A 71859-nucleotide genomic window follows, 5' to 3' on the forward strand; every position below is an offset into this window, starting at 1 on the left:
ATACCTCCCACTCATATGATAGTAATAAACCCCACTTCCAGAACACTTTCCCTTATGGAATTCACCCTCATAAACATCCCCATTCCTGTAAACTTGCTCCCAAGACCCCGAATTTGGCTTTTTTACCGATTTGGGCTTCGACCCAATTGACCAAGTAACAGGATGAGATGGCTTTGAGGCATAAGAAGATGAACAAAGCTTAATTGGGAATGACCGGGCAAAGAATAATCGAATCGAAGGAAGGCGAGGAAGGGCAAGATTGAGAGAAATCAAGAGGGCAGCTAAGAAAGCTAGCAAAGCAAGGAAATCAAGGATAAAACAGCGGCTTGGACTGGAGACGAAGTAGTAAAGGGAAGGTAAGGAAAGGAGGATAACAAAGTGATAATGAGCTCGGAAAACCTTCAAAGCCAGTAACTTTTGGGAAAGGGAGATCAGATAAGCAGCAGTAAAACATGAACAAGATTGCGATGAAGATTGTATGCCCAAAGTTTTGTGATTGTAATGGTTGACAGAGGATAGTGATGGAGAGTGGGAAAGTGAGGAAGGTGATTGGATCATAATAGGCCTCTTGTGGGGTGTGGAATGAAGGGTTTTGCCTTTGGAGGAATTGTTGGAAATGGGTTCATGCTGAAACTGGTTTTGGTTTGGGTGGGGTTGGAATTGGTTGGGAAAGAAGTGGCTGGTGCTTTGATGTGGATTTGATTGGATATGGCTATGGCTTTGGCTTTGGCTTTGGATTTGGAACTGTTTTTGATGAATTGGAGGAGACAAAACTGGTGAAATTGGGTTCAAATCGGAAGAGATGCCTCTGCTTTCTTTTCCGATTTGAGTTTCAGGTTTCTTCTGATGCATTTACATACACAAATCAAAATTCTGTCTGTGCGTGTGTATATATAAGAGAGAGACAGAGTGTAATTTAGTGGATTTTGTTTCCTTAATTTTCTGAGCGAGTGAGGTTCCTGGGAGTAATTATAGTATTTGAAAATCTGCGTGTAGTTTACAGTTGGTTCTGGTTTTTCATGTCTGGCTTTTGCAGAGATAAAATAGATATAACCCAAATCAGATGGGAGATAGAGCTCACAATGTTTGGGGAATGAGCCTGTGCTGATAAAGAAATAGGTGTTCTTCTTATAAATAGACCCTGCCTTTTATCTAATTCACGGATATGCCACTCATGTTTTTATTTTAATTATAACTTTAAAGTTTTGGTCTTGAAAGTTTATATCATTCAACTTAGGGATTAGCCTGTCTTCTTCTTACCCAAGAAGCTCAAAGACAAGCAATGGAATATAAAGCTACCAACTTTAGCTTCATTGTCAATAGCCAAGAGTGTTTAGGGGTCTTATCTTAAGGTGCAATAGTGCAACTTTATCCTCCCTTAAGAAACCACCATATTGTTTATGGGATTAGCTAATTGATCCCTTAAGGAAAAAAAAAAAAAAAAAAAAAACCCCGTTAAAACGACAATGATAATGTTAAGAATTCAATTTTTTTGTGTGCATAATTTGATATGGTAATAAGTTATAATTGAAACTTCGCTTTTATACGAGTTCATTAATGACATTACTTTTGTTATTATATACTTTTTTTTAAGAAAGCTTTTTTTACTATATACTAATTTCAATAGATTATTTTAATAGTAATAAATAATTTTGTATTTTTAGATTTTCCATCTTTTTAGTGGGTAGTCAAGAGAGAGAGAGAGACCAAAAGGTGGATACAATGTACATTATTACATACTCTATTGATCTATTGAAGAGACAGAATTGATGTATGTCACTAGCTAGATCTTATCACTTAAACTAAGTAGTAACTAAAGTAACAATCATAATAAAAAACAAGATAGAACAACTAAGATACATCTATCTTTGATTCTAATTTTTTTTTAAAAGAAGGTACATCCATCTTCTATTATAAGAATATCACATGAACCAATGAATCATATCGAAAAATAGTATAATCATTAAACTACTCACTTTTTTTGTCAGCAAGTATTTAATTGGTTAAGTTCATGTCTTTTACTTGGCCTTTACGGTACTTTGCCCTGCTTTCTTGTATCTTATGTTGCTGATAGCTTTCTTAGTCAAACCTTAAAAATGAGTTTAATACTATCCAATGTTAAATGTTAAAAGTTGCCTGCCATTTATAATATATTAATTTTAATTTTAAAAAGTCCAAGGCCATTGGTCAATCAATAAGAGAAAAAAAAAAAAAACTAGGGACACAACTTGTGTCACAATTTTAAAGTGATTAATTGTGAATGGTAGAACAAAAATGATAAATCTATATAAAAGTAACTATTTACCACTCACAATAGTATGCTTTCTGAAGTCTTGACAAATTAATAGTGGTCATATAAATAATAAATCAATAAACTTTAAATAGAAAATAAATATTTGAACAAGTTGTAACAAGATCTATATCATAAAACAAAATAAACTTCGGAATATAGCACGTCTAGATGATTTATTAATATAAACTAAACTTTCAGTTAATATATTGTTGGATTCTATTATAATAGTTTCTACATAAAAAGTAATAGTAGAGAATTATATGAAATTGTCAATAGTTCATTTGAGTGGAAGTATTTTGAAGGGAAGAATTTGAATTAAATGGATTATATAAAAAATAAAAATACGAAAAGTACTCATTTTTCAAAAGCAATTTGTCCATGGGTATAATTTTATTTTTAATTTTAATTCTTTTTAAATGCAATTTGACATCTTATTTCAAATGTATAAGTTTTTTTTAGTTTATTGAAATTTGACAGCTCTTGTAAAATTAAAAAAAAAAAATTATAATCTGATAATTAAGAAATAAGAAATTTAAACCCCAAACATTTTCGTTAGAAAAAAAAAATGTAAGTTGAATTATAACACTACAGATTAAATCCTTTTTTTTTAGCACTCTAGATTAAATCTTATTAAATAATATATTATTTTAAATTTATGACATAAGAGTTCTTATTAAAAGTTTAAAAAAAAAAAAAAAAACCTTTTAGAGAGAAAAAGGCAGCTAGGCATTTTTGTAAATTGAGTTAGGTTCAAGGGTAGTACCTAAAAGTTAGGTTGAGTTGACCTTGGAAGGGTGGTCGCTTCTCCTCTTCTCAAATCTGAACTTCGCTTGCGGGGAACGACAGAAGACCGTTTCAAAAGCGGTAGCTCCCGTTAACGGTTAACTTTTCCGTTAGTCTATGTGGCAACGAATCAACAGCTAGAAGAGAAGGGTACACTACTGTACAAATATTTACGGAAACGCCACTCTACTTTTATCTTTTCCATGAAGAAAATGAAAGAATTGGGTCACGCATACAAAATCCAAAAAGCATCCTGTTTCATACCTTAGATTTATTTCAATATTACAAGTACAAGACACTCATCTATTTAGCCAAAAAAAGAAAAAAGAAAATACATGACACTCATCTATAATTTTTGTACAAGTTGCTCCAAAAAATAAAAATAAAAATTGTACAAGATACTCGGAAAGTATTTTCATCAAATTTGCTAAAATTTTTTTGTCTATTTATCATAAGAACATATTTTTTCTATTTTACATACTCAATTTTTGATATATTCCACATCAGATTATCTATTTTACAGTACATTTTATTAAAATAATAATTTTTTTAATTGTTTTTTTTTCACATATAACAACTACTATTCGCTTTCTTCCTTTATCTTTGAGATAAGTAAATAAATAATAAAAAATTAAATACAAAATAAATAGTGTTAGTGTAAATTTATGTGATTACTGTAGTAAACATATAAATTTATACAATTATTCATTAATGTGGGTTATTTTTAGGAAAAATGTATAAATTTTACACTTTTTTTTTTCTATCATACACCCACTGACCAGAGTGCTCTAATTATTTATTTATTTATTTTGAGAAAGATGTGAGTGCTCTAGGAACTCCATTTTTTATTTTTTATTTTTCCAATTTTTTTTGGAACAAAATTCTACATGTTTGACATTTGTTTCCTCGTTTGACTATCAAGTGGCTTAAATGGCATACGGTGAATGTAATTATGTAAAGGGATATTAATAATATTAAGACGATAAAAGCGATAACTAAGATGCATGCATAATTGTAGAGGAAAAGCCAGGGTCATTGTATTAGTCAAAATTGTCGACCAGTAGATAAAAATTCAAACCAATAAATGGTTGATGCATTAAGGTGAGATGTCTTATTCCAGTCAGCAATGAACAAATTGGGCTAATAGCTTTAAATAGATAGAGCTAGCTAGCTTCTCTACTGAGTCAGCCAAAAGGACTACGACTATGTATGTCTATCTATATCATCGACCTTTGATTGTGGGATATCCTTTGAATTATAATCTTTTCTATTTCGTTTTGAAATTGACCAGAGTTTTTTTTTTTTTTTTGGTGAGAAAAGACCAGATAGTTAATTCATAATGAAGATTTACATTTTATAATAAGGGGTGATCTCATTTAAAATTTGAGTTACTATCAATATATAATTTAAACAATTTTAAAACGATATCCTATATATTTTAGATTTGTAGAAAATTACATTTCAACCATTTGTCTTTTGTCTTTTTCAAAACTAAAAAGTGATTATGGCCTTTCTTCTCTTTGGTGTAGTTTGATAATTTGATTGTGTAGTACTACTCTTTTTCTTTTTACTTTTCTTTTCTTTTTTTGGAGGATAAATGTAAGATTATAACTAGAGAAATGGAGAACAATCGTTAATGATATAAAAATAAAAACAACAAACAAAGAAGTAGAAAACAAACAAAGAAACAACAAGAAGAAAAAAATAAATGTACAAGAAATTAAGGGCCACAACCTTCTCTCAAGACAGCCACCAGACTTGAGGGAAAAAAAAAAATTAGCCTTCAACTAACCTTCAAGGATAAAGTTCATTTCACCACATGTGATGGTGTGTATCATTGTATGTATGTTCAAACACTTTGCTCTTTGTCGTTTGTCTCACATTAGTTACGAGTGAGTTTTGCATTGGGTTTATAAGTTATTGTTTACCTTAAAACTAAAATGATTTCTTGAGATAGCAGGCCCTACTATAGATTTGGGTTTATTTATATCACACGCGTGCCAGTCCAACTTGTCTTGGAGTGCCCAATTTCACTTGTTAATTTTTAGAGTTTCTATTATTGAATCAAAACTTTTAATTTCTCCAAATTATTTTCAACAGCATACTCTGTTGGCCTGCCTGTGAATCTAAAGCAATGAGCAATATGCGATTTCTAAAGCAAGAGTCTTGATGCCTTCTATCATTGCCTCAAGTTGTAGCTAGGATACACATCTAACTTCACAATTGCATGAATACAGGTTTTAGAGGCTGAGCTTCTTCTCAATACATGTCAAAGTTAGGCTTTGTCTTCTTTTTATTTTATTTTATTTTTATTTTTTTTTAAAGGTTTAAAGCTTCATCTTAATGCATCCTAGGAAAAGAAAGAGGATTTGCTACTTTCATATTTTCTCATGCTGTCCAACAGTTGGTGCATAGGATAGGAGTAGTAATTGTTGTACTGAAAAAGTCCTCAATAATCTTTCAAGAAAAGTAATATTACTTATAGGAGATTTTTTATATAAAAGTAGTATCATGATCTCCATCCTCATATCTATTATTATGTCTCCATGTCAAGCTACCTAACACGTATGCAAATGTCATTCAAATGAAAAAAGATTATGCTGAATTCAACTTTCTTCAGACACCCAAAGAATTCTAAACTATTATTTATCCTTTCTTTTGGTGGAGTGATAAGAACTTTTCATTTAAAAAATTCGAGTATGCAACACCCTTTCCAAGAAAAACAACTTATTATTAGTATTTTATTTTGTTTTTCGCTGAACCATTAATTGAAGCTACAAGTGCAATTATTAGGGGAGAAGATACTAATAAGAAAATTAAAAATAAAAGTGCAATTATTAGCTCCCCTAATAATAGGTTTAAAAAGAAAAAAACAAAACAGAGAGAGAGAAGACTCTAATTTTATTCCAGTAGCATTTGAATCTGCACTATCAAAACATTTAATATTTGGTGGTATATCTTCCATCCAATCAATAATTTAGAGATTATATGAGTTGGATTGGTAGTGTTAAGGTATGGGCAATTGAATTGTCTTTCCGACATAATGAAATTGACACTCTTGTAAGAGTTTTGCATCGTCTCTAGCCTCGTTGATTATATGACCCATTGAGAGGAGGATAACTCCACATCGACAGCTCCATTCAAAGCTCTGACCACAGCTTCACAAACTCCTTCCACATCTGTATTGTACTGTGCACAGCCCAATCTCCATAATACAAAAAATGGCCACCTACTTTAGAGCGTAAAGTTATATTCAGATAATGTTACAACTTACCATAATAATTAAATAATTAAATTCACATTTTTTATCGGTTTAACTTTTTAAGATAAATAATAATTGAGTCGGGTGATTTTAGGATAATTGATGTGTGCTTTTTGGACACACATTAAGTTATTTATTTTTAAAAACATTTTTTCGGGAATTAAAAAAGCTGTTAATACTTTTTCAATTTCTAAAAAAATCTTTTCTAAAAATGAAAATTATTATGTGCCCTTAGGGCACACATTAACAAAATCTTTGTTAATATTTTAATATTAGTATTAAAATATTAATATTTTAATAGTTTTTTCTATTTTCCATAAAAATTGTGTCAAAACTTTCCTAGAATGGTTTATTAACAAATGATTGGAGAATAGAAAAGTGAGAAAATAGAAAATAGTGGGAGGATGAAAAAATTTGAGGATAGAAAATAAAGTTTGTATAAATTTACTCTTATGCTCTTATTAGATAAAAAATTTGCAAATTATATTTTTTTTAAAAAAATTGAATATAGATGGACACTTCATTATAAAAAAAAAAAAAAGGAAAAAAGAGCACAAGAACACAAAACAAATGAGGAAAAAAATGATTAAAAAAAAAACAAATGTGAAAGGAAAAAAAAATTAACACAAAAAAATAAAAATAAAAATAAAACTAAACGAACTGAAGAAGTTACAGAGGAAAAAATAATCTGGTGCTTTTGGTTGAGGAAAAAAAGCTGAAGAAGTAACAGGAAAAAAAAAAAAAAAATCAGACAGAAAATTTGAATATTGGAGGACATTTTTGTCCAAAATAATGTGTTTTTTGTTATCATTTTCTCTCAATTTTGGAAAGATCAATTTTTGATTGGCCCAAAAGAAAAATAGCTAGGTCTCACCATTTTTTCTCTTCCTCTTTGTTTCTTCCCAGCCAAACACTAATCCCATTCATTTTCTTCTATATATTTTCCATCCTCCCTAAAATCAACTTAACCAAATATAATTTTAGGACATTCGTTAATATTTCTCATAATAATTTATCATTTTTGTGGAAGTCATTATTGCCCTTGGTTTTTTTTTTTTTTTTTTCGTTTTCATTTCTTCTCCCTTGAAGAAAAAGGATCAGGGTTTCAATGAGCTTTACCAAGATACCAACATGAAAACATAATTGGTTCAGTACACCTATATTCTAGCTGAGTAACTTTCTAGATAGCTACGCTATAAGTTAATAAGTGGTAGTTGGTAGTTGGTACCAGGCTTGAACAGTCCGGTAGACACCAATACGTACCCCCTTCCTTTTCCGTGTGCTTTTGTTTTTTGGCCAAGTATTTTATTGATTGTGAGAAAAGTTCGAAAGGGTGAAGCCTCCACATCTATGAAAAGAAAATGCAATTGGATGGTCTTACTTTGTTCTCATCCGGCTTTGCCTCTCCTTTTCATAGCCTTACTTACATAACATAATCCACACCCTTGTCCTTATCTTTTCCCTCCCTCCTCCAATGTCCCCTAATCTCAGTAGGACGCTTCTACACCAACTTTCTAAGTTCATGTGATCATGTCCTATTAGTTTTGCACTTTTGCTGCTATCAATTACGAAATGGAAAATAAAAACAAAGAGCGCCCTGTCTTTGTGGCTGTCTTCCTTTTCAAGATTTTGGATTGTGCATAAGATAAGGAAGGACGGTGAAAAAAATAATAATGAAAAGCATGCATGTATGAGAATGCGATAGAATTGGGATCTTGCTATTTGATATTATGGAATCAAACCTACTTTCTAGTTGATTTCATTTTCAAAGGGATCATATAAGGAAATCCAAATTCAAACTTTGTGGGAAAAGGTTCAAGAGTTATGTATGGCTAAGATTATATATGAATAAATGACAAACTTCAAATTTCAAACTTACACGTTTCAAGTTCCTAACACCAAAAACATATATGAAGTTCCAAATTAAAAAATTGACATTGATACAAAAAGAAAATCATCCCAGTTCCAAAGTTACAAAGACTTTGCAAATGGTTCAATTGTATTAAGATAATAAGAAGTGCCAAACCCTTCAAAACCCATTACGCCTTGATCAATAGGGCTAGACAACTCTAATCTCACCATAGAGAGCCATAATTACAAATAATTATAACAATTTTAATGGGTGTAAATTTTGTTGTTTATAGACTATGAATGATTCACACTGATCCAAGTAGGTTCTATGGGGTAGGATTTGAATGGGATCACAATCCTGGATGATGATCCTACAATCTTACTCCATAGAATCTTTAATTATGATCCTACTTCATAAAAGATTCTACACAGATCTAGATTGTTTTTATAGAATAGTATAGTACGATCTTATAATTGTAAGATCTAGGGTTGGGATTCTAACAAGTAATAACCATTCATATAACGTTGATAGATATCGATAATGGTTCATATATGAAAACCATTTAGATGCCAACTAGATAAAAACCACAATTTTTTCCTTTTTCTTTTTAATTTACTCTCTTAGTTGCAATCTTAGGATTTGTGGTTATATATGCATGTTAATTAGACCATTAAAGGTTTCTCAACAAAAAATAATAATAAAAAATAAAAAAGACCAAAGAATAAAAGCAAAAGTAGGACCAGAATGAACAACCAGAAAGCTCAGCATGATACAAGGCATGGATTTACTATAATTTAAAAAGATTTGGCAGAAAGGAACTAAAGGAGAAAGTGACATGAGATAATTACACCACGAAAAGGGACAAAAGGGCACCTCTTTATAATATGCTATAGCTGCCCTTTTTCCATGACCAAACTGTTTAATGGGCCCAACTTCTACTCAATAACCCAGCATTCCGACCAGAAAGAAGGTCACTGGCTCTCCCAATTGCTGATCAATAATCACCCATCGATCAAAGGCCTTATCAGGATAGCCAACCCCTTATACATGCTGGGCCAGATAAAGCCGTAAAGGTCCCTGGACCTCTAAAGACTTGGGGGCAGTAAATATATCTCTTTCCCAAAATTACCTGTGAAGATTTTGGTCCAAATGATTGAGAACAACCCTAACTTCCCAGCTCACATTAAATTTCCAGCATAATGTGTAAAATCTCATTCCTGATGTATACCACTAAGCCATAATAAGCGTATTATCATGTTAATACGCATAGTATACTATACATGTATAAATAAAATATATTGGTTTTTTTTTTTTTGATAAGAAAGATGCATAGATTATAAATAATAATAAAAAGACAAAACTTATGTACAGTACCTTAGGTACTGTTCCCTAGGTTTTTCTCTTAAGATTCAGCCATGTGGCTACTTAACTAAAAAATATACTTCCATCTCATGAGAAAAAATCCACATGGTAAAATCTTAAAAGGAAAACCTAACATATAAATACTGTACCTAAGTCTTACTCTAAAAAAATTGTATATATATTTGGTATATAAAGTGGGTACAGCCAATGGCGGAGCCACTTGAGGACCAAGGGGGGCCTCCCCCCCCCCCCCATTTTTGAAAAAAATATTTTATTTTTTGAAAATACCCTAAATAACTTGTAAATTTTTAAAAAACCTTATCATTTTGGCTCCTATACCTAATGATATACATATATATTTAAGAAAGTCTAAAAATAAACTTAATTTTCATTTAAATAAAATACAATCCATAAATACATATGTCAACAAATTACAATAATTAAACATTCATCATCTTTAAAATGAACACATAGGTATTTTAACAATTATCTCAACAAATAAAAGGGAAAAAAAATTAAGTTATGAAGTATTGTATGTTACTATTTTACATTTCATACACACAAAAAAATTTATATATGACCCCCAAAAATAAATTTTTGGCTCTGCCACTGGGTTCAGCATTACCAACAATCCTCAAAGGAGGAGATTCCTCCATCCGAATCATACAAGAATGAAAATCATTAGCTTCCAAACTTTGGGGTAACTGACTTGCAAAAAAAAATTGAGTTTACAGAGTGTAAGCAAGTCTAGGTAGAAATGTTCATTCAGTCAATCAGGTGGCTAAGACCATAAATAAGATGAAATTTTCTTACCAAAAAAATAATGATAAAATGTACCCAAAAAAAAAAATTATTAGTCCAATCATGAAGATTTGGCCAACACGTTGCAGCGAGAAGATTAATAGAAAATTATTCTATTAATCTATTAATTTTCTATGAACAGAAAATGTTTAGCAAAAATAAAAAGAAGATTAATAGAAAATAATATTTAAAACGATGTATAAAAAAAGTAGTATGCCTAGTGGCACCTAGTTAGCTCTTTTTTTTTTTTGATAATCCACCTAGTTAGCTCTTTAATATTCAAGAAGATATATTTTGTATTTGTTGCATGTAGCAAGTCTCTCTCACACGTGGATTCCACTAGCGTGTATGTGGAGCTCATGTTTTGTGAGAGAGCTTGCTGTATACAATGAGTACATAATATCCTCTCACTTAATAATCTCTGCAAGTTTAGGAGGTTAGTTTGGTCCTAACCACAACCTCTTTTTTTAAAGGAAAGATGACCTTTGATTTATATACTTAATTTTTCAACATTGCAAGGATGTAGGTTGAGAAAGAAATGCAATTCAAGTAATGCTAAATAATCGCTCTGTGAGACAAAAATTTCACAATTGATAAAGTGGATGGTTGTTTTTGACAGGTTAAAAAGTGTTGTGGGTGAGCTCATTCAAGAGCAAGTAAAACTTGCCAACTCAACCTTTTGTGAAATATATCATGTACAACGCTACAGGGGCAGAACGCAAAGACCCATCTCGCCCCACCCTTAATTTACATTTATTATATCCATTTTTATGCTACATTAACCTATATTTGTTTGGATGAAGACGAGACACATCTTTAATTTGCTTTTATTGCTATTATTATTTTGCTACATTAACCCTATATTTGTTTGAAGGAAGATCAAAGAAGAGAAGATGATTCGAATATGCTAAATTTTAGTATGTTCTAGCCACCTTTCGCTCTTCTCCCTATATTCTAAAAATACTCAAAAGTTTTTGAGAGAGAGAGAGAGAGAGAGGCAGAATTCTTGACATGCAGACAATAGTTACAAAAATGGGGGAAGGGATTCGGACACTAATTCTCCTAACAAAGGAGAGTAGGCTAAACTACAGGACTCTTTGACTAGTAGAATATTTAGAGAGTAGAACTACATTAAGCATAAGAAAACCATATCTCTATTCACATGAATATAACGCTATACTTCAACTTAAGTGCATACATCCAACTGCGGAGTTCAGCATTAAATTTTATATTATCAACTTCAACTATAAAAAAAATTAATGAAAAAGTACAAAATGATGAATCTGAGCATACGATGGAATTCTGACTTATAACCGCCAACAATCACACACTGCCAAGCTAATGCCAGAATAGAAAAGCAACAATGGAACAATCCACTACAAGGCCATTTCATTACCTACACTACCAAAAATGAAAGAGTTCTAGAGAAGATTACTGATAAGCATCTAAAATTGAAACTAAATTCTTGCATGTAATGGTTGCACATGGCTTTACAGTATTTTTCCAGAACACATAAAGTAGGGGAAGGTAAATGTCATATTTTAAGGAAACTTTGCAAATTCCACTGAATTCTTAAAAGCTTCCACACAAAAGCTAAGCAGTAGACTTGCATGAACTCTCAGCCCAATGAGAGTTTTGAATTCCAGCATCATGGCTTGTGAATCTTGAATCCAAACACTCGTTGAACATAGCTCTGTGCCGCCTTTTGTGGCTTGAGGTGCCCGTATGTCATCAAGAAGAGGTGGGGAAATGTCGTTCCGAAATAAGCCCCATCAATGTCTAGATAGAGTTAAAGAAACTTAGGAAATATTTAAAACCCCAGGGCACATAGTGTTCGGCCATTAAAAATGAATTGGACACCCAAATATGTATTAATGCTGTTTTTATGACAAAAACAAAAACAACAGCAACAATGATGATGAAGATGATCACACTTATTCTAGTGTTTATTTATTTTATAACATAGGGAACTTTTATAAAGAAGAGCCTTTTGGACTAGCCTCTAGCCATTAAAACTTATGGGCAACTGACAAAGTGGGAAAAGAGGGAGGGGAGCTTATGCATGAGACACCTCTTGCAACCAGTGGATATATGCAGTAAGCAATGAAATATGGTTTCAACAGTATAAAAGGATACTACCTTGATACTTGGATCGAGGGTAGTAGATATCTTCACATCTGGGGCAGTATATCTTTACCGTGCTTGACCGAGGAATGTCTGATTGACCAACTGGGAGGCAGGGTTGCCCACAGCAGTAAACTCTTGGGCATCTCCCAAAATCGTAGTTCTTGTACTTTTCCAACTGCAGAAGTTCCAAAAGTGAGATTCTAGCCAGAACCAAATTTTATGAATATGAAAGCATGAAAATGTCACAGACAACCAAGAGGAAGAATCTCACCATAGCAGCCATTCCTTTGCTTGTCAATATATATCGGGCATGAATCAGACCATAAAGCATCTCCGCTGCTGATTCAACGAGCTCATTCTGTTCCTCTGTAAACATATCACCTACCAATTTCAACCATGGCAAAGTGCCCATCATACAAAACTGACTATCAAATGAGTGGAGTAAAACTACTCCACCATTTAGTTTAAAATATCAGGTTCAAAGAACAATTGTCAGGACATCAGATACCACCCAAAAAAAGAGAAAGAAGAACTATCATAAAACAATACAGCAATATCATGACTAACTCAAACAAAGTGCAAGCATTAACTTTAACAACTTCAACATGAATAAAATATTCATCACTATGAATTAACACATAAGAACAACAATTTCTGAAAACAAGATGTAAGCTTACCATGAGAAGATTCAACATCCAAAATCAAATCAAGTGCATAATCATAATAAGGAACTTGACTACTTAACCCACAAAGGTTAAAATCATCTTGAATATAGTCATCATCCACCTCACAAAAGAATTCATTTCCTCGCAGATTGCAAAACCATGAGATCCAAGATGTGTCATCTCCATCAGAGCCACTAACGTCTGATTCTTCACTGTCTGTTTCAGATTCCTCTGCAGTCAAAGTAGATAAGATGTAAATCAGAGAATTGAAGAGAATGGTTGCATACAATCAATAGCTTGATATGAAAGGAAAAAAGATTGATATGAAAAACTTACAGGACCAGACCATGTAGAATACAATACAAGTATACATAGTGTGCATGGGTGTGTGAAATATTTACACAACAAAGACCTGGTACTCTCTTTCAGGATGTAACTAACTAGGGAGAATGCAACGTAATTGCACAAAAACCAATAAGAGTTGCAAAAACCTAAGCAAGAATAAATTATTGTAATTGAATGATCTACATAATATATAGAAAAGAATGCATATTGCACACACAACAAAGTCTAACCTGTAACATGGCTCATTCTTAACATATTAAAAATTGCACTTAAAAGTTATAACAAGGATGCGAAGTTGTAGTTAAATTATGTAGAAGCTCCTTTAGATCACCGAGGCAGAGGCCAAAGATTGCAAGCAATTAGTTACCATCCTATTCATACATCTATACTTATATAAAAATTTAAACTATAAAACATAATATGAAAGCCCCACTGTAAGCCATATAAAATAGCAATGCCATCTTAGTAGTATATCTAACTCCTTTCTTGTCACCAAGAGTCTTGCAACTCAATTGGGACCTCCTAGTGTTTTCAACTGAGACATCTAGGGTTCAAATAACTACTCTTCCGTCATAACTATCGAATTTACTAAAAATTACTTTCTTGTCAAATACAGCCACCAACTATAGCAGGGTTCTTTATATAATGTTTTGCTATTTAGTAAAATTCCATTCCTTGAAATGCAGTGCCCTTTTCTCATGATACCAGTATAAAATGGAAAATTTTTACCAGATATCTTCGTCCCCTTTAAAAATTTACATCAAATCGCTAGAAGCCTCTGGATGAAGTTGACTTTTTGTACACACAGAGAGTAAGGCGTCAACAGGAGGGGGCACCAATGCAAGTACACACACCAGTGTTGATATCTTACAAGAACAACATAGGTCCTTTATTAAATGCATCCTTCTCCAATCAAAAACATGCCAATTTCATATCCTATTTATGCCCCATATTTGTATTCATGCAATCAAAATACACAAGGACATAAAAAAGGGAAAGGGGGTGTTGGGGGGGGGGGGGGGGCCCCCAGGGATAAAGCACACCTCCATAAGCAGAATTTCTATATGAATGATAAACCCATTTTATAATTTCGGTCTTTATATGATCTAAAAATAATCCAGCTGGTTGACATTGTTAATGCTGGCAGAAAGCAGGTTGTTATTCCTCTTCATCTCTATGCATTGAGATCAAAATTTAAGTTATCCAACAAGTGACAACTGCATCTCCATTAGGAAAATGGGTGACTGTCAATCATATTATAGTCAAAAGGACCAGCATACATAGAGTTCCTTCATAGTTTTCCTTTAAGAATTAATACCATAAATATGACAGACAGAATATCTAGTGGCCTTCTTAGGTATTACTGTCTCCTCCTTTAAAGTTTGGACAGACACCATTGTCTTTGATCTTATAGAACTAAAACCAAAGTGTACAATAAGACCATGTGCACTCTTCATAGGCCATAGTTCCTGTTGATTCAAGAGAAGTACCAATTTATACTTTTCAGTTCTTTTTGATAAGTAATGTTTACATTAAAAAGAAAAATAGGGGCACAACCCTAACACACAGGATGTATACAAGATATACACCAATAACTTATCATGTAAAAGTTTAAATTTCTAGTTCTATCCCCTCTTCTTGGTCAAATGATGTTGCGGTTCATGTTCTATGACTAGAATGTCAGAAACTCAAAAGCTTAACCTTCGCTTCCCCAAAAAGTTATTTCATGAGCTTGACTTGAATAACAAGTTGCTGATAAAAATAAGGAAGTATGAAGTATCCATTCCAAAATACACCATTTGAGGCTATACATTGACTTTCTCTCATACGGGTCTGGCCGATTATGATCTCCAGCTTTGTTTAACAGTCCAGTTTGTATCACTGATTTCTAAAACCAACGGATTAACTTTACCAGACATCATAGCTGAAATATCCTTTCGTTTTCAGTAATAGGAAAAGGAAATCAACAATAATGGATTGAAACGTCTGTGATTATCGGCAGCATAATCTAAAGAAAACATGCAAAAACCTCTTCGACATCATACAATCACAAGTATTCACTTGAAATTTTCATAAAAGATCCCATCCTTAAAAATAAACCACAGAAAGACTTAGAGCTCCAACTATAATTAACCTCCTTTGCTTCATTGTGACGACAACTACCCTCTAATATGAAGGAATATTCTTTTCTTCTTATAATCTAAACAGTCTTACTAGTTATTTATTTATTTATTTACAAATCTAAGCTCAGAAAGCAAATCACATAAAGATTGTAGAAAACAACTAAAACCCATTTTTCCTTACTATAAGAAATCACATTCAAAAGACCCAAAAGTTTAAATTTAAAAACAATTCCAAAAGTTACCAATCTAAGCACAAAAAAAGCTCAACACACTCATAATTCGAAGTTTAAAAGACAATTATTAAAATAAAATTAAAAATAAAACGAATCAAAGTTTCAGATTTCTCAGATTCTATTACAAAAGAGAGAGAGTGTGTGTGTGTGTTATATACCATCGGAGCAATTGTTGTTGTTGCTGTTGTTGGGGAGAGAGTCTCTATGATCGGGTGGAGGTTTAGGCATGAACACGGACTTATCCTTGCCGTTGATCAACGAAGGTCTGGAGGTGGACGGCGAGGATCGCTCGAGCTGCTTATCGAGTGCCTCGTTGATCCGTTGCTTCCGATCGAGCTGGGGCCCGACTCCGACTCCGACTCCGACCTCCGACCTCGAACCTCCGACCCCTCTCTCCCTATACATCTTTCCCCCCACCCTTCCTTTCTCTCCGATCAACCCCTCTCTCTCTATGTTTCACTGTGTTCCGCGCTCAAAACGGCATCGTTTCGATTGATATCTCATATACGAAAATAGGGAAACCCTAGGGTTTGTGAAAATTAGGGGATTTTTGTATTTACAGGATCAGAGAGAGAGAGAGAGAGAAAGAGAGAGAGAGAGAGAGAGAGAGAGAGAGAGATGGATTTCTTTTGTTTTGTGATGAGAGCTGGGAAGAGAGAGAAATGAGAGCAGTTCGGAGCTTGGTTGCCGATAAATCGGCGCGGAGAACACCTTGCCTTTTATAGCAGGGATCTTATGTTTTTTTAGCATAGAGCTTGTTTTAGATTTTGTGTATTCAGCTATTGGACACGTGGCACTTGATTAGCTCTTTGTTTCTTGCCCCCCCCCCCCCCTGCCCCCATCATATAAAAAAAAAAAAATCATAGCTTATTAACGGATCAAAACTAGTCACAACATTTTTTTTCTATTTGCCCCCATAGTTTGTTTGGGTGGTAAATTGTAAACCATGTGATTCTTAAAAAAAAAAAAAAAAAAAAAATGATATAGAGGGCAGTGTTACGATGAGTTGATACTGGTTATAATATGAATTTACTAGGCTATTACTGAAATTACTTTTTTTTGTTCACTGTAATAATGGCCTATAACAGCTGATAACCTACTATTTAAAATTTACTGTGAAAATATTATAAACATATCATTTCTTTTGATCTAAATTGATAAATTATGATTAATATGTTAATATTATTTTTGTATGGTTTTTACTTTTTGTAGTTAGCTTCATTGGTAAAGTGTGTTTATTGTTCTTGAACGAAAAATTTATGGTTTAAATAATGCCTACACAAAGAATCAATTAATATTTTAAACAAATGATAAAGAGTAGTCATTTTGGTGTAGACGACATAAATTTGTAATTCTCTTTGTACTCTTTAAAAAAATGATTTTATTATTATTATAATATATTTGTCATTTTAATAATTATAAAATAGTGTTTTTATTTATTTATTTTGAGAATCACATTATTTATTATAGTGTTAAACTGTTAATAGAGTAGTTGATCATATTAGGTCCAATAAGAAGGTTTGTGCACGTGTCAGTTTCACCGCATATATGATAATAATGGTTGCATGTGAAAGTTTTATAACGTCTTGCGATGCCGACTCTTGGTGGAGATTTTTTTTCCCTTAGGTCCTTCGTGATTTACGTTTTTGTTGTGTTTTTATTGAAAAAAAAAAAGGGGAAAACCTAACTGGGGTGCAATAATTAATAATTAAAGAAGTAAGTGGGGACCAAAAAGACCAGAATAGCTGGGAAATTTGTACTAAACATTCTCTTGGGGAGGGGTCCAATTTTTCTGATAATTGTGGAATCACCAAACCTTCACGTGCAAAGCATGTATTGATAGTGCTTCAGCTTTGGTTACTCCTACAAATTCAATAAACCGTGCAAACTGCATTATTCAGAAGAAGAAGAAAAAAACCATGTATAATAAAACTGCACACAATGTTGTACATTTTTCTACAGAGCCCCATTTGCCTAAAAGCAAAGATTGGTGTGTATGCTGCTGTACAGCACTTCCTGCAACATGCGTCCACAAACTATCACCATTGAAAATGTACGTGCATTCTGACCGGAGCTTCAGCCTGTAATGAATTGCCACAAATTCCTTAGTTTTATTGTGTTATCTTTATATGCCTAGTGTAATTTTTGTTGTGGAGGGTCATAGCATATCTCAACATCATGTAAACCAGGACTAACTGAAGTTACTAATAACTGTAAATCATTATTTATTTGGATAAGGCATGTCTTAGGCAGATTGTCTCAACAATCTCGTTATATCACCATAACTCTCTCCTAAAAAGTAGTATTGGCCATGCAGAATACCAATCATCTATACATTTATTTTACCAAATAACCTTCGGTTCCATTTGATGTTATGTGATATGCTCATTCCCCCTTTTTAAGTAGGTCAAAACATTGGATCGCTCAATTGTTGATGAATTAAGATGTGGCCAAATTAGAATAACAAGTAATAAATCAATAAGAGAATTATACCCAATAACCTTCCACTCTATTTAATGTTATGTGATATGTTCCCTCCCCCATTTTTAGATAGGTAAAAACATTGGATCGCTTAAATCCTTGAATTAGGATGTGGCCAAATGAAGATAACAAGCATCAAATCAATAAATCAATAAGAGAAAATTGAGTTTTGGGGCCTGATTTGAGGTGAGGAAATACTTTCCACAAGTATAAAAGGCACCACTGGAAGGAAGAGGTATGACCTTTTCAGCCCAAAAGTTACCATTATTTCCCAAATATTCCAAACCTAACTAATTTTATTATTGAAGTGTCACTAGTCTTCAGGGAGAAACCAATTTTACAACGACTTATGTTGGTATTCGTGTAGGCAATAGCTAAAGATACATTCCAAATTTTGTGGTTTTCCCAGTTAAAAGAATCTCAACTCCCACATCATTCAATGGTATGCCGTTGTTTATATAAACAATAACTAAAGATACATTCCAACTTTTGTGGTCTTCTTAGTTAAAAGAATCCCAACTCCCAACTCTCACATCATTCTATAATTTTTAATTAAATGTGTTGCATCGACGCCATTAAATTACATTATCTTCTTACATATAATTATGATATTAAAATGATCAAAGCTTAATATCAAATTTCAAATTTGAGGTGTTAACAGTTAACACACACAAAGAGAACATATATTTCAATTATAAGATTTCCAAAAAATTAATATAATAAAAATTATAAAGTGGTATATACTATAACGTAATCAAATGGTTACTCACTTTGGGTGTAACTTAATCTTGATCTCTTTTTCTCTCTCCCTCTCTATATGTATTCTCAATAATAACCTCGTATAACTTGATCTTGATCTCTTTTCTCTAGTAACCTCTTATCGCATAACTTTTATGTGGCGTTTGGTACGGGGTAATATTTTAGGATTCTTAGGAATGTTTAAAGATTCCTATGTTTGGTTGCAAATCACGCTAAGGAATCAGATGCCAGGGGAATCTGGATTCCCCTCTCAGTAGGAATGTGGATTCCCTTTAAAACAGGTGGGAATCTAGATTCCCAAGCTTAAAGGAAATTGTATTTTTTATAAATTGACAATTTTAATCCTTTTTCATTATCATTTAAGCAATTAACATAAAATATAAAACAAATTATTATGGATTAAACTCTTTTAAAATTATTATTAAGAATAAAAGCATTTGAGAATTTAAATAGTTATTTTTGTATTGTACCTGTCATTTTGAAATATTAGACTATAATTTTAATGAATTTTTCATAATTAATAGTTTATATTTGGTTTTTCATTATTTATTTAGAGGAAGATTTTTTTTTTAAGAACTTGGTAGTTCACATTCAAATCTAAGGATAGAATAAGAAAAATAAATAATTCATTTAAGATTTATAGGAATAAACCAAGCGTTATCATCTCACATTCCTAGGAATGTTAAGATATTCCCAATGAAACCAAACATTGGAATAGCTACATTCTTAGGAATGTGATTCCTAGGAATCACATTCCTAGGAATCTAGATGCCAAGAGTAATGTGGATTCCCCCATACCAAATGCTACCTTAATGCAACCTCTTCACTGTTCTGGATTCCTACTTGGACTATTTGAATAATTTCCCAGCCATTTAGGTTCCTTTCAAATTGTTCACTTTCTACCAACTTGTTCTGCTAGAATATTAAGTGCGGAATCTGAATTGATTTTATTCCGATTTAAGCGCTTAGTGGAAGTCTAAACAAGCAGCTGGTCACATATCATTTACACACAAAAAAGACATGTAATTACATGTGCAAATCTCAGCCAAAGACTTAATTAGAAAACAAAGATTAAATGAAGCAGCTGGTCACATATCATTTACACAAAAAAAGACATGTAATTACATATGCAAATCTCAGCCAAAGACTTAATTAGAAAACAAAGATTAAATGAGAAGCTATGGCGAGCAACATAAAGTTAATGCAGCTTCTGTCCTCCTCAGTCCTCAGCGAAATACTTTTCCTCAGCATCATGGCTGGCTTCTCTTTGCCAGTGATCATCCAGGGTCTCATCGTTATCTATTTTTGAATAATCTAAATGTTCATGATCTTCCCCTAACAGAAACTTCTGCTGCATGATGTAAGTGAATTGATCCATCTGATCTTGCATCTCTGTGGCAGATAAAGTTTCTCTCTCATTGTGTTGTTCTGCAGTGGAGTGGGCACCATTGGTTGCATCATCACGATGATCCGAGCCCATCTATAAGTGACAAGGCAAAATCTCAAAATGTCAGTCAGAATCAAACTGCTGGTTATGTTTATAACAATTGACACCTACTAGGTGTATTAGGTTACTAAAGAATTCAAAACACAAAATATATCATTCAATGTAACAGATCAAAATTTGGCAAGTTTAATTAGGTACAGCAAGACAATTTAAATTATAAATAATCTATACACAGAACATCTAGGACCCACCAAGTAGAACTAGTGTCATAATTCATTACTTCTGATGGCCTGAGAGTAATTTTCTTTGTTAACATCTTCGTTATATATGACAAGAAGGGCCAATCAAGGCATGGAGGGGTTCACTAAGGAATGAGTAATTTATTCACATTTCTTTTGGTTAATTAAATAATTGAATTTCATGGACTGGAATTGAAATAGAACCAACCAATTTGACTCAATTTAATAAACAAATATTACTGGATAAGCTTTTATCCAACTCAGATCTTGTTCTGACCTGTTGCCAACTCAGATCTTATCTTAACTAGTATCATCTCCACAATTAATGAAATGCTACAGACTGTATTTCACTCTTACAATACACTACAAAGGAAACTTCCTACTAAATTATGGAGGGAGGGTTAATTTATAAATTGAAGTACATATATATTGATAGACGTAACTACTAAAGTTCATAATTATGCTTCGGGTTGCATGAATCCATAAATTTGTTAACTCATTTGGAAAGTACAAGTATAGACTACTTGACTAGTTCAGTCTTAATAATGTCATGGACATAGCCAACTAACATTGCAATAGTAAATTTAAACAAACTTAAGGGTTTATATATTATAAAGAAAATCTGATAGCTCTATAAGCTTGAGGCCCTGTATGTTGAATAGACAAGAACTGGTGTTATCAGAATTAGTTTGTGATGGAGCACTAGAAAAACAAAGTCAACTATTTGCTATGTTTCTCTATTCTAGACAATGACAGAATGAAGGAAGACCAGCAATTGTTATAGCTAAGAACCCATAGTGTGCCCCATTTTTCCCAACAACATTCTGAATTTAAGTAACTATGAGCAACACAAAAATCCTCAAAAACAACATTGCCTCAAATCTATACCCTTTCAGAAATCCACAGTATAAGTAGCAACTTAGACAGCAAGAAAATAAAATTTCATAATTAATTGAAAAAAAAAATAGTAAGAAGACAATGAATAATTATATAACAATTCAAACTTCAAAATTAAATTATGCTAATGTTAAAATATTGAAGACAGATGAAATTGCGGACTACTCTATGCAGAAGTTTCCTACGTATCAAAACATTAAATTTACTGGGCTTCCCAGATAAGATGTTTTTGTATTTCATTTTCTGAGCATCTGAAAAAATCTACACCATGTACATTGCATTTTCCATTTATAAATATGCAAGGGAGAAAGTTCAAATTGTGCCACTATAATAATTTAAATATCAATTGTCTGACTGCATGTTTCAGGAAAGGCTTAGCTGGTTATATAAAATGGTAGAAAATCCAAAATCAACCCTCCAGAATCACTATATTTAGCGAACAAATTTAGGTAAACCAAATAGAAGTCATCACTGACATGGATAAAAATAAACCCAGAAAATACCTCTGCAGAATTTGCAGCTCCATCAGCCTTCTTGGCTTCTTCTTCTTCTTCTTCTTCTTCTTCTTCATCCTCCTCCTCCTCCTCTTCCTCTTCCTCTTCTTCTTCTTCTTCTTCTTCTTCTTCTTCTTGGTTTCTATCATTACCAATCCAGTCCCTCTCAGCCACACCTAACCTCTGTTGCTCCCTTCTAATCTTTGCAACCAAAAATGCTTCCTCTGATCTCCTCATCAACGTCTCCGACCACCGCTCCCCCGGTCTTGCCATGCTCCTACCGGTTGGATCCTGATATTTACCTACATACTCATGATGCAAATATGGTTCTCTTTCCCTCATTGCATCCTCTGAGAAATATTGCCCATCGTGTATCAGTTTATCCAAGTAGGCTCGTCTCCGGTTCTTCACTGTCACTGACCTCAACTTCAACTCCTCTGATGTTGGACTCATTACACTTCTGAGGTGCTTTAAGTGCCAATTGATCTCATAATCGTCTTTAAGTGCATCAAATTCTTGAAGCTCATTGGATGTCAGTTGTGATCCATATCTTTCTGAGTTAATAGATCAATGAAAAGGGAATCAGTGAAATTGGAATCTATTTATTTACTTTCTTATTTAAAAACTAATTATTAAAAAAAAAAAAATTCATCACAAAGAGAGGCCTCAAGTCAGGTACATAGGCAGTGTAAGAAAACTCCACCTAAAATTAGAAGTGCCACATTCAATAAATAAAGAAAATCTAAGAAAAAGGAGATAAGATAACAGCCACTCAAATTGAGGGTAACAAAATTCTTAGCTTCCTTAGGATAGATTTATAATCATATGACCTTTAAACTATGTAAAACATAAACTTCCTAATTAAAATTTTTTTTCCTCTGCATTCAGAGTCCAAGCATAAGTGCCAAGAGCCTTGTAGGATAGAAAGCACGGACAGGAACATGGAATGGATACAGTACGGGTACCAAACGGTGACACGAACAATTTCTGAAAATTTATAACATAACACGGCAGGTACAACACTGGTATGACATGGATATGACACCAATACAGCACTCCAAATGAAGTGTTTGTGCGCTTGTTCTCCATTATGAGGAAAACTAGGGTTCAAATCTCCCCTATACCTACTTATTGTAACAATTGAATTATAAAAATAAAAAATGCATGTAGAGATTAGATTTTTATTTATTTTTTAATTACCTTTGCAGTGAATTGAGACCTCAAATAACAAGAATCTCTACTCTACCAACATGTCAATCGTCAACAGCACAGATAGAATCCGAGTTCCTATTATCTCTGTCATTGAGCCCTAAGTAATAGGCTTAGCTGAGCTAGATTTTTCTTCTTCTTTATAATAAATTTATTTACAGAAACTACATTGACATAGAGCATAGAAGTAAGAGATTTTCTCTCCCTTTCTCTTCCTACTTTCCTCAGCAACCAAAAAGAGTATAGTGATTGTAAAAGAGAGCAGAGTCTACGCAGCGTTTAGTCGCTGAGAAAAAATGAATTAAAAAAAAAAAAAATCAACCATGATTTTCAACTTTAGAACTAAGAAAACACACAAAAAAAGAGAAAAGTAGGGTTTAAGAATTGACAGGAAATTCTAAATAATTAAGTGAGTTAAGGTAAATAATTCGTATATGGAATACTAAAACAGTTTCCGAGAAACCAAACAGAAAACTTGAGAGAGAGAGAGCGAGAGACCTAAGAAGAGGGCGACGTCGCGGGAGAGAAGGTCTAGGAGGGCGGCCTTGCGGTGAGAAGGATGATTGGAAATGGCATTGGATTGAGGGAAGTACAGATTCTCAACGCCCGATAGTCTCTCTGTTATGCTCTCCATCCCTTCTCTGCTCACCATCTCTCTCTCCCTCTCTTCCTTTTCCTGGTGACAAAAAATGAAAGAAAATCTCCAATTGTGCGAGTCGGTGCGTTTTGGGACTCTTCTATGGGCCCAAATGGCCATATCCCACTATTTAGCAAATTACTATTTACTAAATATTTAGTAATTTATCACTTTTTTAAATTTGAGTTTACAAAATTTAAGTTTGCCGTGTATTTTGCCAAATAGTAGTACTTGACCATTTTAGCCCTCTTTTATTCAGATTTGAGAAGAGAAAAATGAAAAAATTTATTACATGCTAGAGTTCACAATTTTAATTGAAATTGTGTTTTAAGGTTTAGCTTTTAATTTTTAGCTTTTATGAATAGTTTTTTAACATATTATCTATACTTTAACAAATTTTATAGCAAAAAGTTAAATAAATTATTCCCAAACTAACACTAAAAACATTTTTTACGAGAGAAAGGACCAAGAAAATAATCTGCCCCAGTGTGAAGTTTTTCACAGTTCTTCTATCATCTTCATAACCTCTTAAAGTTCCTAATTGAGATGAGTCGTGGCTGCCTTATCTTCCTGAGTCGTGTATGGGCAATATAGTGGCCTAAATTTGGGTTTGACCCAAAGCTTGGATCCTCCAGTTCACTTGGCCAAACTCTTACTCTTGGAATATTGTACCTTACATAAGGAATTTGAGCCCACAAATGTCTTTAGGCCAAGTCAGGCTTCATTATATATCCTCCCTATTTTTAAGGGTTTTTGGGAATTTCATGTAATTTCTAGACTCTATTGACTAGAAAGCCCATGTCGTGATTAGAAAGCTCACCTGCCAATGTGTATATAATGAGTATGTAATAAAGAGTGTATGATTATCTTTACTTGGAGTAAAATTACTGCACAAGATAGTCTAATGGAACATATGTCTCATGTGTGGGTCCAAAATTGTGCTTTGGGTTTATAATTTTTTTTTTCTCCATAAATTTACGCTTTTTAGCATATAAACCGAGATTGGATAGTTTTGGAGTTTTTGATGAACAGTAAAGTTCCTTATATTATAACGTTCTTGGGGATAGATTCATCAATACTGTTAGATATTTAGATGAAGGTCTCAAGTAAATGTTTCCAGGAATGTTGTTATTCTACGCACGTTTTACAACTGACTCTTCACTATTAGTTGGAGGGATATTAGAAGTTAAGAACTAATTAAGCAAGAACCTCAATATTGCTACTTTTCCTCTTTACCAAATGCATACATGGTAGATTATTCTGTGCGTTACTTAAAATGTTAACCATAAAATCAATCTGGATTTGTCCCATATTCTATTCTTTGCCCCCTTACAGCTTCATCTGTGATCTGTCTCATATATCTATATATATATATACATACAAAGTTCACCACAATATCACGTTGTCAACTGCATTACCAAGATATGGAAGCGGAAATCAACAGCTCCTTAGAGTATACACCGACATGGATAGTTGCCAGTGTCTGCTTCGTCATCGTTCTAATATCTTTATTTGCTGCGCGTGGCATTCATCACCTTGGAAAGGTATTCAAACTCATCTGTCACCACCTAGAAAAAGTAACATCATTATTATAATGCATATAGTAAAGGAGTACCTCTTTAATTAATTTTCTGGTCTTCTCTATATTCATGGTTTGATCTTTCTCTGGCTTTTGGCTGGAAAATACTTGGCCAAATTTCTCTCTCATGTCTAGGCTGCTGCATTCTAGTCTTGAACTTTATCAAATTCTACTAATGTTGTTGGTTGCATTCTAACCCAAGAAAGTTATTTCAGAGTTAGCTTTAGATTCACTATTGAAGTTAGAAATTTAACTGCTTCACTGATCCAGTTTTGACTTTACAATGACAGCCCTCATTGAGATTTTTGTCAAAAATGTCTTATTAATTATTAGTTCTAAACGAAATAAGCATGAGATCTGAGATAGATTTTTTGACAGAATCTAGAGTTTTTTTAAAATAATTTTTTTTAATTGGTCTGGTATATATTAAGCACTGCTCCTCTTAAATTAATGATAACTTCACTGGAAAATATTGCTCTGTGTTTGTTCCAAAAAACAGGTTCTAAAAAACTGTTCTTTTTTAAAACAGAACTGCACCGGTCCTTTCAACACTTTTGCTCTGATTATGGGAAACTAGAACTTTATTTTATAGAATGATTTTATAATAAATTTTTTTTTTTTTTAGTGGGGTCTTTTAAGTATATTGCTGCTTGTTGCATTGGTTTGCATTTCAGTTGTTGGAGTATAAGGGTCAAGATGAACTAAATGAAGCATTAGAAAAATTAAAGGAAGGTTTGCTCCTCTCTCTCTCTCTCTCTCTCTCTCTCTCTCTCTTTATTAAGAGTGATTAAAGCCAAGTTCGCAATTCTAGTCATCTTTCATGATTCATTTTGCCTTGCAAATTCAGCATGCCTAAATTTTTTACATTATTTGCAAAGTCTAATCAATGTGCTACGTACTGATTTTTGTTGTTGCAGAACTGATGCTTTTAGGGTTCATTTCCCTTCTATTAACGGTCTTCCAAGGTTTCATAAGTCGCATATGCATACCAGCTCATCTTTCATATACCATGCTTCCATGCAAGAGGGGCACTGTTTCCTCCCATGGTTCCGAACATTACTATAATCTTGCTACAAACAATCGACGACGGCTTTTGTCTGAAGAAACTAATTCAAGGCACTGCCTACATAAGGTATATCATAGTCTTGTAATTTTAACAGATTTTTATACATTAGCCTTTATTATTATTGTCACTTCTTAGACTTATTGTATTGAATTGCTGCCCTATATATAAATGACCATGAACAAGCAATGAAAATGTGAAACATACATATAGACATATGATAATAAAGAATATGTACCCCTTTGCCACAAATATACATGATTACAGATGTAGCCAAACAATGGGGGTCTGGAAAAATTTCGGATTACTCAACGTAGTCATTAGAGAATACAGTAAAGATACATGGATAGGTAGCTAACCTGGGAAGCACGGGTGCGGTATTTGGGCCGCCGCACCCGCGTCCGATGCGGCCTGACGCGGGGACGCGTAGGCGACGCCGCTGCCTGCACTTCCGTGCCGCGTTGGGCATTAAAAAAAATACTTTTTTCGGTGCGATTCGCGCCGATTTGGGCCGACGCGAGTGAAATCGAGCCGATTCAGTCCGAATCGGTACGTATCGGGCGCAAACCGGTACCAGCGAAATCGGCAGATACCGGCCGAAATAGGCCGATACTGGCCGAAATTCAAAAAAAAAAAAGTATTTCTCTTCAGCTAGGCTTTCTCCCATTCTCTGTATTTTAGTTATTATTTACTATTACTCTTAAATTTGGTATATATTTATATAATGTGAAAAAAAGTATGTTCAGCAATATATTAAAAATATAAATAAAAATATTTTTAATAATTTTTTAATCGCCGCACCCCGCCACACCCGCACCTTACTTTTTCAAAAATTGCCAAGTCCCGCACCCGCACCCGCACCCGAATCCCGAAATGCACCCGTGCTTCATAGTAGCTAACTAATAAAAGGGAAAATGATACTTATAGATGGAAAAGGTATGGGATCTTCCACCCCAAACAAACATTTGTATATGCTATCTAATGAAGCTGATATTCAATTGATATATTGTTACATAACTAGTTCTCTCTCTCTCTCTCTCTCTCAGGGGAAGGTTCCATTGATATCATTGGAAGCATTACATCAGCTACACATTTTCATCTTTGTATTGGCAATTTTCCATGTGATCTTTTGTGTCTCTACAATGGTCCTCGGAGGAATCAGGGTAATATATTGATATTTTGGGTTAGATTTTCAGTTGAGAAGCTTTTACTTTTTACACCTTATATGTGGAAATTGGATAAATAATCGTTTCATAATTTATATATTTTTTCTTCTACATATGTAGATACGCCAATGGAAGGCCTGGGAGGATTCAATTAAGGACGAAACTTCAAGAGGGGGGGGTAACATGAACCAGAATTTTTAAAATGCCCTGAATTGTCTTTGATGTTTTTGGTTTGTTTAAGATGCCTGTATGAATTCTGAATATTTTGTGCAGATCCAACAAAGAACGCTCCTGCTTATGCTAACAATAAGTTCTTGAAACAACGTACACATGGATTTTGGAGAAAGGCAGAAGCTGTAAGTTGGCTGGTGAGTTTGAACTTGTCTGTGCAATAATGAAATTCTCAAATTATCAATCTTGAGGTAACTGTAATTGTTTTTCCTTTCATTAAATGGATGAACTCAAAGCTTATCTCATACACTTCAATATCCCTAAATTAGTCATAAATATCTTCATTTATACAAAAAGTTACAGTTTTTTTTTAAAATTTTTCTTTATAAAGAAGAGGGGGTATTATTAATATTTATAGAAGCGTCTGTCAAAATTAGCAAATCATGGGGAATTCCTTATGGGTTCCCACTTTCATCAGGTCCCATACAAAACATTCATACACAAAAGATGGGCAACTGTCAAATTCTTCCATGCTGCTTGATTGCTCTCTTCCCCCTCTTTGTCAGTCTATCTACACCTGTTAGCTTCATGGTATATGTGACATGGATGGACGGTCTAGTTGCGGGCTAATAGATTCCTGAAGTGACAAACCAAAACATAAATTTCCGGTGCCAAAACACAATGGATTGTTTTTCTTCATCGTTACAATTACATTTCTATTACACAATTTAAATTTTACTTATTTTATTTGCATGACTGATTTTTAATTTTATACCTTATGATGCTTACAATATTGAACAATATCTCTTGCTACATGTCTTAAGTTAATAAAGTTATTTCCTTAATGAAAATAAGCTTGAAGAAAGAGCCATCACTGCATTATGTGTCTTATTTGCAATAATGATTTGTTACACATTTATTTTTCCTAAAATTTTTAAAATTTATACGTGAACTCTAATTTGAAAGAAATGGAGTCTATGGGACTTGGATGCTCCAAGTCAATAAGTCAAGCCAATTGGTACCTTTCAAATGCACACTAAGGCAGGCAACAAGCAACGAGCTGATGCAGAGTTGCAGACACAATGAGCAATGTTGTAAATAGTATTACAGATAAATTTTCTCTACATGTATGGCAAAAAAGACACTAAAAAAGAAAAGAAAGGTCAATCATTTCTATGCAAGATGTACTAGCTCAATAATGAACCATCAGCAGTACCATATCATTTGCAATTTGCCATATTGCGCAGATCCAGAAAATGGTTTTATATACTTTAAACTAACTTTACTGAGATCCCTTTAAGAATGTAAGAAACTACTTTGTGCATTAATGGGCTGGTTCATTTGCATTTAAACCACAATGCACCATTTGGACAGTGTTGTGAATAATGCAGAACAACTCAACTAGATTTTGTGCATGTCTTTGGAAACAATAGTGCAATTTAAATATTTAATCGTTCATAATAAATCCATCATATTGCAAACAGTAGTGTATTGTTTCTGTTTGAGTTTAAAGTACTGCTCTATGCTTGAAATTTTATGTGTATATAAAAAGGTTGAAAACATTTTTTATTATGGAAGTTAGAATGTTATCCTGGTATGAAGGTTTACATCCAATGCGGTGACACCCAGATTTTTATATTTATTGGCAGATATCATTCTTCAAACAGTTTTATGGCTCTGTTAACAGGCACGATTACACTGAATTGCGAAAAGGATTCATCAAGGTTAGGTTTGCATCATTTTTAGGTACCATATAATACAGATCTAGATTGTTTCATATGCCATTTACCCTAATTTTCTCCTTGCAGGAGCACTGCCCTCATATTCCTAAATTTGATTTTCACAAATACATAGTGCGGACACTTGAAAATGATTTCAAAAAAATTGTTAGCATAAGGTAAAACTAAAAGAAAGGTTAACTTTAATTATTGAATTATTTTCCAAAATTCAATTTGACTTTTTAGATAAATGTTGTCAACTGTAGCTGGTACCTATGGGTGTTTGTTGTGGTCTTCTTGCTACTGAATGTGGCAGGTAATTTCCAAACCTTGATTGATTCACCTCATTTCATAATTGGAATTTCATATCTTACTTGTGCCTGAAATGAACATGCAGGGTGGCACTCGTATTTTTGGTTGTCATTTTTGCCAGTGATTGTAAGTGGCTTTGGTTGATTCCAAGTGAAAATTAATTGTCTTTGTTTATGGAATGACATAATTGGACTTATTCTTGAGTTGGTTGGAATGACAGCTGCTACTTTTCGTGGGTGCTAAGTTAGAACACATAATCACTAGGTTGGCTCAGGATGCGGTTGAGAGCAAGATAAATAAACATGAAGCACAACAGGTTACAGAGATGACCAGAGACAATAGTGTAGTGCATAATGTTGTGGAAAACGTCGAAGAACATGAAGTACCTCGAGTGAAGCCTTCAGATAAACACTTTTGGTTTAGTAGCCCTGACATTGTTCTTGACTTACTTCAATTCATTTTGTTTCAGAATTCATTTGAGATTGCATTCTTCGTCTGGATCTTGGTGAGGAAATATATATATATATATATATATATATATATATATATATATATCAGATAGATAGCTAAACAGTACATATTTATATATCAGTTAGCTAAATTATACATAATCAATTTCAAAAGCATATATGCAACTGCATTCTTACGTAATCAAATATACTATGCAGTGCATATATGGATTCAATTCATGCATCATGGAGAAACCAGGCTTCATTATCACAAGACTTGTTATGGGGTAATACTTAGGGGAGAGAATATCGAACATATTATCTTAGCTAGCCTGTGTGTGTCCCATCATTCACATGCTCACGTAATATTTTCCTTATACAGTGTGATTGTTCAAGTGCTATGCAGTTACTGCACCATACCTTTGTATGCTCTTGTGACCCAGGTTAGATAATATACAGAATCACAGATATGCTTCTTTGTTGGAATAATATATAAGCTTCACCTAACACCTGAACTTATCACTCATTTCTAAGTACTTCTTTTTAAACATTTGCTGACTGCTTGAAGATGGGTAGCTCATACAAAGGAGCTATGTTTGAAGAGTTTGTGCATTCAGCATTCAAAAGTTGGGCTACACCTGGTCGAAGGAGAAGAAAATTCAGAAGGGGCCAAACTGAAGAAAGTCAGATACAAATGCAAAAAATGGCTAAAGAATTGCCTCAAAATGATCCAATTTCAGAGCAAGCAATTGTTGTGATTGAAGATACTAGTACATCAATAACTGAGCTTACTTCTGTAGCACAACTGCCTTCTACATCATCTTAACTTTCTTCGATGATATCAAGGACATTACATTGTTTCTTTTCTTCCTTGAAAAATGATATATCTTTTCAACAATAAAAGAAATTAGGTTTGCTTTGATATCATTTATATGACCCAAGGAAAGCGCTAGTCACACTAATACCCAAAAGGACCAATCAAGTTGCAACTGGAACTCCTTGTAATCAATTATATCCTAAGATTCACTTATTAAACATCTGATGTGAGATTCTATTTCTTAATTATTCGATTCCATCTAATAGAACTACAGGAAATAATGCAGGAAATCAGCATCACACAAAAAAAAATGAAAAAATGAAACATCTATGACGTTCTATATGGTTTTTTAAGTTCCAGTTGCTAAAACGATCTGACAAGAAATACAACAGCAAGTGAAATAAAAGGTTCAAAGTTCAAACAGCCAGTACTGTTTCAGCCAGTACTGTATTTTTTTTATGCACAACATCTTGCAAAATTAAAAATCCATATGAAACAAAACATCATAGAGCTTAAGGTTTAAGACTGTGTGATGTAATTACCGTCAAACTAACTGAACAAGCATAACTTAATTCTCACATTCACAGATGGGAACTAAGAACTTGCATAAGAAACTGACAAAGCTTAGAAGTCTCTAGCATTTCTTATATGATATAACCAATCATTGTTTTTTTTTTTTTCTCCTTTTTTGGGACTAGGGCTTGGTTGTTGTTATTGTTGTTGCGCGTACAGTTTGTGTGCTTAAAAAGATAAACCCTGTGGCCCCAAAAAAATAGAGTTACATGGAGATAATGTCGTATATAATTTCCACTGTAGTCAGGTGCAGGATTCCGTACTTTGCACCTGCTAATGTCCTTATTAACCAATAACCAACCACTGCACAAAAGTTCAGCCAACATATAATTTAATTACCAGTAAAAAGACAGTCTTCTCTTTTATTACAGCTTCATCCATCAACTGAATGACAGGAAGAGGAAAATATATTCTGTTTTCATAGTTTATTTTCTTAGAGCAATGATCACAGAAAAATAATCATATTAGGAATTCAGAGCACAAACCTGTAGATATAAAGGAAAGCTTCAGGGCCGAAACCTCATACTTGTTACCACAATGGCATAGTTGAAAATTGTGTAGGGAAAAGGCGAAACCCTAAAGAGAGCAACCACTTTGAATTGATGGAACCAGGTTCCTTCTCCAACAAGCTAATCATTTCAGCTTTATTGGGCCATCTCTTTAACCATTGCTGCACAAGTAAGAAGAAAAGATGGACGGATATGTAAAAACAAGGTTAAAATGCAATTTTCTATTACATGCTTATTATACACACGCATCACGTGACCACATGGGAGTGTGTAACTATCATTACTCAGAGAAAAATGATCTCATGAAACAGTCTAATGGGACATCTCTCTCACATATGTAGGTCCCACATTGTGCTTCACTAATTTTATTACATTTTTATCTACATAAATTTACACTTTTTATTAATAGATAAAATCTAATATCAACTTATGCTGTAGATTATATGATGATTGTTCTTTATTCAAAAGGATACCAATTAGTTTTTTGTATAAGTTGCTTTTTAACCCCAGATCTCTTATTCGTTAACAAATAAGAGACTTTACCAATTGACTTGGTTTTACATGAATTTAGTTTCTAAATCATTTATTATTTTATTTGACCCATCTAAGGTTTGGGTTAAAGTAAGATAGTTAAAATTTTATTTAAATAAGCATTTGTGAGGACAGATAGACCGAGTACATTTTGTGGTTATGGGCCACGCCCAAGGATGGTTAAAGGATCCATGCAAACCTAAGCCAATAATCCAAGGAGAAAGGAGGGAACTGATGAAGCAACAGAGGTTCCCGAGGAGCAAGGCCACCTTGGGAGTGCTTTAAGAAGTCAACCATTTTTGGAAAGATAAGTTTTAGGGGAAGTAGCAAAGACGTACCAGCAACGGAAGAAGGAAATATCTAGGAAGGAGACTGCCACCACCACATTAAATGCACTGCATCAACTGATTTGACCGCATTTATAGAGAAATGACACTTGAGCAGTGTCATCCCAGCTCATAAGCCTTTCTTATTACCTCCAGAAGGGCTTTGATAGGACAAGCATCCAGGAAATTTCCTAAAAATTGAACAGGTGGAAGGTTGAGATTTACAAGGAATGAACTATATAAAGAAAGGGTTTTCACAAAAAGACAGAGGTTAGGAAAAAAGAAGAAAAAGAACTGTGAGGAAAACACCTTGTAACCAGAAATATTTGATCAAATATAGGAGTACTACTTCCTCGGACTAAACTGAGGAGGGGTATTTTGAACCATTTGTATGTCAAATCCCATTATCTTGAACCCAATCTACTCAAGGCCTGTACTTACTTAGTTTCATAGCTTTTGCTTATAAGATCCACTCTCTTACAAATTTATTGTGTTGGGCTTGTTGGGCTAGCTTCCACTGTTCTAGGTGGGCCTAGGTTCCAAACTCAATCCTTACAAAATATTTTAAGCACATGAAAAGTCATGAGATATGATCCTATAACAATTTAATCAATTTTAATCCAAACTTTAGGAGGTATAAATATTGCTATTGAAAATCTTGTAGGGCTAACTTGTGATATAATAGTCCAACCACAGAAGGGCAAAGTGAAATATCTTATTAGGAAATTGTGGGAGTAAATTTGTCTACAAAGTACCAAGTCTATTAACTAAACCTTAGCAATTTTAATTTCATCCAAGCTTTAGGGGTCAAATTTAACAATTAAAAATACAGATTAAATTGTGACAAGCTCAAACTATAAGGGATAAAAAAAATTTATAATACTGTGAACTCACTCAAAGTTTTTTAAAAAGAAAATATAAAAAATTGTCGTTTCTTTATTTATTTTTGTTAGCTTTTTTATGATATGCCTCTTAAAATGGAAAAATTATTGGATACTCTCGAAGTACCATAAATGCGTACTCCCTCTTCTTATATGAATGGTGGGTCCCACCACAAATTTAATTAATGAGACCCACCATTCATGTGAGAGGAGGGAGTACGCATTTATGGTACTCTGTGAGTACACAAAAATTTCCCCTTAAAATGTTACATATATAAAAATTATAGTCATAAATTCAAAATATATTTAATTAATGACTAATTTAATCATCACATATATAATAATATTTAATAAAACTAACTAAATAAATCAAAATAATAAATGTTTATAAAAACTCAAAAAGTGATAATATACTACATATGAAATAAAATAATAAATTTTATTTATCATATTCATTATTTGCCCAATCAACTTCATCTAAGTAAAAGAAAAAAAAAAAAAAAAAAAAAAAACTTCATCTAAGTCAATATTATCACCATTTTCATCATCTTACAAAATTATTTATTCATTGACATCTTCTTCGTCATCATCAACATTTACTCCTCTTACCAAACTCAAGTTTCACTTAAAAGTCAAGTTTGACAAACTCAAGTTTAAAAAAGATGCTGCATAACTAAATAACTTCGGCTCAGTGTTTTTTTCCTAAATTGTTTCTAAAATTTTGCTATTTGACAAAAAATGCCCGTTTGATGCATTCATAGTATAGAAATCAAATTTGCAAATATAATAATAAAGTGTCAAGTGTGTAGTCTAAATTTTCTAGATAAATGGGGAGAATAAAAAAATCATGAGCATGTTATTTTATTGAGCTCAATAAAGTAGTTCAATAATTTTGTATCAAAAACAAGTGTAACAACTTGTTGGACTCAACAGAAATTTTTCTTTTTTATAAAAAAACCGTTTTAAAATTTTTCTATGTATACAATTTATGAACACTTTCAACACACTCTTACAATACAAATATTTTTATACAGGATATGTATCATGTATCACAATGTACATAGTTGGGTAAAATATGACCATGCCCATAAATCCTGTTGCATAGACCCAACAAATCTTCAATGGTAATATATATATATATATATATATAAATGAACAATCGAGAAATCGGACGATTTAGACTGATTTGGATTGCATTTTCTATATTAAGTTGCAAAATACGAGAAGATATCAGTAATTTCATTATTTAGAACTACGAAATAAAAAGATAGGAAATTTTTTTTCGTTCTCTTCATTTATAAGTTTAGCTGACTTTACAAATTACAATAGTCCAATTTTTCGACCTCCATTTTGGGGTAACTTAGTGAACAGGTAATCTGATAAGAGCATGCTTTTGTTTCTCAAAATTATGATAAAATTGAGTCATAATTTAAGTTAATTACTTAACCCCACTCCATTTCTTTCTCAATGTGTGCTGTATAGAACAGTGGGAAGTCTACAAAATGTTTACAATTGTTCGACATGTTTAGTAATTACATCTGGGCAAGATTGGGCTTGCAGAAGCTCTAATCGGGTGTAAGGGTGAGCAAATTGCAATATGTAATCTTCATCTGAAGCCACAAAATCAAAGACACATAAATTAATCATCTGATTTATGTGAAAAAAACTTAAACATATTGAAAGGTAAAGAAAAAAAAATCTGAAACTCACAACTACTGTTGGAAAAGCTATTTTGTTTGGATTTGGAGGAAAATTCCTCTAACCCATTACCTAGCCGTTAAAATGACCATCTACATATACTTTTCATCACATGACCACTTATTAGTCACATGCCTTGTTTAGATGGATTAATGAGTCATGTGATTTAGCACACATAACGCTCATTTGACTTGCCATGTAATGGGTTGAGAACTTTGTCCTAATAAGATTCCATTATCTCCCACTATTGTCTCAGCAACCAAATGATAATGGCATACAGGACCCAAAGCAAAAATAAGGGTGAGAAACTCACTCTCTTTGACTGTTCCATAAAGCCAGCATAATACCTCGTCAGCAAATGCTAGGCAGACTCCTCCCTGCCAGCCAATTTTGTGAGAACCAGGAGAAAAAGGTGAGCAACACTAAAAATTAGTTCATCAAGACATGTAAAGACTTTCTGAACATCAGTGGTAATCATCATGCATGTATTTGCAGCAAAAAAGTTTTTACCTGCCAATAGTTCTTCATTTTCACTCGCTGTGTTATGTCTTTGGTTCTTAGTCTCTCCGTTCGGACGAGTCGGCCAGCATCATCCCTGCAGCACCAAAGCGGGAATAGTTAACAGCTCTGAATTCAAAGGGCAGATAATATAAAACCATGCAACTGTAAACCTAGCACCAGAATAGAATTGCAAAAGCATGTGAAATTGGGGTTAAGAGATAGAAGAAAGAAGAAAGAAGAAAGAAGAAAGAAGAAAGAGAGAGGGGGGAAGGGGGACGGGGAGAGAGGGAATCCTTCGTAAGAAAGAGGCTATGATGTTGCCCATTTTACAGTAAATCCAAATACTACGAACTTATATCAAAATTTCAGTGGATTGCTATTTCCTCCAATCAATCTCATTGCTTTCTGATTCCACCATACACTTACGTATGTGATTTTTTCCACCACAAAATAAAGGAAACCAGTAAGCAAGCAGAAAAAGATGATGCAGTAATGAAAATACCTAAATCCAATAACAACATATGGAACACCTGCTAGGAAAGATTGAATCTGCAACAGTTAAAACAGAAATGTTAATTCTTTTACACTAGATAGTAGATACAGAAATAAATAAATCAAAATAAAACAAATATTCCAATGACAATGCAGAAAAAAAAAATCAATTCAAAAGACACCTCTCAAAAAGTCAAGATATAGGGGAGTTTTTTTCTTTTTGGAAAAAAAAATGAAGCATAATATTGTATTAAAAAGCACAAAAAGGGCACAATCCTACACCAACTATCATTTCAGGTCTGGGGTATAAAACCAGAAATTATTGTAAAAATTATCGCAAACCAGATTTGGGGAAGGTACACAAGAGAAACACCTAAAAGAAAATCTAGTCTCTAATAATATAAGAGGTCAATAGACTCCAACAAATTAGAAAAAGAGAAACAAGAAGTAGGATTCATCCAATCACACAGAGAAGCAAGATATAGGAGAAATGTAAACTATGGAGTGACAAAAATATAAGATAGGGTATAAAATAAACATCCGATTAACTCAGCAAAGCACTAAATTCCAATTACCTGGGATTCAACTAACACATAGGCCATACATTTTGCAGATATACTCACAAGCATAAAACTTGGCGATTCTTTAACAAAACACAATTATAATGGCAGGAAATAGATGTGAAGCTCTCTAGGAACACAAATGGCAAATTTATTCTCATCATAGTGTACCACAGCACTTAGAAAATATGCAAACTTTTCAAGGTATTGAAAAGATGTACAATATAAATATCAGTAATATATCTCAAAAGAGCTTAGGCTTATCAGTGATGCAGAAATATTTTTGGTCATAATTGAGGATACTCTCTTTGGTAAAATCTAAAAGTGAAATTAGTTACCATAAAAATCAATATTATTAGAATGCCTTTATAAAATGCTTAAAGGCACAAAAACGAAGTCAAGGTCATATCCAAAATTAAGTGAATAACTTCTACTTCTATTCAATGCTAGAGGTTGCCAGTAGGCCTTATAGCTCAACTAGCACCTCTTGATGTTTTCAACAAAGACATCTAGGATTCAAATTTCCCCACCTTCAACTATCAGAAAAAAAAATAAAATAAAAAATAAAAAATAATGCTAGAGGTCAATAAGGTCATCACCAAACCTTAGCTGTGCCTTTTGCAAATTAAAGTTTGATTATCACAATCAATAAATTATTTACCTTCTGTAAACGCACTAAGCTTCTTTCCATTGACAGCATTGAAGATTGCTTTTAATTTTGGTTAAATATATGATTGATCCCTAATAATTGGGTATGGATCTATTTTAGTCCCTGTAATTTGAATAGTTATTTTTTAGTCCTCAAAAAATTGTAAATGTGCCAAATTAGGTACATTTACAATTTTTGAGCACTATATAATAAACTTTTCAAATCATAGGGGCTAAAATAGAACGGGACCCAGAATCTAGGGACCACCTGTACTTTAGGATTTAGTTTTTGAATGACATGTTGGTTTAATTTCATCTGATGGAAATTAACCATCCAAATATATTTAAAAATATAGTTTATATATAATAAAATATATGGGAAAAATAACTTGAAAAGCTTTTTATTTTTATTTTTATAAGTAATAATAATACGTGAAATTGTCAAGTATGTAACCTAATTTATATAGATTCTCGAATCCTTTCCCCCCTAGACCCCCAAGCACTTTGTGCATGGGAATGTGCCAATTTAGCTACAAGGCTTGCATAATTAAAATGACATGCTCTATCTTTTATATGATTTATACTAGTATATCAATATTATAAATACATGCTGAGTCAGATATCAATGACCACCAACGCACACATTCCCATGCATAAAGGAAATAATTCTCAAATGAAAAGGAAATACATGAAATTCATAGCCATATTAGAAAGTCAACTTTACCCAAATCCTGAGCAGTTTCTCTTTCTCATATCTTTCCTCAGTATGATAATCCAACTGCACAAACATTTACAAGCCAATAAAGTATAAATAATGTTGAGATTTTAATGTTGATATTCAACAGAAAATGATGTGCATTTCAACCTCACGATTTGTTTTCAACTCCACATAGAACCTCCTTCCATCATCAGTTGAATCACAGCAATCCATTTCAGCACCCATTAAAATACGATGAGCCCCAAGTTTTGTTTTAACCACAGAACAATATTCTATGTTAGCATCAATGTGATGTATCCCTTCTCCATCGGCTCTTCTTGGATCTTCAGTGGCGAGGCTTTCAAAACAGTATCCCCAATAACATCTAAATCAAAAAGACAACAATAAATTAAAAATTTTCACTTCCCCCAATAACATCAAAATCAAAAAGACAGACTAAATAAAACATTGTTCGCTTAAAATTAATAGTAGAAAGGGAAAGTTAACAAATGACACAACGCTCTTAAACATGTGTGGAGATTTTAGACCAAGTAGATGAAGTACACCAAAGTAATATTTAAAGTTACTAAAGAGATGCAATATAAGACTGTACAATGACGTCATCTAACAGAGTTGATTGGTCAATAATATTTTCCCTTTGTCTTCCATTTTTTGGGTTTAATGCCTGTCTCAGACAAAGCACTTGTCTCTCATCTATACTGGAATAACCCTCAGCACAGCTAGTGAACCAAACAATGTTTTCCTCCCAATGTTGAATTACTCACTCTCCAGCCAAAGACAAATACTTCTCCCATTTGATTTCAAACTCTTAACTCTGTACAAAACGGAATGAAAACAGGGAGAATATTTCTTGCTAGCCACAACTACTATAATGTTTAGTAGAACATTAATAACATTATGGATTCATCTTCAACACCTTCCCCCCCACCCCTCTTTTTTTTTGCTTCTTTCTCTCTCCCTGCACCCTCTTAAAGAAAAAGAAGAACCTTCTAATGAAACAAAAAATTGCCTCAAATGATCCAAAGGTATACTTTTGCTTTTCAATGAACCAAAAGTATATCTGTGATGTAAGAAATATTCCAAGCATCTAAAAATCAAGAAAATTGCATAAGTAACAATTGTCTACTCCCATCACAAAGAAGTCAGACCAAAATGTTTGCACCTTTGTTACCCTTCTAAGTTCCTTATAACTATAACTAAGAGTCTCACATCTGTGTTATTCTGAAAATAATAGATATGAAGCAATACCTTCGACGTTCCAATTCACTTTTTGGCCTTTCTGGTAGCTTATGTACATCAAGATAGATGACCCCGTTCCTCTTATGCACGCCCATCTCCCAAGGCTCTCGAAGATAAGCAGCAGATAATATCTGCAGAAAAGATGAGAAAAGCAGTTGAAGCACTATTAGATGCTGCTCATCAACCTAACCAAGCTCATGGGTTGAATACCAGGAAAAGTTAACCAATCATAACTACCAACAAAGACTAGTAGATAAATTCTAGTAACATTCTCATATTATTAAATGAAAGCATATTCACTTCCAATATTCTATAATATAATCAATCTCTTCTATTCTTCCTTATCAAGGATGCCCCATTGTTAATTTCTGCATAGTTTAATTCTTTTTTCTTCCACGTCCATGTGTGTGTGTGTTTGGTATTCAAATGTTGTTTATCTCCTGGCATTAGCATCCAAGGATCCAAAAAAGTAATAATAATAATATTGAACATAAAACCAGTTGTAAACATTGCTCAAAGGAATTAGGACTTACCTTATTAAGGTTGTTACGAAAAGTCTGCAAAAGCACCCCAGAGAAAGGAGAGAGAAGGAAAACCCTTTAGTAAATAACCTCAATAAAAACACTATAGACTTATGAAAGCTAGAGTTATAACGCATTCATACCACAAAATGCATGTTTTGAAGAGGAATATTTTTGTCTCTTATGCAACCAAGAAGATCACCAAAACCTTCAGAGCCCAAATCTGGTTTAAAGGGGGGGGGGGGGGGGGGGTGGAAGAGTTGCCTTCTTACATCAGCCAAAAACACAACCCAAAAATAAATGCATATATAAAGATAAAATTCAATATTTTTCAAATAGAAATCTCTTTATGCTAAATCAAGGTTGCAATATTTGGGAAACAAGCATACCTTTTTTTTCAATAAAGGTATCAAAACCTTCATTCAGATCAGCTCCAACATCTTCAGAAATTAGACGCTTAAAAAGCCTCTAGTAAACAGAATAAGGAGTGATGTGAATGAGATGACCACAACCACAAATTTCATATGTACACCAATTAAAAGAATTTTACAAGAAAACTAATTTAGAAGTCCAAACCCAGAAAACTTACCAAGCTGCGATCATCGAAGTGGACGTCTCCCCCTTCTACACGACTATAGCAAGCAAGTTCGCATGGCTATTGGATGAAATTAGCAAATTCAGTGAGGGATAAGAATCAACAAAAATGTCCAATTACAATCTGTTTTCACCATCCAAAAATTCTTTATTTTATGTTCCTTTCACCATTATAATGAAAGCTATACAAACATCGATACAATTATGGTGCAATCAATTACCATCTGGAAAGATCTAGGTCAAAGTTTTTAAAAACAAGATATGGAAATCAATATTTGGTGGAAATCTCCTTTTACTGCATTAATATATCAGACCTAAAAAGTGCTTGATCAAATTACAAGAAGAGAAAGCAGTTCCTACCTCCTGAATATTAATACATTTTCTTGATAATGTTTCTTCACTCTTTGAAAGCTTTAGTTCAGAAACAAAACGTTCATCACGACCATTCATAAACTTAGAACCAAAACCAAAGTTCTGTCTCTGAGGAAAAGGTCCAGGTCGAGGAAGGAGGCCTGGTCCTCCTCTATCATTTTGCCAACGGCCACGCCCGCCTCTACTGTGGTTGTTAGGATTGCGTACAGCAGGCAACACTGCCAAAGGGTATTTTGATGAGTTCACACGGAAAATACAAAATCACAAAATTTAGTGAGTGCAAGAAAGGGGAAGGGAAGTGACAGGGCCTTGCCTCACAAATTGATTATAAAAAAAAACATTTATCACTTGCGTTCGGTAAGATCAAGTTAATTAGCAATATGTAGCCACATATAAGACTGCTACAAGCAAATGCAAGGAACAAATACTCTTAAGCTATTAACTTTTATCATGTTGAAGAGCACAGTCAGTCACATCCCAAAAAGGCAACACCATTGTTCTCAAAAGCTGATTTGAAACTAAGTTCTACTTCTCTGTGGCCAACCTCCAATGTCTGGATATGTCAATGACTCAATCTTAATAATAATATTCACAACAGTCTTCAAAATGAAATGGGTGAACAATTAAAAGGCTTTACTTCATTCATGCAGCCAGTATTAGCCATATCATTATATAACTCACAGCAACATATTTCATACTTATGGAACAAAATACCAAAGCTTCTTTAGTCACAATCGAGTTCAAAGCTTCAAGCACCCAATTTTATCACAAAATGTTCCATTAGTAAGTTGCAGCAAAACATCACAACCGCTACTAAAACTAGCACAACAAAATAAAGCAAAACAAGCGATATTAGAGACAGAAGAACCAACAAGATCATGGAGAAGCAGTCATAGAAACAAAAACAAAAAAAAAACCCAGATGAGGGGAATGCTTCAAAACCAAAGTAAAACCAGAAAATACGAAAAACCCATGAAAGAAAAGTAACCAGGAATAGAGAAAGGACTAATCGCAGTGGTTTTGCAGTAATCTTCATTATCAGAACCAAACAGATCTCTATCGTCTTCTTGGTAGCCATGAAAGTCTCTACTGTTAATCTCTACCTCTTCATCGCCATTCTCCTCTACTCCTATTACTTCTTGTTCTTGCTCTTTTCCACTGCTCACGCTCCTACTGGGGCTGCTTGAAGCTCCGCCGTTGGATGAAGAAGCGGAGGACGATGACGATGATGCTGCCGATGAAGAGGAGGAGGAAGAAGAGGACGATGACGATGATGGTGATGATGAGTGGGCCCCACCATCTGGTCGTTCGTTTTCGTAGTCTTCTCCGAAGATATCTACGTCTTGTTCTGAGAAATCCATGGTGTGTTTTTTGATCAGTTTTGTGGGTCTGTCTGTGGTGGTAGCTTGAAATTTTGATGGGGTGGGAGGGTGAGTTGGTGAAACGTGACTCGGTTTGATTCGGTGAGTTGCGGGGTTTTTAATTTTTATGCGAGGTAAGAGGACACGGCAGTACTGAGTTGGACTAACTGGACCGATATATTTTGATTGGGCCCATGGATTTTATGTGAAATGAAAAGGAGACGAGGAATTGAGCAAAGTTGTAGTGAGTTTTGACTTTATTTGTTGAGCCGAGGAATAAGAAAATTGAGCCCCTGTAAGAGGTTAGAGCTCAACAAGGCCTACCACAAATCAGAACGAATGGGCTTGTTGAGCATCGTTTGGATGGACCTTAACTACCGCCCTCAAATCCAAAACATGTTGTTCAATCGTTTAAAAATTCTAGTCATGACAAATTATATTTTCTTTTTTCTTTTTTTCTATCCTATTTACTAACTTTTTCTTCTTCTTTTTTCCTGGTAGAGAGAAGCATACATCAGTATTATGACAATCTTTACCCATAAACCATACACTATATTACTCATTTCATTATATAATAACATTACAACAAATTATTACAAAAAAAAAAGACAAGAAAAAGATATAGCACATTGAAAATGGAACAAAAGCGAGGGAAACACCAGTTTGAGAGAATAGTCAGGGATACCCAATGATCCATAAGCTGGCTAGACCATTTCAAAAGCATCATCTGCTCCACCATTTGAACCCGGCTCCTCTGATTGTTGGTTCCATTCAATAACTTCAACTTCATGTTGATGTTCTAAGTTGTGCAACGTAGTAACAGTTGCCCTTATCATGATGTTAATCTCGGGAATGCTTGGAAGCACGTTTTGTAGCCAGCGTAGAAAGATCACAAGCACATACAGAAGCCAAGAATAACGAAATGAGATCATTATAATGATTGGGTAAGCATACCAAAAGAGAGCTTGTGGGAACACAATGGAGGCCACTAATGAAACTGTGAGAAAGGGATCAAATTTTCCCAATCTTACAGTTATTGGGCCTGTATTGACAGAACAAGCAATGGGCACTTTTATGCAGGTGAAGGGAAAGAGTAGGAAGAGAAGAAAAAGAATAAAAGTCTTGGTGGAAGTGGGATGAGCAATTGTGTTGAATGGATCCCAAACCAAAGAACTTCCCACCTGTGATTTTATGATGTTTATAGCAAAAAGAAATGGGTACCTCAGATCCATGTAGTACATTGTGAACCCTTACTTCCTTGTGATTCAACTAAACGCAGACGTTAGCTTTGTGTGCCAAGGCTAAGCGAATCAATACAAACATCGGTGTAGGAGCTGTGAAATCGTTGGTTTCTTCATAGTTTATAACTTTATATAGCCTCGCCCGTAACCGCAATAGAATGTAATTTGGAGTCCGCAAAATTGTCCGAAACGGACTCCAAATTACATTCTATTGCAATAGAATGTAATTTGGAGTCCGGGCACCGCTCTTGGATATACAAGCTCGCGGATTTCATATTTCTTACATTACAATCCGGGCTATGAGATTCCTAACCTGGATTTAATATTTTTGTTAAGTTAAAAAAAGAAACCAAAGGTCTACCCCCAAATCGTTTAGACACTTTTCAAAGGAAATTAGACATATTGGGAAATATACAAATAGTGATGGATTTTAGAAAGGCTAGAGTGCAAATACACTTTCTAAAGTTTCAAATTTTGGATTTGTGTTCTTAATGCTCAAGGTCATTTTGATTGACAGTCCCTCCATTAGAAAAAAGTTAATATGTTTATTAAGTTTTACATAAGCTTGCTACATGTGTTTAGTTGGTTAAATAAAATGATGACATGCCATTTTTATTATGTAATGTCAATTTATAACCTAAAGAACTTTTAAATAATTAAAATAGATTTTTTAAATCTAACAATTACAATAAATTTTAAAAAAAATACTTAAAACAAATTTTAAAAAATTTCTTTAGAAAATTTTCTAAACTATCATCATGTGAAATTTAGTAAAAAAATTTCAATAATTCTCTTATTTCTTTCACCTCTGTCAAATCTCATTGTCTCTATTTTAATGGTCAGTTTCTTCTATCTTGTGCTAAACTTGATCTTTTGTGAAATACTATTATTTAAAACATAATTTTTTTTGTAAATTAAGAAATTACTTTATTTATTAATATATGCTTATGGGAACAACAATTTGAGATGGGATGAGTTTGTGAAAATTTTGATGTTATTATATATGTCTTTGTAATATATCAATTTGATAAATTTTGAGAACGCATCATTACATTTATATTTCTTGTTTATGGAGAAATATAATATAACATAATTTATTTTTCTAGCCAACTAGCAAGTTCATGATTATTTTTTTATAAAAAAAAAAAAATCAATGATTGCACAATTTTCTTTGAATTTGCTTAAATGATTATGTATGTATAAATGATTTATGGCAACAAACGTGACAACGGATTCCAAGGTCTCTAACAATGCAATGTTAAGGTTTGTTGCTAGATATAAGTTCACGGGTAAAGTTTAGTTATGAACTTGGTTTGACTACAACTTCATTCAATATATTTTTATTAAATGTGAATTCTTACAAATGTATAATTGAATTGCATTTTTTTTCTTATACTTTTTTTGCTTGCAAAATTTTCAAAAAATCAAAGATAAATAATTATGTCATCAATTAAAGTTTAAATTTCAAGTTTTTATAGTTTAAAATTATACATAAATAATAAATTTATTTATTGAATATTAAATAACATATGATTGAAACGAAATTTGACATACTTATTAAGAACATACAGAACATACAATCCAATAGTTAAAACTTCAATATATGTAGCATTGTTAATTTTTTAGTAGGAGTTGCAGTTATTGGCTATAACAAAAGTTTGTAACTAAACCTTGTCCTAAGTTTATTCATTTACAATTGGGGTGATCTCAAGATTCTCAACAAACTTTCGAAGGATAAGCAATCAAAAAGGCAATAAATTTGGATTTATGGTAAGGTATTTTTTATTTATTTAATATATTGATACCATATAAGAAAATTTTTTATTCACAAACTCTTATAATTTATGCCTGCCATGTGTGTATATTATTATTTTTTTGAGAAAGCCATGTATGTATATTATAATTATGTAATTCGGGTAAATTATATGTAATCTATATACACAACATATAATTTCATATGATGCATTTTCAAATGTTTCAAATACATTGTTATAGTATATTGTTGACGACAGATTTCATGATATACTTTGCTTGATCTCTCCTTTTGCAGGATTAATAAATAAATATTTAGAAATGCTTAAATAAATTAGAAGAGAAGTAGAAAGGAAGAGTCTGAATAATAAACTACAGGTCGCATTTGTTAAGATTATGTCTCAGATCTGCCAAAAAAAAGATTATGTCTCAGAGCAATTTAGCGAATGGGCACGTGTTAGGAAGTTTATTATGTCAGTTTCATTATTTCTTGCCAAGCACTATTGATATATATACTAAACAAAGTATTGTAATTGTTTTATGTAAGCTTAATGCAATTTCAGTTTATTCTCCCAAATCTTTTCTCTAATTTTGATATTTATCAAGTTGAAGAGCACAGTCAGTCACACATTCCAAAAAGGCAAACACCATTGTTCTCTAAAGCTGATTTGAAACTAGCTTCTACTTTTGTCCAATGTCTTATGTCTGGATATGTCACATGTCATCTTAATAATAATATTCACAAGGGGTCTTTAAAATGAAATGGATGAACAATTAAAAGTCTTTACTTCAGGTAGTGTAGGGCCCGAGGACCGAGGACCGAGGATGAGGTTTGAGAGCCAACGTGTGCGGGAGCATGGGGACCGAAAATGAAGCTCAAGGGTCGCAGCAGGGAGACAAGGTCGAAGGCCACGGGCCCGAGGAGGAGGGCTACTCGGAAAGGTGTAGAGGAAAGTCCAAGTGCACTCTACAGCTTGCCAAGTGAGAGCCAAAGACTAAGGAGGGAGGTTTCTAGTTCAGGGTAGCTTGTGGGCTCTGCATTGACTGCCCTGCATCTAGCTACCTGGTCGCATTAAATGGTGGACAACAGCTTTATTAGCTGCATTGATGAGGAAGTGATCTGAACAGTGCAAATCACAGCTAGATAGGTTCTTTCCACCACCTTCTACAAACTGTGGGAAGGGACAAATGTCAAAAGAGGAAGCTGGTTAGGTGGTAAATAGATGGTTGAGATGTAAGGAAGAAAAGAGTATATATAGAGGAAACATCAAACAGATAAAGGGATAAGGAATCTAAGAAGAAGAACAATAGAGAGAAATTGGAGTGAATAATAGGAATGGCAATGGGTCGGGTTCGGGCCGGGTTTTTGCATACCCGGACCCGACCCGCGGGCCAAGACCTGGAACCCGGACCCGGCCCGATTATTAATCGGGTTTTTTTCCCGGGCCCCGCAGGCCCCGTTTATCTTCTTGGGCCCAAATCTAGCCCAACAATTTTTTTTTTAAGCCCATTAAATTTTTTCCCTAGATTCAAGCCTATTCAAGCCATTTAACATGGCCCAAATGCCAAAATTTGGCATTTAGGCCACATTATAGGGCAACCAAATCAAACCAAATTATAAGTTAATAATAAATCAATAAATCACAACTAAGATTTTAAATCAACAAATCACTTAAAAAGCTACAAAATAAATCCCACAAGTCTAAGAAATTACAAAATGTCTTATCCTCCAACTAACAAATGAAAAAGACTAAGAAATTCTTACAAAATGTCTTATCCTCCATAACCGGGTTTTTATTCGGGGTGGGTTTCGGATTTTTTATAAAACCCGGACCCGACCCGAACCCGCTTCGGGTTTTTTTTTTAAAAACCCATACCCAACCCTATTCTTTATCGGGTCGGGTAAAATCCGGCCCTTTAGGGTCGGGCCGGGTCGAGTATCCGCGGGCCGGATCTAAATTGCCATCCCTAGTGAATAATACTATTGAAATTGTAGTCTGGGGTTTTTCCTTCCAAGGGAGTCAGCCAACAATTTTTTAATCAAATTAAAAGCTGTTGGGGGATAAACAAACTTCCCCTAAACTCAAAATATTTAGGAGTGCCTCTCATCCTCTCGACAAGTGGTTCCAGGGATCTAAACCCAATCAAAGAGAAGTTAGAAAATAAACTCTCTGATTGGAAGAGTAAAAAGTTATCCTGGCAAGGTAGAGCAACCCTCATCAAATCAGTTGCGCAGGCCATTCCAGCCTATTCAATGACAGCCATTCAATTTCCCAGAGAGCTTTGTAATCGTTTGGATGTTGTTGTTAAACAGTTCTAATGGAACCCAAAATCTAAATCTGGCTCGTTCCTAACACCCATAGCTTGGTCGTCTTTATGTTGGCCCCAAAAGGATGGAGGTTTGGGATTTAGAAAATTCTAGGATTTCAATCAAGCTCTCCTCTCCAAGTTGGCATGGTGGATCCTTTTAAGGAGAGGCTGTCTGTGTGTAAAAGTGCTTAGAGCAAAATACAAAGTTAGGGGTAATTGGCTAAACCATAAGACAGTGGGATCTCCATCCAAGATTTGGAGAAGCTTAGAAGGTATGAAACCTCTACTTGCTCGCAGTGCTTGCATGTTGGTAGGAAATGGAAACACAGTTAGAATCTGGGAGAACCCTTGGATTCCAGATCTTCCTAATTTCATTTCGAGTCCAAGGAAGGAGACCAATCCAGAAATGGCACTTATTGTTTCACAATTAGTCAACCAAGAAGGTTGGGATCTTACCAAAATTAGAAATACTTTTGATGAGACTACAACCCAGCTCATCCAAAAAATTCCCCTCTCACAGCTTGCTCCAAAAGATTGTTGGATTTGGATCTCCAATAATTCAGGGGAGTTTTCAGTCAAGTCTGCTTATTGGTTAAGCAGGAACATTAGCCCTCCCACAAATCAAGATGCAATTTGTGGCCTCATTTGGAAGACAAAAATCCATGAAAGGCTCAAAATGCACCTATGGCGTATAGCAGCAAATTGCCTACCTACTAAAGCTTGTTTACCTAGATTCTGTGATTTAGATGATATCCTTTGCCCTCTTTGCAAGGATGCTATAGAATCAATCCTCCATCTTTTTATCTCTTGCCCCTTTATGAGAGCTATTTGGTTTAACTCCCAATGGGGACTGAGGTTAGAAAATTTGAACTTAAACTCTCCTTCTCATCTCATTGGTGTTTTCCTTAATCCTCCCACTGAAGCTAATATTAAGGGAATCAAGAGGGGTGAATTCTTACTGTTTGGGGTTGTTATTTGTGAAGCCATTTGGAGAGCTAGAAACCAAACTATCTTTGAAGGCAAAGAAACTAATCCAATTGAGCTCTGCCAGAAAGTTGATAAGACCATAGTTGAGCACAGAATGTCCATGGCAAACCATTTGGGCTTCCAATTGCCGAAGCCAATACAAAGGTGGAAGAAACCACCTAGAGATTCAATCAAGATAAATGTTGATATTGCTTTCAAGGATGGTAGCTCCTCCATTGTAGTTGTTGCTAGAGATTGGAGAGGGGAAATGGTATTTGCTTGTGCTAAGAGAATATATTCCAACCTCTCTCTTTAGGTAGAAGCAGAAGCCATTAAATGGGCCTTAAGCTTAGCTAAAAGTCTTGAAGCAGTTGCTATGATTGTGGAGAGTGACTCCAAAGTCTGTGTCGACTCTCTAGCACCTTCTGGCAAAAAGGTTCCCTGGAGAATTAGAGGTATTTGCAGTGAAATTTTCATCTTGATTTCGCTTATCTTAGCTGTCATGTTACCTGGATCCCTAGGGGGGCAAATAATGCAGCTCACTCTCTAGCTAAGTGATCCTTGTTGAACAATGTTTTTGAGTCTTTTGATGTTGGTTTCAGCCCTCCCTGTTTTGAGTTTATCATTAAGGATGAGGCTCTTGTATCCTTTTTGTAGTTTTGTTTTATCTTGTGAATAAAAATTCTTGTTCATCAAAAAAAAAAAAAAACCAGTTGTAAACATTGCTCAAAGGAATTAGGACTTACCTTAAACACTACAACACGTATTTTCACATACTTTTTCACCCACACGTATTTTCACAAAACTTAAATAACGTTATTAGAAAGCTTTTACCAAATGGACCCTTAATTACTAGGCTGACTAGCTATTGCGATTGGGCATAGGGATCTCATGTTATTAAAGAAAAAGAAAAAAAAATTGAAAAATAGGGTTAAAGGGGCAAGTTGTTGGTTGTTGAATTGAGCCTAGGAATTAGAAAATTAAGTGTAGAAGAGGTTTTGGCACAATCAGAACATATGGGTTTGTTCAGCATCGTTTGGATGGACCTTAACTACAGCCCTCAAATCCAAAAGATGTTTTTTCCATCCTCTTTCTAACTTTTTCTTTGCTTTCCCTGGTATAGAGAGAAGCAAATAAAGTAATAAACCATACATAACAGTTACAATGATAATTAAAAAAAAATTGTAAAAAAAATCCAGATGAGCAAATACTTTTTTTTTTTTTTTTAGAATCAACAAAAGCAAGGAAAATTCTGCCAAATAATATAATTTGAGGAAAAATTTAGGAAAAAAACTGTAAGTGCACAATTGCACCTGGACCCAAAGACAATCACGGGCTCAGGCCCAATGAGCCTTAAACAATGAAATTTGTAGAGTGTGGGCTTGAAATCTAGATTAGAAGTACTGGGAACTTGATAACAGACTAAAAGTTACAAACACTTGTAAATAATAAACGATAATGGAAAATAGACCTCCTCGGACGTGAGCCAAGGACTACTTCTGTATTATTTCTCTTTCTTTTTTAAAGGTTACAATTCTTCTTCTTTTTTCTTTTGTTTCTCGATCCCCCCTCCCTTTGGCCTTCACCCCCCTTTAAATACTTCCTTCCTTGATGTCTTTTGGCTAGTGACTAGAAGTTTCAGTCCTACTGTTCAGGGGTCACTTCCCCATTAATGCGGCTAGGAAGGTAGATGCAGAGTCTTTAATGCGGAGGTGGCAGCCTTTGCTCTAGATATTTTCCTTAACACTGGTGCATCGAGAAGGTTCAGGTTTTCCCCCTTTAACCATTGGACTTTCGAGAGTTGTGCTTTGACCTTCATAATGAAGCTTTGAATTCTCTTGGGCTTGTCCGAGGAGAAGCTCGTCCTCGGCTGCATCCTCGGACCCTCGGCGTATGGGCCAATTCGTAAAGTTCAATTCTGGAGCAGGTCGGCCCTCCATGCTACAGTCCAAATACCCATACGCCCACTTGGGCCATTTTACTCCTCACAAAAACATATTGTCAAACTTATTTTGAAACTCAAGTTTGATAAACTTGAGTTTCAAAAAAGTGCTAAATAATTAAATAAGTTTGCCGAATAAGTTTCTCTTAAATCTTTCTTAAAATTATGTTATTCGGCAAAACAGGCCCTAAGAGCAAATACAAATGTATTGAAAATGTTCTAAAAAGAAAAGAAAATATATGAGAGTGGAACAAGGGAGGGAATTAAAACAAGGAAAGACTAGAATGGGTGAGACTCTTGAGTAGCTGGTGAGTCCACGATAACTTCAATAGTATCTAGAGCTCCACCCTATGAACCTGGCTCCTGCAATTGTTGGTACCATTCAATAGCTTCAACTTCATGTATGTTGTGCCACCTAGTAATAGTTGCCCTTATTATGATGTTAATCACGGGAATACTAGTAAGCACATTTTGCAGCCAACATAGAAAGCTCCCAAGCACATAGAAAAGCCAATAATACCAAAATGAGATCATTATAATGAATGGGTAGGAAGAGAAGAGAAAGAATAAAAGTCCTGGTGGAATTGGGATGAGCAATTGTGTTGAATGGATCCAAACCCAAATACTTCCTGATGATGCTGAAAAAATCACCAGTAAGCTGCAAACACTCCCAAACCGAAGCAACACCTACAAAAAGAAAATAGAGGACCTAACAGAGAGCACCAGTGTGGTGCCGGCCAAAAATCCTCTGAAGGTCAAATTAGAGTCTTTTTCTTAACCCTAGAGTACCAGAGTCGAGTTAATTATGCGTACCTTGATTTATGAAGGTTTTGGTGTATTTATAATGGTGTAGGGTTAGCATCCACGCCTTGATTGCAAAGTCCTTTCCTTCTAGGATTAGAACTCTTTCCTTCTAGGATTAGAACTCTTTCCTTTCGAACACCTTCTATCAAGGCTAAACGGGCGATGCAAGAATTCCTCTTATGCATGTTTTATGTGGAGATTAATTAAGGCCACATTAGCCCTAATTATATAGTGTGAACCCTTATTTAAGACTTCTTGAAAATAATCCTGGAAGGTTGATCCTTGCATTGTTCCCGTCCATCCACTGTGGATCCGTCCTCCTTGGCCATGTTAAATACCGTCATCCTTATGTCGTCATATCTACCAGGTAGATCCGTCAAGATCACTTTTATTCCCCTTCAGTTGCCCCCTCATTTCATGAGACTGTCACCTCTCCTTTGTGGTTTCATGGAATGACGGTTAGCTATGACACTTGACAGGTGTGTTTTTGACGGACAGGCTGGAATGCTATCATTAATGCACAGGGACACGTGGGGGTACTTTACTGGTTGTTTGCTGGAATCGATGCATCCCTTCGTTTATCACGCCGTTCTCTCTATATATACTACTCACCGTTTTCATTTTTACACTTTTAGAAAATTTTCTACTATTCAGAGCGCAACCGTCCACCTTGTTCAGAGAGCAACCGTCCACCTTGCATGATCCGTTGCCTTTAGAAGTCGAGATCCAGCGTTCAATTAGCTCGTCCGTCGCATTTCCTCGCCATCTACTTGTAAGTACCTTTTTTACTTAGTTTTTGTTCTTTATTTTTCATGTTGGTCCTGTCGTCAGTACAGATCTAGAGTCTTAGGCTTCCTTTCCCGTCATCTGTAGGTGTCAGATGTCTAGTGAAGTGGTGGTTGACCGGTGGTATTGGGCGGTATGTTTTGTATTTATATATATTATAGTAGTTTTTTATGTTATAGTAGTTTTTTATGTTATTTTTATGTCTAGTATTTATTATTTGGCGAAAGTTTACTCTGTGTGTGAAATTGGTCCTTGAAGCGAGTACAATTAGTCATTTAAGTTTTAAAACTAAGTTGTATTGGTCTTTTTACTAACTGCTGTTAACGGTGTTACTTACGTGACTAACTGAACAATGATTTGACATTTTTTTAAATGATGTGGCATGTTTTTAATTAAAAATTTAAAAAAAAAATTCACGTTAGATGAAATTGAAAAATCGTATTGATTGGATTAAAAACAAATTTGATATTTTAAATTCTTATCAACAGCCAACACCTTCCACCAAAACTCAGCCACACTCAGTCACCCAAACGCCACCAAATCTGATCCAAACCACCCTAATCTGACCTATAGACCTCAAATTCGACCAAAAACCATAGCCACCTCCACCACAGCGAACCCATCCCCACCACCACCACCATCAAACCCACACATCCCACAACAAAAAATCAGCCACAAATCAAAAGCAACCACCATCGGTTACCCATAAATCAGCCACAATACCCACAACAAAAAATCAAAGCAAAAAAGGAAACCCCAGCAACCCCACTCCACCACCACTGCACTACACACCACCACCACTAGTAAACCCACCGCCAAAAAAAAAAAAAAACCATAGACCCAGTAAACCAGCACCACCACAGACCACCATAGAGCTACCATGCAAAATACCCATACCAAACCCACCACCATAGCACCGCCGATCTCCACGGAACAAAACCAAGCCACCAATCTAATAGAGAGGGAGAAAGAGAGCAAACCACCGAATTCACAACACTGCTGATCTGAGAGAAAGGGAGAACGTTTGCAGATGCGATATCCATTTGCTTCACAAAAAATGAAAAAAAAAAATCAAAATGTATGGGAAGCAAACATTTTTTGTTGATCTGAGAGAGAGGGAGAAAGAAAGAAAGAGTAACGTCTAAGAGATGGTAAAATCACTTAAGAGTAAGTCTTAGCTAAGTTGATAACACACAAGCCCAACGAATTTGTGGTGGGGGAGATGGACTATTAGTTAGTGGAGTGGTTTTCCAAATTTAATTTATTATTATTATTATTATTAAAAAAAGGGCTTGTGATGGAAATTCCATTGAGTTCTTGTGGCTGTCAATCTCTCGCTTTCCCTTCTATCTCTTCGTCGTGCCTTTGTTAAACAACTATCAGATTTGTTTTTAATCTAGTCAATATGATTTTTCAATTTCATTTAACGTGGAATTTTTTTTTAATTTTAATTAAAAACATGCCATATCATTTAAAAAAATGTCAAATCATTGTTCCGTTAGTCATGTAAGTAACACTGTTAACAACAGTTAGTAAAAGGACCAATACAACTTAGTTTTAAAACTTAAGGAACTAATTGTGCTTGCTTCAAACTTGAGGGACCAATTGCGCACACATGGTAAACTTCAGGGACCAATAGTGTAGTTTCGCCTTATTATTTTATTGTGTTGTTCATATTATTTTATTGTGTTGAAAGTTAAAATAAGACTATTAATGTTGGATGTTTTGTAAAGTGAAGAGGTAAAATAAATAAAGTAGCTTTTGTGAAATTAAATTGCTAAATTTATAGCTCCACCAATATAAATGCTCTAAGAGCACTAGCATTCGGAGCGTAAAAACCCTGGTTGCTATTTTAGCAATTAAGACCCAAAAGTAGAGTTACATTCGAGTATGGAAATGCAAAGTTTTTAAGCATTTGTGAACAGTAGATGTCTATATTTACAAACTACTATTCAGAGGGCTGCCCCAAATTTGGGGCAAATTTTTTATTTATTATTTATTTTTTATATATAAATATTTTTGGGAGATATTAAAACATTTTAATTTACATCTTTTTCCACTATTAAGAATGCTCAAAGAATTAAGTAATGCTAGAGATAGAGATAAGACAAATTTAAATAGAATTAAGTAATGCTAGAGATAGAGATAAGACAAATTTAAATAAATAGGTCTTACAAATAGACATGTTACTAACCACAAGTAATTCAAATAGGAAAATGTAAAAAATACAATAAATTTTACTACATAAATTTTATTTTTTTAATTATTTTTATACAAAATAAAAATTATATTCTAGCCTAATCTAAATATATATGTGTGTGAAACTCTCTTTTAGAGACTTAAATCTCGGCCATTACCCCTCCATACCCTACAAGAACTTATAATTGTGGAGTGATCACTGTACGAAGAATGTGTGGTGGTCTCCATAACTTTTATAATTTGATATGACAATGAATATGATAGGTGAATTTCAACAAACTATTGAATGCATTTTTGAATAAATATTTGTGATTGGTGATATATCTTTGTAATTCTCATGTTGTAAATTTTATAATATTTCTAGTATTTTTGTAAGTTTCATGTCATTGATCACATTCATTACAACACTAGTTTGTAGTAAAATTTGTTATAATTTTAGCATTTTCTAAAAAAAAATCATATTAAAAAGTAAAAAGAATGAATTTAAAAAAAATTATTATATAAAATGCTAATTAAATATTATTTAAGTAATAAGATAAATGCTCCATTTGAAGATTTCTCCTTAGACCTCCAAAACGCTTAGATTGGCCCTGACTGTTCATCAAATTGCAAACCAAAAATAATATATTTTACTCATTTTCTCTCTCTCTCTCTCTCTCTCTCTCTCTCTCTCTCTCTCTCTCTGTGTTGTGTTCTCTCCACCTTCTCTCTTCCTCTCACTTCAGACTCCTCTGACCTCTCTATTCTTTTTTTTTCTTTTCTTTTTTCTCATCTCTTTCTCTCACGACTCATGGTGAAGCCTTTCTCTTCTAAAGATCGGCTTTAGGTGGGTGGGCTTTAGATATGCGTGGGTGACTCTAGATCAAAGTGGGTGGCTTCAAATCGGCATGGGACCATGGGTGGGTAGGCTTCAGATCAGCGTGGGTAGCTTCAGACCGGCATGGGTGGCTTCAGCTCTGCGTGGGGACGTGGGTTTACAGAGGTGTGGGTAGCCATGGGTGGCCATGGGTTTTGCTGTTAGTGGGTGTTTTTAGGTGGTTGGAGTTTTAAAGGTGTTTTAATGGAGTTTCTGGGTGGTTAGTGTTTTAATGGAGTTGTTGTTAGTGGGTGCTGGGTGGTTGGAATTTCAGAGCTGTTTTAATGGAGTTTTTGGGTGGTTGGTGTTTTAATGGAGTTTCAGAGGTGGTGTTGTTTGGTGTTTCTGGGTGATTGGTTCGGCGATGCCGGTGTGTGAGCTTGGTTGTTGAGAAGACATAGGGGTTGTTTGAGAGAGTAGTTTGAGTTATGTTGTTTGAGTGTTTTTGATATACTTGTTGGTGAAAAAATGTGTGAAAATGTGTGTAATGTTGTTTAAAATGTGTAAAAATATGTTAGAACTGTTAGGATATGTGCCTTTAAATCCTATTGTATGATGCTATGTATGATATTATGTATGGCTTAATGTTATGATAAATAAAATTGTTTTATTATTATCTAAAATAATGGTAACATGAATATAAGACATTATCATATAGTCCACGAGATGTATATTATGTGATTTAGTCACAGAAGATATAAGTCATAAGTTCTTTGTAAACTCAAAATTTAGAGTTCGTAGTCGGTGATGAAATTGGACATTTCATCTGCGAAGACTATAACGTATCAACTAAGATAATTTGTCTTGATCATGGAAGTGGAGACTTCTAGTTGATATGTTGATATGTTTTAAGAGTTTAGACATATTGAACTGGACCGCTGTAAGATTTATTATTCTCCTAATGACTGTCAAATGAATAATAAATCTCACGACTTCTATTTACATGAACTCTTAATCCTGAGAGAATAATGGACCTGATCATGAGGTGTAGGTTGCTTTGATATATCAGGAGTGAGATCTAAAGTGACGGTCAAAACTTCAGTATGTTGGGCAGCCACACTTAGTGTTGATGGAACATATATTCTCAAGATGAAATTCATAATCTCTTAACAGAGATACAAAATATTCCCTTAAAATAAGTTTAATGAGTTTGTTATTCAGAGAGTTAGGCCTAACCACTTTGATAAGAAATTACTAAAGTATATATTTATGAAATTGGATTTCATAAATATATGATAAATAACTTTAAAGGATTAAATCGGGTACTCAAGAATAAGATGTAGTAATTTACTAAGTTGCAGTCTACATTTATGACTTTGTATTACTACGAAAATTTTATAAAGGGGTTGCATTTACAATAAAATCTTGGGATATAATTTATGAATAAGACCTAGAGTGCAATTATATTTATATAGTGGTATTAAATATAATTAATGGTAATTTTGAACTTGTCAAGAGTTGACGAAAAAGCCCAAGGCCCATTGGAGCTAATGTCTTATTGATCCCTTTTGGTCCCACTCCAAGCCACACACTAAAGCCCAATTGGAAAGGCCCAATAGGCCAGCCCAATTAGATAATCAGTTAGTTATAAAGGGAGAAACATATAGAATTTTTATTAGTGAAATAAGAAATGGTGTGTATGTGAGAGTGAGACACATTTTCATTCTCCCTTTGAAAATTGATTGAGAAACTACACATCTTGGGCATAAAGTGGAATTGGAGTGAAGATTAAAAATGTTTCCAAGTGCTCCTAATCTTGATTTTTGAATTTCTTCACACCTAGGTATGCTATCTTGTTCTTAAATTCTGAAATTTACATAGTGCATGTTATCAATCACGAATGAATAGATCGTTGTTTGTTACTTCCACTATGTGTTTTGTATGAGATACAAAACCAGTTTTTTCCAACAAGAACTAGCTTGCCAAACTCCCCAATAATAATTTTTAATATTATTTGTTGGTATATTTTATATTATTTCAATGAGTTGTTTGTAAAAATAGAAACTGAGATGTTGGAAGAGTTGTAAAATGAGATGGTAAAATAGATAAAATAGGTTTTTAGGGCGTAAAATAGAAATTTTTTGGCATCCGGATGCTAATGCCCTAACTTACAATGTAAAGAAATATTAAGTCCGAAGTAGGAGTGTAAAGAAATGTTAAGTTACAACCTAAAAAAGAGCTAAAGTGCAAACACACATTTTAAAGTTTCAAATTTTGGATTTGTGTTGTTAATGTTCAAGGTCGTTTTGATTGACAACACTTCATTAGAAAAAAAGCTTATGTGTTTTAAGTGTTCTAAGCTTACCACAAGTGTTTAGTTGGTCAAACAAAATGATAACATGCCATTTTTATTATATTATGTCATGTCAATTTATAACCTAAAGAAGCTTTAAATAATTAAAATAGTTTTTTAAATCTAACAATTACCGTAAAATAAAAACAAAATAACTAAAAACATTCTTTCTAACATTTTCTAAACTATCATCATGCGAAATTCAACAAAATATTTTTTGAAAAAATCTCTTATTTCTCTCATCGCTGCCAAATCTCACTGTCTCTATTTCAATGGTCAGTTTCTTATATCTCGTGGTGAACTTGATCTTTGTGAAATATTTTTATTTAAAACATACTTTTTTGTAAATTATGAAATTTACTTTATTTATTAATATATGCTCATAGTAACATCCATTTGAGAGAGGATGAATTTGTGAAATGATGAATCACGGGTTCGTTAGTTGTAGTGAGGTCGTTTAGACGAGACCAGAGGTTTGCTTGTGTCGCGACGGAAGAAGAAATTCTTCAAAATGGTCGCTGGTGTGGTGCTTACCACAACGCCTCCGATACCAAAGTTAGTACAAGAGAGTTTATAAGAATAATTAGGGATATCTTGTAACTGTGTTCGTATCTCGTGTTGGCAATGTGTGGGCTTTATATATGTTGTTCTAGATTCTAGCCATTGTGGCAGTTATTGTGGCTTTAATGCCACTTTTAGTAACACCTCTTGGCTTGCTAATATGAGTTTTAATGGCCTCTTAATGGTCCATACAACTGTCATTGTAACCACCTGAGGTATTTATTTAGAGTGCATTAAGTGGCTTCTTTCCCTTCTTCTGTGATGGAGCTGGAATCTCAATTGTCAATTCAGTTTCACAAAAGAGTAAGACTTAGGTACAGTACTTAGGTATTGTTTCTTAGATTCCTCTCTTAATTAAGATTCTACCATGTAGCTTTTTTCTTATGGATGGAAGTGTATTTTTTAATTTAAGTAGTCACATGGCAGAATCTTAAAAAGAGAATTTAAGAAACAGCACCTAAAGTAATATACATAAGTTTCATCCCTCATGAAAAGAGAATGGGGGGAGAGTTTCCTACTTTGTTCCTTTATTTAACTAATAATAACTATAAATAAATGTTAGGCATTTTTACTACACTAATCTAAAAATTGAAGTATCAACTTTTGAATGAAGTTTGTGATGTGATTATATTAGAACTCTATTCCCTAAAGTGGTAGTTCCATGATTTCTTTTTAGAAATTCATTAAAAAACTTGAATTTTACATAATTGAATAAAAAGATAACTTAAATATATCGACATTGCAAAGAAAAAAAAAATACAATTACATGAAGTTATACAATTACCTTCTACGAAATTTCATATTTTAAAATTGTTCCATGATAGCTTCATTATCAATGTTACTAACTACATCTCCTTCAACATACACAACCAAGTAATCATTCATCCATCAATCTCTCATTCGATTGTACAGTTCATTCTTTATATATTTAATTATTAAAAATTTTCTTTCCATTGTAGTAGTCATGATAGGAATACTTTAAAAGAAGAATTTTTATTTTGTCCATAGCATTACTCAATTAAAAAATTTTGTTGTGGGCATTTCTTTTTGTTTTAAAAGGCCAAAATAAAAGTTGGTGTCGACTAGGTTAGTTGTTGGCCTTTCTTTAGGGTGTCTAAAATTTTATTTTAGGGTGGACAAAACAAAAAATATATACTTTTTTTTCCAAGCCAAGGGGTTCAAAAATGTGGCACTGCGACTAAATATTCCCTCTCCCATGTGTATGCTTGTTTCTAAAATATAAAAAAAAAAAAAGATAATTGTCCCACGTCACATTACTTAAGAGAATGTGTTGCATATAGTATAACTTGTCTCATTCTAGTTATTATAACTTTTAAGTGGAGTTTATAGTGTGTTTTTATATTAAAACATCATTCCCTTTTCCTTGTATGTGTGACTTTTGGTATTTTGGTTTTTCAATTTTTTTTTAACTCAATAGTGAAAATTGGAGAGAAGAAAAATTTGAATCATGGATGTCATAAACATAGTAAGAGATTCCAACAAGTTGAGTTTTCATAATTTTATTGGTGATGACCACTTGCAGAATCATCACCAGCAAATGAGGGATCAGTTCAATAAAGACAAAGTTACACTACTTGCAAACTGATCCCTCATTTGCTGGTGATGATTCTTTAGCAAATGCGGTTCATCTAGTAATTAATTTTTCTGAAAGAGAAAGGGAATAAGTGAGGGTTCTGCCAATAATGCCTACCCAAGATGAATCTCTCTCCTTTTCCTATATAGATTTATAGTTTCTTCATTTGTCAATAATTATTCTTTCTGAGTATTATGGGAGTACTTTTGAACATAAAGCACTAGGGCTAACCGGCTAAGTACACTTCACTTTTGAAGCGTTGATTAGTCCTGCTTTCGGTCTAAGCACGCACTATTTTCACTTGAAAATGGGTTTTCATTCATTTGCTCTCGTATCTTATTTCTATATTTTTAACTTGATAGCAGCTACACTCTTCTATTCTATCGTTCTCTTACTCTTGAGTGAGAAGGTTGATAATGCATATGCATGATGGGATTCGCGTGTACCTAATTCGTACGGAACTTCATTGCCTCAATATTGTTCATGAGCCAATGGGAAATCAAATAGCTCGCAGGTTTTTTGTTCACTAAGGATAATTTATTTATCATGCATGTTGATGAGTCAACTCTGTCAACGTGCATGTCATGACCTAATTTAGTTAAGCAAAACCAATTAAACCAACTCACACACACATACTCTGGTTTCAGGAAGAACATTACCAAACAACAAATTCTTTTATTTCCAAAAAAAACAATTCCTCAAATTAACGTTTGTAAGTTGAGTTGGCTATTAGACCTATGGTTTAAAACTTAAACTTAAAACCAAACATACTATATTGAAGTTGGGTTAACTACCCGTTTTTTATTCAGCAAAAAAAAAAAGAAAAAAAGTTGGGTTAATTACCCGTTTCTCTAGGGTGCACTACTCCAATACTTACACTTTCATGAGCTCTATCCAAACGGACCCTTATTCTTGTTGTTTTTTTTTTTTTTTTTTTTTTTGAGAATCATGAGGCTTAGGGCTTGTTTGGTTTAAAAAAAATGGTCACTCATCACTCAGTTTTTATCACCCATCACTCATCATTCAAACTCTATTTTTTTCACTCACTCAAAATAAAACATGTTTGGTTTCATTTCTTGTTCTATGTAACTCAAAATTTTGCAATAATGGTGGGACCAATTTACTGTACTGGGTCAGAAAGATAGTTGCTTACCCGTGTAAGTTCTCTCTCCTCTTCTTTTTCTTTTTTCCTCTCTTCACTTCTCTGCCTTTACTCTCCCCTAAGACCTAAAAATTTCGCCCCTCTTCTCCGCCCCTCTCCTCTCTCACTCACTAAATCCACCACTTCTCTCTCCCACATTCCTCTAATCAGAAGGAACAAAGAAATGAGATGCTCCCTCGCCTCGTCAGGACTGTCCAGCTCCGGCCATGAGAAGCTCCCTCGCCATCGATCTCCCCTGTACTCTTCTCCCTTTAATTTTGTTTCTTTCTTTTCGTTTTTTTTTTTTTTTTTTTTTAGATCAGCATGTTGGTGTGTGGGTATAGATCGGTTTGCTGGGTTTTATGGGTCAGATTGGTTTGCTAGGTTTCATCAGTCAGATCAGTGTGTGGTTTGTGGCTAGTTGTGGCTTGTGGGTTGTAGCCTGTGATGTGTTGGTTGTGGCCTGTGATGGGTGTTGTGGATGACCATTGTTGAGGTGGGTTTGTGGTGGTGATAATTATTTTATTTTATTTTATTTTGAGTCGTGGTGGGCTGGTTGTGGTCGCGGCAGTGGGTGGTTGTGATTGGGTTGGTTGTGCTAATGGAGTTGGCTGGGTTTGGGGTTGCTAGGTCTGTGTTTGGCTGATTTGGGGTTGCTAGGTCTGTGTTTGGCTAATTTGGGGTTGCTGGGTTTGGGTTGTTGGGTTTGGTGGTGGAGCTAGCTCGTTGGGGATGAAGAGGGAAGTGAAAATGAGAAGAGGAGCTCCAACGATAATAACTCTCAGCCTGTTCCGGATGTGACAATGCATTGGTGAAGGGGGCCACAACTTCATCTAATTTACCGACTTGCCACTGAAACTCAGTTTTTGAGTTTTGAAAACAGGTGAAACTTGTTTTCAGTTATGGTCACTCTCATCATCCATTTTACTGAGTCATGAGTGATGAAAACCGAAACTAATCCAAACAAGTGCTGAGTGGTGGGAGTCACACAATTTGGATGATGAAAACAGAAAACTAAGTGATATCATTCAAAACTCTCTTCATCCAAACAAGCTCTTAGTCTATTGAAGTTGCATTTTTTTTTTTTTTTGAGTTAAAGATAAGTTAACACTCATACACGCATATGGGGAATGAGAAAAAGATTCAAACACAAAGGCACCCACAACACATCTCAACTTGCATATTGGGTATTGGAGTTTAATTATTCTTTCCTCATTTATGAATCTCACTATCTCCCCAACTACCATATATTTTCCCAACTCCCAACTATATAGATATATATCACCTTCCCAACTTCCTCGTTAACGTATGTCCAAATTTCTGTACATATCTTGCCTAAGAAGTTTCATTTGTAACATAAAGAAAATACAGAGAAATATATAGATGCAGCCTCTAAAGCTTATCGCCATGGACATAGGCCCACGAACCACGTAATTCTTTCTCTTTTGCTTCCACTCTACAATTTTCTTACATCTACTTTATTTCTCCACAGTTTTCTCTATTACAATTTTTTGTTTCATCTTTTATTTTAACATGGTATCAAAGTGACTAGTCTTTCGCCTCTTGCAAAATATTCATTCTTTTTGTTCTTCTCTTTTTTGGAATTTTACTGGGCTTTTCCAACATATCACACAATACTCCATGGCCTCACATAAATTTCCTGTCAACCACCAAACCAAGGCCTCCACAACGACACCCACAGTTGCTGCTCATCAAAGCCAGCGTTATGACTCAACTGTTACCTCTCATGCGCACAACCACGTACTGTTGCTTTGTCGCTGCTGGCACTCCAAAACATAAGCTTCTAAAATTACTTCAACTTAATTTCCTGTAAGGCGCTTCAATATGTTCAAAAGTAAATATTAATCAAAACAAAAACTATGAAGGTAAAGGGAAGGCGCACAAATAGAATACTAAAGGTCTCTTGGCCACTAATCACATCGCAGGGCTGCTTGCATGATGGTTGCACTTCATAACTAGGGAGAAGTACATGCCTCGTACGTCATTACGTACGCATCGTATGGAGAAATGTTCTACAAATTTAATTACATAATCTGAGTAGACTGATGCGAACCTCAGTGTTTGTTTATGCTATATATCACTGTCTACTTATTTTCCATTTGCGCCTTAGTCTTTGTAAACAATAATTAACTACAACGCATGGAAAGAAACGTCAAATGCCTAGTGTTGGATGACATTAACATTACATATTCGGCCTTTGGGGGAATTCTCCTGATAAATTAATTTATTTTGATTGAAATTGCCTTTATAGAATAGTAGGTGATGGAGAATCCTTCTCTTGGGGTCAAAAGAGAATCTTCTTGTTGGTTTCTAATATTAATACAGCTGAAAACTGAAAACACTGTAGCAAAATAATTTTTAAATAGGTAAATAGTACAGTATGACTCACTTTTAATATTTTTTCTGAATAAAATGGTTGGGACCCGGGTCCCATGAACAGTGCAGTGCAATTTGTCGGGTAAAAGCTGAAACTCCTAGGAAAAAAAAAAAACATGAAAAGGGGCTAAAATAGGGTTGAAAAGTCAAACATATACAGCTACTGTTTATGAACAGTAGCATGAACATTAAAATCTGTCCCTGACGAGTGCAGCAAAAAAAAATATAAAAACACAAAACGCAGTAAAATTAATCCGTATCCAAATGGATACTTATAGTTTAAAAACCACTTTCTTCTTCCTATTTTGGTCATGAGTCAACATGCATGGGGGAAAATCAAGATTCGTTATGAATGACGCATGCGGGCTTTCTTTCTTGCTAGCTTTTTGTGGTGTGAGTTTCAACTGCTTGCCAGAAAAATATGGGGTTTTAAAATGCAAACAGTGAATTATGTAAGCTAGGGTTTCCGTGAATCCTCATCAACCATGTTAGGGTTGAACTCTTTGAATCCATTTGACATTGTTGTTAATTGGAAGCAAAGTTTTAGTAGTAGAGCTTTAATTAACTGTGCAACTTTTTTGACACTGAGTTTTAATTGAGAAGAGTTTAATATTGCTTAAATTTTTTGACAGACTAAAAATCTCCAAAATACTTTATCTATAGATCATGTTTGGTAACCAAATTAAAGCTTTTTTTTTTTAATTAATCAGTAACCAAAGCATTTTGATATGATAAATGACAGAAGACACCATAATAAAAGTACAATGTATTTTATTTTTTATTCCCCCTAAGCCACAAACTCATCACAGTTTAGATTCTCATAGGGTTTGTAAAATTCAAAACCAGCTAGAATATTATTATTATTATTAGTATTATACTTTTTTGTGTCTTGCTTTTAATTTGCTAATTATTATCAATCTATTATTTGCTATTTTTGCAATTAATAATACTATTGGAAGATCTTGCGCTATATGATGCCATCTAATTGTGAGAGACCACAACCGTACCATGGGCTTAGTTTTTGTTTTGACTAAACCCTTGTAAATAGGTGAGAGATTGTGTTAATTATCTCTCAAAATAGAGATTCGACTGATGATATTTACCTCACTAAATTGAGGATTATAAGTTTGAGGTTGCCACTTATTTTAATTCTTGGAAAAATAAGAAAAACATATAAGAATATAATTTCTCAATTTATTGATTAAAAATGTTTAATTTACATTTCTTTGAATATAATCATACTACAAAGCATTGATTCTAGATACATTAAAAAAATGAAAATTACAATGGACATTACCTTGTTTATGAACCATTCATCTAAGATTGGGGGTTAAGTTACGATGTGAGAATATATTAAGCAACCACCTAGACCAATAAACCAATCTTCTAAAATATGGTGGCCACCATCATGTCATCCAATCATCTAGCATGTCATAAAAAAATAAAAAGAAAAAAAATAAAAACAGAAAATTGCATGTACTACACATAAAGCAAGATCTAGCATCTAGGGGTTTGAAGAAATTTTTTTTTGAATATGAAGTTTGAGCAGCTAGCGTGTGAACATTTTGAAATTCATACTAAAATCTAGCATGCTTTGATCCTAAATCATTCCATATTTTTTGAAAAAAAAAAAACATGTTTTTGATAAATTGGAAGCAAGTGCAAACAACCAAAGGTTCAATAAATCCTACCTTTAAGCACAAGGTTTGATGACCGGTTTAGGGTTGGAAGAATGATCCTAACACTAAGCTTTGTATTTAGAGTGAATTGGGCAGAATTTTAACAAATTTTTAGGATTCTATAATCTAGATTGGCTCGTTTGGTTTAGTCATGACTTAGTTTTCATAACTCAATACTCATAACTCATAAATCAAACTTAATATCCATGACTCATAATCCAAACCCCAATTTTTCTCAAAAACTCAAAAATTCTTGTTTGTTTATATAACTCAGTCACATCACTCAAAATTTAAGTCCACTTTTTACCAAAATGGTGGAGCGCAACCACTGACAGTTTCTATTTCTTCTCACAAGCACGCCTCTATTCAAGTCAAGAAGCAAACCCAAACCCCATAAGCCGAAAGCACTCCCAAAATTCCTAGTCCGACGCTGGCTCAGATCGGGAACAGGTTCGGGTCTTCTCTACTCTTCTTTCTTTTTCTGTTTCTTTTCATCAACATCCACTAACACCTCTCTATTTCTTTTTCTGTTTCTTTCCAGAAACCCATTAATACCTCTCCCTCGTCTGACCTCAGATTGCTCTATCTCCCTTGCCCTGTTTTAGGATCAATTTAAGAAAATGTTTGGGCTTGCTTCGCCTCTGAAAAAACAATGAGATTTTGGGTCCCTCCTGTTTAACCCCATATCCGAGTATTGTGACCTTTTATGTAATTAATGGGTGTTGTTGAGCTTGGGTTAGTTGATTTCTGTGATTGGGTGTGTTTGAGTTGATTCTGTAACTAAGTTAAGTTGAAAATGGGCAAGGGAGAGAGAGAGATATGTTTGAACCTGAGAGAAGACCATGAAAATAGAGCTCGGTATGAAAAACTGCTGGTGATAGAGCCCAGTCCGATGCCAGTGAAGATTCTGCCACACCTCGGTTTTTTGTCTTTGACCACGGAGTGCTCATCTCAGGTGGCTTTACAACGTCGGTTCATCATCTTAGATGCCGCTGGGAATGGAGTGTAGACGAAATGAGAGGGAGGCAGAGAGAGGGACGTGGGAAAGAGGGATTTTGAAATATTTGGGAAAGAAAAATGAACTGAATAGAAGCCTTTCCAACGGTAATATCAAAAGCTCTGGAAACTGATTTGACAATTTACTGCAAACAAGACAGTCACAATATTTATCATCATACCACTGAAACTCAGTCACAACTTTTAAGTTTTGAGTGATGGAATCAATACTAAGAAACCAAGTCAAAAGCATTTTCTTTTCTGTAGTTTCCTCCATATTTAGATGATAAGTGATGGGAACTGAGTGATATAACTCAGATTCCATGTAATCCAAATAGGGAACCGGTTGAAAGGCTCACCAGCTGCTAAATGGAAAAGTAGAAAAACTTAATTTATTCTACTCCCCAGTCCCCTGTGATAAAATAAGTAGGAAAAATAAATTATTGTTAAAGTAGATAGAGCAGGAAAAGTAAGGTGAAAGCTGCATCAACCAGTGAAAGTAAACTACAACTATCGAATTAAAACTACATCAAGCAGGGAAAGTAAACTACATTTACCAATTATCGAATTATCAAAAACAAAAAAGTCTACTCTCTCTTTTTAGCTAAAGTACATGGCTACTAACACTAACAGCAAGAAAAATAAATTCATACTTGAGACTTTCATCAAATTATAAATTAAGATTTTTTTTTTTCACAGACAGATATTTATGTGTGTACAACCCAATCAATATATCATATATAGATCTAGATTAAATTAAGACTAAAAAAGAAAGGGTGGGGGGGAAGACTAGTAGAATCTCATACAAAAGAAAATTTGACATCAATTCCAATTCTACATCTTTGCCATTGTAGCACATGAATAGTTAATAGCATCAACTATGGAGCAGAAAACTGGGTGCAAAATTGTCATATATATATGTTATTGATCAATGAAACCTATTAATACATTAATTGACAAGATATATCTTAAAACATAAAACTTACTAATTTTGTATGCCTTTAATATATATATATATATATATATATATATATATATATATATATATATATATAGGATTTCTGCCATGGATTGCCACCATCTCCTTGATTCTTGTTGATTTTTAAATCTTCAAGATGGTTATCGTAGAATGTGTCTTCCTCATGAAATGTCCCTACATCATTAACTGTATGTGTGTGTGTATGTGTGTGTGTGTATATATATATACACACATGATTTCTACCATGGATTGCCATTATCTCCTTGATTCTTGTTGATTTTTAAATCTCCAAGATGGCTACTGCGGAATGTGTCTTCCTCATTAAATATCCCTACATCATTAATGGTCCATTTGGATTGAGGGAGAGAAAGGGGAGTAAAGTAAAGTAGAGTAAATTTGACCCAAAATTAACATATTTTTAGCCAACTTTACTCTACTTCTCTCCACTTCTTTCTCCAAATTTATGTTTGTAAAATATACTAAATGCGTTTATTGAAGATATTTGGCGTGCATGACAAACATTAAAAAATAAATAAACAAAAAGAAGAAAGAAGGTGTAAGTGCACAATTGCACCTGGACCTAGAGACAATTATGGGCTCAGACCCAACGAGCCTTAAACAATAAAATTTGTAGAGTGTGGGTTTGAAATCTACTTTAGAGGTACTGAGAACTTAATAACAAGCTAAGGTGTGAAGATACTTGTAAATAGTAAATGATAATTGCAAAGGGACCTCCGAGGACGTAAGCCGAGGACCACTTCTGTATTATTTCTCTTTCTCTCTTAAAGGTTACAATTCTTAATTTCTTTCTTGGTAACTGACCGATCCCCCCTTCTTTGGCCTTCACCCCCTTTAAATACTTCTTCTCTTGATGCTTTATCCACGTGTTGCTCAAATCCCCTCTCCCCTAGATATTTCCTCTCTTAGTGCTTTTGAATAATAACCAGAAGTTTCAGTCCTACTGTTCAGGGGTCATTTCCCCATTAATGCGGCCTGAGAAGTGGTTGCAGGGTCTTTAATGTGGAGGTAGCAGCCTTTTCCTAAGATATTTTTCTACCACCGATGCCTCTAGAGGGTACAGGGATCCCCCCTTTAACCAACAGTCTTCCTGGAGCTTTGTCTTGATCATTCTAGTGAGACTCCCAGTCCTCCGGGGTCTATCCGAGGAGAAACTCATCCTCGAATGTATCCTCGGACCCTCGGCGCATGGGCCGATTTATAATTTTAACAGGCCTTTTATCAAGAACAGGTTGGCCCTCCTTGTTAGAGCCCAAAGGCCCAAATGCCTGTTTGGGTCCTTTTACTCCTCACAGAAGGCATGTGATATAACATTAGGTTTTGACAAAAATATTAAGGAAAATTTTGCAAATACCACCCTAAGATTTTTAACGTGGTAATTTAGTCCTTAAATTGTTTTTTTTTAAACAATTAACCCCTCTACTCTATATTTCTAACAAATCAAGCCTTATATATATTAGCATTTTCCATCAAAGCCTAATAAATCTAATTGCGTGGTGTGCACATAATAACAACATTTTAAAGTTATTGATGACGTGATAAAAACTATATGCACATCATGTGATTGAATCCATTCATCTTTGACCCAAAAAAAAAAATACTAACAATGGGTTTGATGTGTCATAAGCGCTGTTGAGGAGGTTAACTATTCGAATTGAGAGTTCATACTCACATCAAAATCCAATGTTGAATGAAAACGATATCATTTTACCCACTCTCTCTTCAGTCCTCATCTATATTGTCAATACTATCATTTTCTCTCTACCATACATGTTCTACCCTCTCAGAGTAGTCTCTCTCTCTCTCTCTCTCTCTCTCTCTCTCTCTCTCTCTCTATTATAGAGAGAAAAAGACAAACCGTCCATGATAAAATAGTGATGTTTGGATGTCATAGGTACCAATAAAAATTTCCTCCCATAACTCAAATTGCTTCGTTAGTGATTTTTCATTAGAATAGATAGAGAGACTAGATTGTTATGCTTTGTAAAGTTTAGGGTTTAAATTGAAAAGTTTAAAAATTAGAATTTAATTTATCGGAGATTTACAAGGGACAAACTATGAGCCTAATTTTTGTCAAGTTAAATTAAAGGTAATATTTTTAAATAAAAAAAAGAAAAAAAAAAGAAGAAGAAGAAGATAGAAGATAGGTGTAACATTAACTTTTTTTCAATACTTCCAAGAATAACAATCTTATCTTATTGAAAATGAACTAACAATAAGACAAGCTAAAACTCAAAAAGGTAAACACTACTGTGCTTCGATGATCATTTGACTCACTCTACAAGTACAAGTTTTTATAAATGAGAAGAGTAAAGGTTGGGACTTAAGTGTTCAAAAGGAAGCTTCACATACACAATTAAAATAGACTTAAGTAAAAAGATTTCTCAGTTCAAAAAATAGACTTCAGAGGTAAATAAGAAATTTTTAATTTAGATTCAAATTCAAACCCCATAAACTTAGAGCACACATTTTAAAATCAATGGGAATATTAAAAATTCTCCACAGAAATCAAAACGAATATATAGTCCAAAATTCTCACCGTAATGGATAATCTATGAAAAGAAAAACTTATTTACAATTTCTTAAATTATTTAAAATAAAAAATATATATATATATACACACACACAATACATTAAGTACAATATATTAAGTTTCTTAGATAGATATAAATACGTGGACTATCAATTTTTAAAAAATCGAACACCAGAAATGATTATCAATTTGCAAAATGAAAGAATACAACTTTGGAATTTTCAAATTAAATCGATTTGGTTGGTTGGTCGAGTTGTCAACTGAAAAGGATAAACTTTTTGTTTGAAAAAAAAATTCCCATTTTTATTTTTGGACTGGTTAATGCAACCCCTTTGTCATGATGAAATTTGTCACCGATCATAAAAAATAAATAATTAAATAACAAGAGAGCATTCAACCTGTAATTTTATTTTCCCACAAAGAATCTGCTGCCCTTAAACCACCATTTCTACAGATTAACTTCTTCTTCTTTTTTAAGTAGCATATTTGCAAAAAGCCCAAAGAGGCAACAATTCATGGTGAATTGGGAAGCAGACCACTACAATATAAATATATACAATCTCACAATTAACATTTCAATTCAACACTATTTAAAAGAAAATTGGCTACAATTTTCCAATTATAATGTTGTTTTACAACTGCCTGAGTCCGGCTAAATTTATATGCATATCTACCTACACTTCATAAGCCGATGTAAATAACACTTGTATTACATCAACCTACTATTCCAGGAAAAAAAGAGGGAGGGGGGAGACAAAAACAAAAGTTACAAAACAGTACCTTTCTTTTTTCTCCCAAAAGATTATACTAAAAAATTCCACCCAAATATCATCCACACTAATTGGATAATGTTCCTAAGCTATTTCCTTTTTATGTTGCAATCTCATCAACCTCAGAGTTAAACACAAAACTTGGAAATGTTGTCGTTATGTCCCTGCATTCATTTCAAAATTTGTGAATTATAAAATGTCAGAACTTGGTGACTGATTTTTTGTATAAACAGGAGATAAATCATGTCATATATATACATGACAAATAATTTTCCTCATACCTCAAATAGGGGAGGGTCATGATCTTTAATAATGATGGATTCTTGACCACGAAATTATCCCACTCTGACTTGTCTATCTTCCCATCTTTGTCCACATCAGCATCCAAGAAAGTCTGAACACACATGAAGAGCTCAAAGGTAAACCATTTGTTCGTAAAATTGAAAGCGGTTTAAGTTTCATACCATCAAGAAAAGAGAATATGAACTAGAAACAGGGGAAAATACACAGCAAGACATATATCCTGCCCTATATATGTTCCCCTTCAATGGACCAGACATTCACCCCGACCAAAATAGTATCAACAGACAGAAAATAACTAAATTGTTAAACCTAGCTATTAAAAATATCTAGGCTTCAACACACTCTAGAGTGGGCTGATAATCTTTCCCCATGTGATTGTTTTTACTTCTTACTCTGGGACGTATGCAACAACTCACCTTATCAAGTATCATCTCAATGGTCTCGTCAGCCAACTTCATTTCAGATTCACATAGAAGTGCGATTAACATTTGCTTGACCTGCCAAAATCACATAAAATGAAGATGCCTACAAGGATGTTTCAATAAAAGAATACGAAATCAAAAAAATAAATTCTAGAAGTTTGGTCGAAACTTCTTTTCCAATTAGATATGTATTTGTACACCAGAAATAAGAAAATCAACTGACAAGGTGATGACCTCCCTGGACCTCATTTGATATTGGTAAAGAATTATTAATTTTGTAATTGTGCTTGGATTGCTATGTTGTATTCCTACAAGGAACGAAATTTTTTTTTTATCATAAGTGTAACCCATGTTATTTTGGAGATTGTAACAGGAAAGAAGGGAAAACTGACAAATCTACTTAAAGGGGTGGCTTTCTCTCTTGAGCATTTCAATAGAATCCCATCCCCACCTTTTCCAAGATCTTAACATAGGGTTGCAAACAAGATCATCACCAAACATAATATATG

The 71859-nt window shown here is 34.0% G+C and overlaps 6 protein-coding genes across 13 annotated transcripts in view; 1 reads left to right on the forward strand and 5 right to left on the reverse strand.

Annotated features, from left to right (window-relative positions):
* Positions 1-1088, reverse strand: part of LOC142613412 (uncharacterized) — a 6661-nt gene extending 5573 nt beyond the window's left edge. Inside the window, exon 1 of the mRNA XM_075785775.1 lies at positions 1-1088. This exon is cut by the window's left edge and continues 260 nt beyond it. Coding sequence (XP_075641890.1) covers positions 1-852 — 852 coding nt within the window. The 5' untranslated portion in view covers positions 853-1088.
* A 10477-nt stretch (positions 1089-11565) lies between these two features.
* Positions 11566-16583, reverse strand: LOC142613193 (casein kinase II subunit beta-1-like). 4 transcript variants are annotated; one of them, XM_075785423.1, is made up of 5 exons: positions 16005-16583; positions 13158-13376; positions 12752-12861; positions 12493-12655; positions 11566-12132 (listed from the first exon to the last, which is right to left on the reverse strand). In XM_075785423.1, the coding sequence occupies exons 1-5, from the start codon at positions 16249-16251 to the stop codon at positions 12002-12004; spliced, it is 870 nt and encodes a 289-aa protein (XP_075641538.1). In that variant the 5' UTR covers positions 16252-16583; the 3' UTR covers positions 11566-12001. The 4 variants fall into 4 exon arrangements, with proteins under 4 accessions (XP_075641538.1, XP_075641537.1, XP_075641540.1 ...); XM_075785422.1 differs by having other exon boundaries at positions 12490-12655; XM_075785425.1 differs by having other exon boundaries at positions 12752-12846; positions 16005-16581.
* Positions 16584-20115: 3532 nt separating this feature from the next.
* LOC142611729 (uncharacterized) lies at positions 20116-24097 on the reverse strand. Its single transcript, XM_075783846.1, has 3 exons — positions 23871-24097; positions 22173-22717; positions 20116-20566 (listed from the first exon to the last, which is right to left on the reverse strand). Exons 1-3 carry the CDS (start codon positions 24022-24024, stop codon positions 20306-20308), a joined length of 960 nt encoding a protein of 319 aa, XP_075639961.1. The 5' UTR covers positions 24025-24097; the 3' UTR covers positions 20116-20305.
* Positions 24098-25405: 1308 nt separating this feature from the next.
* LOC142613750 (MLO-like protein 13) lies at positions 25406-31330 on the forward strand. The gene is made up of 14 exons (XM_075786236.1): positions 25406-25553; positions 26263-26320; positions 26506-26720; positions 27698-27814; positions 27938-27995; positions 28091-28185; positions 29638-29712; positions 29797-29885; positions 29973-30022; positions 30104-30144; positions 30239-30523; positions 30687-30754; positions 30850-30910; positions 31036-31330. The coding sequence occupies exons 1-14, from the start codon at positions 25434-25436 to the stop codon at positions 31291-31293; spliced, it is 1590 nt and encodes a 529-aa protein (XP_075642351.1). The 5' UTR covers positions 25406-25433; the 3' UTR covers positions 31294-31330.
* Positions 31331-35367: 4037 nt separating this feature from the next.
* LOC142613728 (NAD-capped RNA hydrolase DXO1) lies at positions 35368-42925 on the reverse strand. The gene is made up of 13 exons (XM_075786201.1): positions 42436-42925; positions 41436-41665; positions 41071-41136; positions 40871-40949; positions 40625-40704; positions 40494-40517; positions 39970-40091; positions 38869-39085; positions 38728-38781; positions 36806-36852; positions 36313-36397; positions 36116-36179; positions 35368-35714 (listed from the first exon to the last, which is right to left on the reverse strand). The coding sequence occupies exons 1-13, from the start codon at positions 42806-42808 to the stop codon at positions 35611-35613; spliced, it is 1545 nt and encodes a 514-aa protein (XP_075642316.1). The 5' UTR covers positions 42809-42925; the 3' UTR covers positions 35368-35610.
* A 27480-nt stretch (positions 42926-70405) lies between these two features.
* Positions 70406-71859, reverse strand: part of LOC142613344 (calcineurin B-like protein 9) — a 5552-nt gene continuing 4098 nt past the window's right edge. For all 5 annotated transcript variants that reach the window (XM_075785655.1, XM_075785656.1, XM_075785658.1 and 2 more), the window contains exons 7-9: positions 71345-71425; positions 70907-71019; positions 70406-70789 (exon numbers count right to left, since the gene is read on the reverse strand). In XM_075785655.1, coding sequence (XP_075641770.1) covers positions 70726-70789; positions 70907-71019; positions 71345-71425 — 258 coding nt within the window. In that variant the 3' untranslated portion in view covers positions 70406-70725. The remainder of the gene's footprint in view (positions 70790-70906; positions 71020-71344; positions 71426-71859) is intronic.

The sequence above is a fragment of the Castanea sativa genome, chromosome 10 (genome assembly GCF_040712315.1).
Source record: "Castanea sativa cultivar Marrone di Chiusa Pesio chromosome 10, ASM4071231v1".
In the NCBI taxonomy this organism is placed as follows: domain Eukaryota; kingdom Viridiplantae; phylum Streptophyta; class Magnoliopsida; order Fagales; family Fagaceae; genus Castanea; species Castanea sativa.

Coding starts and splice junctions, on each gene's coding strand:
- LOC142613728 (XM_075786201.1), bottom strand. CDS start 42,808: ATGGATTTCTCAGAACAAGACGTAGATATCTTCGGAGAAGACTACGAA. Junction 41,666..42,435: donor TAGTCCTTTCTCTATTCCTG/GTTACTTTTCTT, acceptor ACCCTTTGGCAG/TGTTGCCTGCTGTACGCAAT. Junction 41,137..41,435: donor AATGTATTAATATTCAGGAG/GTAGGAACTGCT, acceptor TTCATCCAATAG/CCATGCGAACTTGCTTGCTA.
- LOC142613750 (XM_075786236.1), top strand. CDS start 25,434: ATGGAAGCGGAAATCAACAGCTCCTTAGAGTATACACCGACATGGATA. Junction 30,023..30,103: donor CTTGCTACTGAATGTGGCAG/GTAATTTCCAAA, acceptor ATGAACATGCAG/GGTGGCACTCGTATTTTTGG. Junction 30,145..30,238: donor TGTCATTTTTGCCAGTGATT/GTAAGTGGCTTT, acceptor TTGGAATGACAG/CTGCTACTTTTCGTGGGTGC.
- LOC142611729 (XM_075783846.1), bottom strand. CDS start 24,024: ATGGTGAGCAGAGAAGGGATGGAGAGCATAACAGAGAGACTATCGGGC. Junction 22,718..23,870: donor CGACGTCGCCCTCTTCTTAG/GTCTCTCGCTCT, acceptor CTATTAACTCAG/AAAGATATGGATCACAACTG. Junction 20,567..22,172: donor GAGCTGCAAATTCTGCAGAG/GTATTTTCTGGG, acceptor TGTCACTTATAG/ATGGGCTCGGATCATCGTGA.
- LOC142613193 (XM_075785422.1), bottom strand. CDS start 16,251: ATGTATAGGGAGAGAGGGGTCGGAGGTTCGAGGTCGGAGGTCGGAGTC. Junction 13,377..16,004: donor CAACAACAATTGCTCCGATG/GTATATAACACA, acceptor CTTTGACTGCAG/AGGAATCTGAAACAGACAGT. Junction 12,656..12,751: donor GCAAAGGAATGGCTGCTATG/GTGAGATTCTTC, acceptor GAACTTCTGCAG/TTGGAAAAGTACAAGAACTA.